At 34.7% G+C, this 53,569-nt stretch overlaps 2 protein-coding genes across 2 annotated transcripts; one reads left to right on the forward strand and one right to left on the reverse strand.

The window, feature by feature from the left end:
* Window positions 1–8,197: 8,197 nt before the first annotated feature.
* Window positions 8,198–9,130, reverse strand: LOC145288277 (uncharacterized). The gene has a single exon (XM_080136314.1). It carries the CDS (start codon window positions 9,128–9,130, stop codon window positions 8,198–8,200), a length of 933 nt encoding a protein of 310 aa, XP_079992440.1.
* LOC145287818 (ER membrane protein complex subunit 5-like) lies at window positions 9,129–40,728 on the forward strand. The gene is made up of 4 exons (XM_080135680.1): window positions 9,129–9,350; window positions 19,132–19,184; window positions 31,306–31,409; window positions 40,578–40,728. The coding sequence occupies exons 1-4, from the start codon at window positions 9,272–9,274 to the stop codon at window positions 40,648–40,650; spliced, it is 309 nt and encodes a 102-aa protein (XP_079991806.1). The 5' UTR covers window positions 9,129–9,271; the 3' UTR covers window positions 40,651–40,728.
* The last annotated feature ends 12,841 nt before the right edge of the window (window positions 40,729–53,569 follow it).

The following is a 53,569-nucleotide window of genomic DNA, read 5'->3' on the forward strand; positions in this document are numbered from 1 at the left end:
GATTGCCCAAATAAAGAATTTCATGGACCGTGTGTCTTTAGAGAAAATAAGTGCATAGTTTGATGTCAGTGTGGGAACTGTACACACAATTATCCACAAGAAACTGAAGATATGGAAAAATTGCATAAAATTTGTCCCAAGGGAGCTCAGGGATCAGAAAGAAAGATTTTATGACAGCAGGCAGATGTTCAAGCTGATTAATTTGTATATTATGTCAAGTTTAACAACTAGTCAACAATAAGCATTTGATAAATTCCAACCTAGAAAACAGCAATGGAATGTGAGGATTAGAGGACATAATAAGGGATGCGAGAGTAACAAGACTGATGGAAATAAACTTAAGGTCCATTTTTTACTCCTTAAATTAGATTGGAATAATTTCATCCTCAAACTAAATTTACAATTGAACAAAATTAATTAAAAAAAAAAAAAATATTCTCAGACCAAATCAAAAGTTGAAAATAATTGGAAAACAGGTGTCTTCGTTTTCAGTGTATGGGATTACAACCAATGAATTTGTGGCTCCGCCAATAAAGTATTCACTATTAAAAGTCCATATTTTTTACTGTTAAATTGATGGTGCATATTTACTAGTAAATATAATAGGTAGTATATATTGTCGAGATATATATGGGGATTATTATGGAGAGCATGAAAGATTTCAGGCAGGAATTACAGAAGAGGTTAAGAGATTGACTATGAAGAATCATGATAACTGGAAGCCGATGAAGCAGACAGACATATCTCAGGAAGAAGATAACAAGTATTAATGGAAATGTCCATGAAACACGACATGTTTAGAATGGTCTAACAAAACGTTAATAATTAAACAATGTGCTTAAAACATCTTTCTTTGATATGAAAATCTAATTATTTGTACTTTGAGTTCTCATTGCCATTCTGTTCATTTTCTCTTTCTCCTTGTGTTTATCTACTGAATTGTTGACTCTATGCTCTTTTATTTTCGCCATGTTTCCATAAACATTTGCATGGAGGATTACAAGGAATACAAGCCTAACACCCTATTTACCTAGACCCAATTGAAATCAGCTAAATCTATCGTATTTAGTCATGATGTTGTCTCCCTATACACATCCGTACCAGCACAACCAGCTGTGGACCCCATCACGAACTGTATCTCCAACAGCAACCTCTCGCACTTCAGCCTCATTGTTATCTATTTTGCATAATAGTTGAACATAAACTTTTCAAATGTAACAACAAACCTACAAACAAATATCAGGCTTACCCATGGGATCTAACCTCTCTGGGATACTAGCCATTACATATATGAGCAAGCTATTAGGTTGAGAAAAAAGTTATTGTGGAATTTTTTATTTTGATTTTAAATAAGTTTTCGTTATAATACCTTTACTTCACATATCATTTTAAAAAGCGTTTTTCGTTCTATCTAATCATTTAAATTACACACGTTTTAAAGCAATTATGTCTACTTTGCATAACGTTGAATACAAGTTGGAAAAAAAGCAAATTTGCACAACTTTCTTATTTCAATTCAAGCTAGGCCGAAAAGCTGCTGAGACAGCTCGCAATATCAATAAAGTGTTTGGTTCAGGAGCCACTACTGAATGCACAGCACAATGGTGGTTTAAGAAATTTTGTGGCGGTGATGAGAGTCTTGAAGGGGATGAGCATAGTGGTCGGCCATTGAAGATCAATTAAGAGCTTTAGTTAAAGCCAAATCATGCACAACTAACTGTTCGAGAAAGTTATACATTTGGATTTTACCATCCCTGGATTATTTATCTTCCACCAGACTATCCATTCATGTGTAATCACCTTTTTCTTCACCATATTCCCTCTGCTTCACTTTTTGTTTTCAAGTAAGATCTTTGACTTACTTGTTGTTTCATCAAATACTTTTGCATGCAAAATCCGATCCTGCATTTTGCTAATTCCTACCCTCTGATGAGAAGGAAAGTATTTCTTCAAAACTCCGTGGATTAAGGACTATCCACTTATCTAGTGTTTCCTTTTCAGATTAAATATGTTTTTAACTCATTTCAAAGTGTTTTTTAACATGTTTTATTAACTGTTTACTCGTATATATACAGGGTGGGCCAAAATAAGGGTCCTATATATATATGATTATATTTAAAGATAGGACCCTTATTTTGGCCCACCCTGTATATATATAATTAAAATTCAAGTCTGATTTTGTCAGAATCCAACATGGAGTCTTTTGGCAAAAATAACACTGATAAAACAGGATTCTTGATTAGTTGATGTTATAACTTCCACATCGTACCTTTAAGGAGTTAGTGCTTTTCGGGCACTCCCTAATAAAATAAATAATTTGATACAAGCTACTGAATAAATGAACAAACAACTTCGTAAAACTTAACAAGGAAAAGGTTTATTGAAGCGAGCCAAGATAAGATGCCCAAAAGATATAACTAGATATAGTGGGAATCGTCGATACCGGTGTAGGCAGAGAGAGGGAGAGTGAGGAAACAGGTCTGCTCCCTTTGGCGTCTGGCTTGAAAAAGAGGAATTTTTCTCGTCCGGAACGGAAGCAGTTAGAGTTCCTTAGGGGGTAAGGAAGGTCCCTGTGCTATGCCTCTGATTGGTCAGTATGTGCCATATTGCACAGTCAGGGGAGGCACTGGCGAACAAGAAAAAGAGTTCTATTTGTTTCTGCTACATACCTTTTTTTTTATTAAATTGTTAGGTGAAATTACAGAATAATTACAAAACACCCTCCCCTCTCCATGTTAAGAATAGCTTTCTAAATAACAAGCCATGACTAATGAATGGATGAACGATTTGGAGGCAATTTTACCCTTATAATGCCCCCTAGGCGGGCAACCAAAGTTATCCTGGAAAATCCATCCTGGCAAAAATTAGCTTTTACCATGACTAATGTTTGTGCAAAATTTCCAAAAATTCCAAGGAGTAGTTACTGAGAAAAGTGCAAACAAACAAATCGGACAAATGGGAGTGGATTACCAGTTCCAATCTCTCCTTTGTCAGGGGACCAATAAAGTTATTATTTCAGCACGGTAACATAAGTGCATAAATAAGTACTTTTTACTATAGATAACAAAACGAAAAAGTGGCCTAAAATAAGCATATAACAAATAAATGTTATCAAAGCCAAGATAAGTTACTCTTCTACCTACATGGATAAGTTTTTATTGTTTTTAGTTATTTTAAAGTGTTTATTCAGTTTGAAAAACAAGTAGTGCCAAGTGTTATGCGAGAACAAGAAAATGATGGACATGATAGGATCACATCTTATGAGTCTTGATAATCACTCCAAAATAAAAAATTAAAAATACTGGTAGAACCCAGCTAAATAAATGTCACAGTAACATTTATTGGATGATTTATTTACTAGTAATATGTTTAATTTTCTATTTCCGAGAAATTATCAAGACTCCAAATATATGACCCTCTCATGTCAGCCATTTTTTCTTCTTTAATCGAAAACTAAGAAAATAAAATTCTGAAATAGGTGAAAATTATTTGACAATGTGGTTTTCTTTGTTTATTTTTTGTTTGTTTTTACGAAGAATTTTCTAGATAAATTAAGATGACTAACTAATTTAAAAAACACTCAATAGTGGAAAAATGTGATTTTTTTAAATTTTATTTCTGGGGAAAAAAATAGTTTCCATAAAATTTCGACATAAATTAAAACTACGAACAGTCTGCAAATCTGAATTCGACAGTTTATTTACCCAATTTACATTATGTCCATTTGCGATTGCTAGAATTATGTTTTAAATGAAAATTAAATATCAAGTAAAAATTGAATTTTTATTTGATTACTAAAAACTATACAATAATTCAAATTGAAAAGAAAAACTATTTTTTTATTCAATCATATATTATACTAGCATTGGTGTTTGGAGGTGTGTTGAGAAAAAAAAAAAAAAGTAGTAGTAGGTAGGCAGGCTTGAACACGTGACACGAAGGCGGAAAAGAAAGTGAAAGAAAACCTGACGTCTTACTCCAACTCCATAACGCGACCGGAAGTCCGGAACATTGAAATTAATATTCCAAATGATACGATGACTTGCAAAAATAGCGACGCAAAAGAAAAACGACCCTCCTTGTAGAAATCTGCCGAGTTGAGAGTGAAGAAATAACTGTTTTTAGTCAATTTTTCGATATTTGTCGTCCAAAGGCTCGAGCTTCAAAACGATACTGATCTCATGAAAATCCATCACCTCTGTCGAAAGTTTTAGGCAGATATACAAGCATACATACATACATACATTTAAGCAGACAGGTGAGATTTATATATAATAGATATCAGTTTGAAACCGTTTAAATGAAACTTAGAGCTGTTTCGTAAAAGAAAAAGTCTGCTGATAGTGACTCACAACCATTCGGAATAATGGCGTGCACACAGGAAAATTGAATTTATTCAAGCAACGAAGTGTGAGAAATTACGTGACTTGAATCGTGTCACTTGATTGATTAATTGGTTTAACACATTGTTTTAATTACAGCCTTTCTCATTCGTTGATTTGCAGTTTTAACCCACAAGTGTGGGCATGTTTAAATTGAAAACTTTAGTCCGAGCAAATCTTTTATGCATGACAGGCTCATTTTTAATATTCTTTTAAGTGCTTTCGTGCCCAGTATTGTCCTGGTACCTTTGAGACAAGATGTTCTTTCCTTGACGTAATATTGTTTTTCTAATCAGCAAAATATGTTGATTTTGGTTTTACCTCTTCGACGGAATTATCAGCCTTTTTTTATTGAAACATTGTTTAAATGGACCTAAAGCCATGAAATAATGATAATTTTCTCAGAAAATTTTTTCCCAACCACTTCTTACGAAGTCTTAACTACCAGGCTCGGCTGAGCAGCAAAATGATGCAACATAATTTTGCAATTGAGAAGATGAAACGAGCTGCCTTAATCAACTAGGTAAGTGCACTTTCTGATGGCGTGTCTATTTTTCGCTCTGCCAGAGTTCTAAACTATCTGGGAATTTTATTCTCACAGTAGATGAAAAAAAAACCCAAAAAACAAACATACTTCTGCAGTTTATCGACTGTGCTTTTTTTCTAGATAAGATTTCCAAGTTAAATTTAATTTTTACGGTATCTTTTGTTTATTAAATCGGAACATGAAAGTTACAGAATGATTAAGAAAGTCCCTACTCACCATGTTAAGAATGGCTTTCTAAATAATGTTAATATTTTAGCACAGTCATTAAATTGCAGAAGGTGCTTGTATAGATTAGTGATGCTTTGAACCAAAGTATTTTAGGTGAAAACACTACATACTTACATGCTATGTTGAAATTAGTATAAATTCTAAAACTTATGAAAAATGATCCAGTAAATGTGCTAGATGTGGCGGACGTGTATAATGCGCACCCGACTTAGAATATTTTCTTTTTGTGCTTTTTGCAATTTTTTCATTTGATTATTATTGATTGGCCACTAATCTACCAGATTATCAAAAAAAAAAAGTCAATATTTAGACATTTGAAAGGGAGTGCTCAGTTTTTAATTACAACGTTCTAGTAAATTGATCCCTCATATTGGAAACACTCGACAAGAACACGTGGGCAAGTTTTATTTTTATTTAATTTACTGGAAGTTAATGAAAATTATTTTTTAAAATAACAAGTGTTTTTTTGGGGGTGGGGGGATCGCCATTGGAGAATCTTGTCTGCACAAGGAAAGATTTTTGTGGGAGTGGAGGACGCATTTCCATCACCATGCCCCCTTACCCCTACAAAAAATTAAATTATGAATGAGAGCAAAAATGGCATTAAAAAAAATATATTGCAAAAAACTAATTAGAAAAAAAATTTATAAGATGGGTGCACATTATACACGTTTGCCCAACATGCATTTTCAACAACAACAACAAAAAATATCCACAATTATGTTATGGCATTTTGTGTTTAAAAATAGCGGACCCTTAATTTAATTCAAAGGAGATAAGTACGTTTGTCATACAGAATTGGTCGCACGACTAAGCTTGATAATTCGATAAATTCTACTTTTACATGTAATTATTTTTCTACGTAATAATGTTTTCACTTGAAATGTGCTGATTTAAAAGATTGGTGTTTGTTAAAAGAGTCGGCGGATCGTTTTTTTTGTTTTTTTTTTTCAGTATGTCGTTTTAAGCAAAAACAATATTAATTGTCATGTCGAAAATCGTAATATATCCCAAAATTACGAAAATTCATTGAGTAAAACTGCTATTGTGTTTTTAGTTTTAAAAAAGTCTATCGCTATGGTCTACATGTCGATGTAATGTAAATTTTGCGTCCTGAGTTATGTCACCTCTGTGTGAACTCTCACTGTCTACTTTATAACATTTAAGAAAAATGCAATTTTACACAGATCGATTTTTCAAAAATGTCGTTTTAGGCAAAAACAATTGCCATGTCGAAAATAGTAATATATCCAAAAATTAAAAAAATTCATTGCATTTACATGCAAGTGCTATTGTGTTTTTAGTAAAAAAAAAAGTCTATCACTATAGACAAATATTGCATGCCAAGAGCATGTAATCTAAAATATTCGTTCCGAGTTATGTCCCCTGTGTATGAATTCTTACCCTCTTCTTTATAGCATCTAAGAAAAATGCAATTTTCCATAAAAATTACTTTTAACTATAAATAACTTTCTGCTCAATAAATTTTCGTAATTTTTAGATTTATACTCCCATAAATTTTTTTCTTTTTCGTGAGTATTGATATTCATATTAAAAACCCTTTTTACTATTGATATTTATTTGCTTCCCCACGAAAACAAAATGTGACACAAGGTCGTTTTTAATGCCGGGAGGAGGGGGGGGGGCGGTGAAACCAGCTCTCCAAAAGAAGGGCAAAAAGGGGCACTCTGGTAGGGACCAAAAATAATAATTGTCTCAGTATAGAGGGTTTCCCCTCCATTGACCAAGAACAAATTAACTTAAGTGCAGTATCAGAACAGATACTACACTTTGATCCCGGCTCAAGGCCGAGGACTTTTTTCTATTGTGTAAAAAGGTTATAGTAAACACAAACCTCTTTCTATATATATATATTTATGTATGCGTATATATCTTTGTTTAAAAAATTTTGCCTACCAAACTCCTCTGTCAGTTTTTGGTCTACAGACATGAAACTTAATATATAGAGTATTCGAACCCATGCGAAGCTTTATATTTGGCTTTTAGCCGGGGAAAATCGGTACAAAAAAAAAAAAAAAAAATGGAATTCGCCAGGTGAAGGTCGAACGACAGCATTAGGAATATGCATGCGTAACGTAATAGCTATTGTTTTAATTTTTAGCTTTGCAGCAAGCATGTCTCCATAGCTCAGTTAAAGGAAAAAGAAAATCGTGAGCTAAATGTTTTGGTTTCGATTCTTGTGATCACGCACAAGTCATTTTTTTTTTTTTTTTAACTTTTTGAATCATTACTATATATTGGATCGAATATAATATCGTAATAATTACAAATCTGCATTAATCAAAATATATTTACGACTGAGCAATGCCGGGCGGCCTGCTAGTATATTACTATTTTCCACATGACAATTAAGTATGTAATATTGTTTTTCTGACATGTTTTTTTTTAATTCGATCTGTTGACTATCTAAACTAGTACCAAAAGAACACTAATCTACACAAATACCTTTCAGAAGTTCCGAAAAGACAAAAAGAAAATAAGATAAAAGCAGAAAGATTTATAAAAACGGAATATTTGGTGTTTCTAAATAATAATAATGAAAAAATATTTAATTTCAAGTAAAACAAATGATACCTATATAATTGTCACGTCGCAAATAGTAACATATCCAAAAATTACGAAAAACGATGAGGTAGGAAACTAATTATTCATGAAAAGCAGTTTTCGATAAAGTTCAAACGAGGAATAAAATTTGTCCGACATTTTGAATTACGTTCATTACTTGACGTAAACAGAACTTAATTATCTCCCCTGTCAATTTATCTTTCTCTCTCTCTCTCTCTCTCTCTCTCTCTTTCTTAGCAAGCGTAAGAGTGATTTCGCTTCATTTTACAAATTTATTTTTTCATTAATAATTTCCACCTTAGCGTTTTTCGTAATTTTTTGGATATGTTACTATTTGAGACCTGATAAATTACGCAAATACCATTTGTTTCACTTGATATTCAATATTGCTTTCGTTATTAAAACATAGAAGCGCCGAATATTTTTTAATAAAATATATCAAATAAGGGCATAATTATACTGGGTACATTTCTGCAATTTGGTGAATGATGGTTATTAGTAGGTTTTTGGCGAATTTTTGTCGCCACATGAATTCTGCCAAAGAGTCAATTATTTGCCTGTTCGGCCAACAGTCTAGCTTGTTCCATTTCTTTGTTTCGTGCCATGTTATCTCTGTGGAGGTTGTACTGGCACCTGTCGTTTCGTCTACAAAATTATATTTGTGGCTATCGCGCAAATAATCGAACCCTTCAGTTCCTTGTTCATAATATGCAGGCCAGCAATCAAAAATAACTGTAGTCCCCGGACGCACAAATCTTTGAATCAATTGGAGGAGTGTGTCAGTATCTTTTGTAGGCATTATGACCAAAAATCCAGATTTGGTCGCCTGCTCGTATCCACCCAAAACCCAAAATTCCAGCTCAGTGTCATCTTCCTTGTGTGAAACTAAACTTTCGTCTATTTCTACGCTGCAACCATCTCCACCAATTACTTGTGGATGGCAGAGAAAATGACGCATGCAAACATCCCGGAAGAAGATACGCCAATCGCATACAATGTCTAGCCTATCTGAGAGCGCCCTAATGTCTTTTCCGATATATTTGTTACTTGCCATTTCGAATGTCCACAAGTATATGAATTGGACGGTGTCATTTATCGATAATTCAGAGCCGTAAAAGACACTCCCTTTTCGAATTGACAATGTAGCTTTACAGTTATCATTTCCACACATCCACGTGTATCTGTCATCTATATTTGCCGGTTTCATCTTCATTTCTCTGCCACATTCACAAGTCTCTGAGGCAGACAGTAATTTCACAGCTTGTAAGAAGTTAATAAAGCTATTCCAATCGTTTATTAAAGAAAACAATGATTCTAAATTTACCTCACTGAGATTAATTTTCGGAGCAAGAGTCATTTTTGAATGAGTATTTATCAAAAGCGCCATTTTCGGTGAAAACAAGAAAAAAAAATCCAGAGAATTAACTCCCCTTGTTTGAATAAAATTGACACCAGTTGTCGCTGGTATCAATACTTCCGATTGCTAAATTTATACCTTTCTAGTGTTTCTTTTTTTTTTCTGTTAATTATGGCAACTACATCGCATAAAGTTTGTATCATATTCGGACTAATTGCGCTCGCACATGCTGCTTATTCGGCTGCACAACGTAAGTAAAATATACACAGAAATTCTTAATGTTTTATTTTTATTTAAAAACGGTAATGTTAGCAAAAAAGATGGCTGAACATGCGGTTGTGTGTCGAAGGGGGATAACTCGATTTCAAAATAAGCATAAATAGGAATTAGAGAAATTTGGTAGAAAATTAATTATTAATGAAAACAATTTTCGAAAATAATAACGAAAATTAAGTTTAAGTTTGCCAAAGATTTTCAGTTTTCAGAAAAAGAAATTGGTATACCAAGAAATTTTTTTATCTCCTATTAGAACGCTCTGGTTTCCTTTTTTTTTTTTTTTTTTTGCAAAACAATTTTCGCCAATTGTCTTCGAAAACTATTTTCATTAATTTTCTTTTATCATTTCTCGTAAATTTTGGATATGTTTATTACAATGACACTACAATGCAATAGATACCGTTGGTTACACTTCAAATTCAGTATTTCCTTTTTCGAATTTCGCTACAATAACGAAGAAGAACCGATAATTTAGGACGCTGAAAACGTATGTAATTTTTATTACACGAGTAAATTAGTGTTTTCGTCGACTATGATTAATCCGATGAAAAAAAAAAAAAAATGGAGAGGAAACTCAAATCGAAGTGCCGAAGTGAAAAATCAGTTTTGTATTCAATGCAGTTTAGCAGTAAAATCGCTAAAATCGTGCATTTTGATATTCTTAGTTTTAAATAAAACTACTTAATCGATTTATGTGGTTTTTGGAATATGATATCTTCGTTCTTTAAAGAGTACGAACATCATACAGACATATTTTCTTTACTTTTAATTGCCACCGATCTGAATAAGCACTCTAACAAGTAATAAACTGTATATAGGCTATATACACTAAAAACTGTATTATAAACTATATAGCATAATATAAAAAAAACAGGCTCTTATGTAAAACTATGTTGAAATAAGTTATTATTTGGAAACTCATTCTTAACATGGGGGAGTGGAGAGCGATTTGTAACTATTCTGTACTTTCAACTAACAAGTCAATAAACAAAGAATACCCTAAAACTTGGATTTAACTTAAAAAAAATATGAATTAATAAGTAGCACAGTCCATATTCCACATAAGTACTAAATAATTGAAAAAAATCATTAGCGTCGCATTGTGTATCTTTTTTGTAATGTTAAATGTTTTAGCATCCGAAATTCTCCTTTGAAAAGAATGAACGAATCTTTTAGTAAAATAGAGTTACCTCCCTCCGCACAATGACAGATTGTAAGAGTGACTTTTTTGGATTGTTCGGACTACTGTTCTCATCTTGGATGTTATTCTCACAACGTTTCCTCCGATGTAACCTCCGATGTTCTTCAGGAGAGGAAAAAAAATTCTTTCCATCATTCAGTAATAAGACATTGTCAATACACTTGAAGAATGTCGAAGGCTATATCGGCTGAAACGTTGAGAATAACAGCCAAGATATATTTGAAACTAATTACGTTTTCTTGTGTGTCAGAGCAATTATTTGTTAACTATATATAAAAATGTGTTTGGTGCTTATGTTTTTGCAAACCGCTCGTGAAAGCTATATTTTTTTATCAATTAAAAAAGCATTAAAAACTACGTAAGACGAAAAAAAAAAAAAAAAAAAATGAACCACATTTTTTTAAAACTTTTTTATTTGAAAGATTCCTACACGATATGATAAGACACTTCACTACGCCCGTTCGCACGCGAACGTATCATGTAAGAAGAACACTACCGAAGGCGGTGAAATGGCACAAAATAGTCCCAAGGTCTAGAGGTTCATACCATGCAAACGATAAATTTGCGGCGAGTTTAATTATCAGATTCGTTGTCAGTGACCTCGAATACTCTTAAAAACATAAATTAGAGTCGTCGGTGTTCTGTTGTAGCGCAAGGAAACATTTACCCTTTTTTTTTGTAAAATTTTTACTTTGTTGTCATTTTGAGCACTTTAAAAATAATGGCTGCCATTTTTTAACGTTATGTGATCTTTGGTTACTGACCTTTGATTTGAAGCCACATTGAAAAGAAATATGTATGAGAAAATAGGGTTTTTTTTTCTAAACTTTTAGGAAATGTGTTCATTTTTTAACTTAAGTTCAAACCGGAAATTACTTTCTATTCGCCAGTTTAAAATCTTTAAAATTACTTTCCAATTTTAAGTAAATACATACATACAGGTATTTTTTTTAATCTGTTTAAAAATGGCGAGTTTGTATTTGTGAAATTTTATGATTTGAAGATAATTTCGAAACCTTTAACTGGCAAATAGAAAATGATTTCTGTCATAAATTAGTTTAAAACAATTGTTGATTCTAAACAAAACGAAAACATTTTCTCATGCTCTTGTTAAATAAAACCCAACTAAATTTAACCTATCGCAGACTTAGCACTTGCATAAGCCGACTTCTAAAAATGTCTACAATTACAAAAGAGAATTCAATTATAGTGATACCTCGGTTGTCGACGTTTTGGTGTTTGAACCAAAAGTTAGAGATTTTCTTGCCTTGGTAGTCGAACAAAATTTCAGAGTTTGAACTGCCGGCTTCACTTTAAATATAAACAAGCAGTGGTGTTCCTCAATGGAACGTTGTAATTCATACTGGTTGTGATACTTTTGAAGTGTAGTGTGATCACCCAATCCAACTCTGATGACGTCATCACGCGAGTCTGAACTTTGCGACAAGTTATACTTATAACAGCGTCATTGCAACTTTGACAGTGTCTGAGTTATTTTTAGTACATCAGTGTGGCACCACAACCATGCAATTCAATTTGTTGATCACGTTTTTACGTGGGACTACAAAAGGACCTTGAATGGCTCTCATCTTCAGGAGGCCTCAAGTTTTGACAAGCTTCTGGGCTTGACCATTACTCCTGATCTTAAATGGAACACGTACATCAAATCTGTTGCCAAGGCCGCTGGAAAAATGGTGGGATCTTTCTATCGATCCGGTAGATATCTCACTGCTGATGCTATTCTCTATCTATATAAGAGCCAGGTACGTCCAAGGATGGAATACTGTTGCCACATCTGGGCAGGAGCTGCTAGAAAGGACTTGTCCTGCCTTAATAGAGTTCAAAATAGACTTCGTAGCCTCGTAGGAGATGTCTTTTTCTCTTCCTTGCAACCTCTATCTCACAGAAGAGATGTTGTGAGTTTGTCTCTGATGTATCGTTATTTTCATGGAAAGTGTTCGACTGAGCTTCACAATCTATGGTCCCCCCTCGCCAAACTTTCACAAGAAACACTCGTCTAGCTGTAAACACTATCAATAATTCCCCCCACTCTTTATCTATGCCTAAACCTAAACGTAGATTCCATGAACAAAGCTTCTTTCTTAGAACTGCACGCCTGTGGAATTGTCTTCCGTTTTCCTGCTTTCCGGCTGACTACAATGTGGTTGTCTTCAAGTCTAACGTAAATAAGTTCTTGATGAGCCATTCCATATAAGTTATCAAATTTACCAAATTTTCATTACTAATGATTACTATATTGTCCAATTTCTACTGTACACTCTTTAACCCTTATCCTTGAATGGCCTCTTGGCCTTGATAATGTGGTGATGCCTATGTAAAAAAAAAAAAAAAAAAAAAGTGTCCAAAAAGTTTTTTTAAAAGTCAGACCTCAATACGATGAACGAAGTGGACGTATCTCAGAAGGACAGTAGTTAATTGCACAAAAAAAAAAAAACTTTGTTCAAATAATCAGTTTAGCATCATGTAAAGACTTTAGGATGCTAGTGCAGAGAGTGATCCGCGCTATTTTTTAAATCGTATTTCCAAGTTTAATTAAAGTTTTGATGTTTTTTTTATTCAGTTGTAAGGTTGAAGTATAGAATAGATACAAAACACCCTCCCCTCCCCATGTTAAGAATGGCTTTTTAAATAATAGCGTTATTATTTACGTCCGGATCACTCTCTGCACTAGTACCAACTTTAGAAACAAAGACAAAATGGACATTCTTTTAGCTTTGGATAAAAAGAAAAAGGAATAAAGAGCAGTAAAGCGAGTGCAAAACGGAAAACTGTGCAAACAACAATCGAATTTAAAAAGGAAACGAAAGAGGAATACGTGTGCCAGCGCTTGTAAAAGAATATGAAATGGCAGTGCAATTAAATGTATAAAATCCTCAAAGTTTACAGATAAAACGAGACTTTTAAACTCTAGAACCAATTCTATTTCGGTTTATTTAAATTAAAGGGGGAAAAACATCAAACGAATTATGGTTGAATACTGAGGTACCTCTGTATCTAAAGATGATAAAAAGAAAACCTTAACTAAAATTGTTAAATAGAAAACGGGGATCATCAGCTGCTTACCATGTAGCTGTTTTGGAGATTTAAAAAAGGATAACTGTAAAATCTAGTTCTCCAGTGGAAAATTACCACTTTCCCAATAACAAAATGTAGATACAATACAGTTACTATATAAAAAAAAAAATGAAATCTATAACATAAAGCTGAATGTCTGTGTGTGTGTGTCTGGTCACGAATAGGCTCCTATATCGTTGACTATTTTAAAAAACTGATCACATATAATGATAGATGTATCGAGACACAGGAATGGGTACGTTTGATCTGACAGAATGGGGGTTCATTAAAATTGTGGGGTCTGCATACGCGCCTGGTCCACAAAGTATGGAAATAAAAAATGTAAAACTGAAAAAAAAAACGTTTACAAGTGTTTTTGATATGGACATACATAATAATACTTTGATAAGTATGTTTTAACTTAAATAGGGATGGTATAATAAAATTGTGTGGTCTGTGTTCGCGCCTGGCCTCCATAGAATGGAAATAGGCACAAACTTTAATAAAGACTTTTCATATCTATCTGCGTAAGTATACTTTGATAATTATGCTTTAGTTTGAAGAAATATAGTATAATAAAATTATGGGGTATACGTTCGCACCTGACCTCCATAGAATGGAAATATGTCACAAAGTTTAACAAGGTTTTTTTTAATATAGATCCACAGAATATTGTGATAAGTGTTTCAGTGTGAACAGGTATGGTATGAATTATGGGGGTTATCTATTTTATTTTTACTTTCATCATATTTTGCTTTGGTTTTGTTTTGATAACCCCAAATTCGAAGCTATCTCTTTACAACCCTTCCTTTTCATAAGCTATCATACTTTCATAAATCAGAGTCCATTTTCTGTAGGCTGTTTTTGAACCCAGTCAACGACGGGTACTTTTGCTAGTAATATATATAAGTAAATTTAATAAGATTATAAGATCTATTCTGCGATATGTTAATTAGCATATACATTTTATGAGAATAAAAATGCATAAAAGTTAAGTACTTTTGGTACCAGACAGGCAAATAGATAAGAGGAAGGAATATATAAATATTTCCCCAAACCTCTTGCCTATAATCTCTTTATATCTTGGAAACTACTTGTTTTCTGGAATTTTAAACGTTATTTTCGTTTTCAGCACCCTCAAACTTATAATAGTGGTAATTTGCTCCATCTTTACCAATGTTTCAATCATATTCATTTGTTTTCCTAGTTTTGCATATGAATTAAAAATATCTGATATTTCTGCAAAACCTCTGACTTTGATAGAGAGGAGACTAAAACTTGCTGCTATGGTTCCAAATGATCTGAAATAACAGCAAGGGGAGACTTGATTCTAAATATTTCTCATGTTATATCTCTCCTCTTTGGTTTTCATACATAAAGTAAATTTCACAGTGTATAAGGATTATTCGATACTGGAGACATTCATAATCGTACCCTATTTCCAAAAGAGGGGAGATATAACATACGAGAAATATTTGGAATCAAGTTTCCTCTTGCTGTTATTTCAGATCATTTGAAACTATACTAGCAAGTTTTAGTCTCCCCTCCATCAAGGCCAGAAATTTTGGAGATATATATATATATATTATATATTTGTAGCCAAATTGAATATTGAAATGCTCATATATTTGGTTCTATGGGACAAAGCTACATGAAAATTTGCAGGCTTTTTGTGGTAAATATTTTATCACAAAAAAGAATTTATTTTCAAACCAATAAAATATGCCCAAATTTACCTACATTTATATATATAGTGTTCTGGCAGGCCAGCTTCAGTTTTGCTGCTTTGGGATAAATTTTGCTAAGGGTTTTTTTTTTTTTTTTTGCTTGATTGTCTCCCCTGTGGCCTTGTTAGGCCACTAATATATATATATATATACCAGGTTAAAGGTATTCAAGAATGATTTTTATTAATATAAAGAAATTTACATGGTTGCAAAACTGGACATGCTAATATTTCAGACAAAGGTCTTCTGTGAAAAGCAACCATTTATTAGGTCACCTGATGAGCACTTCTAGTTTTGACTATTTGTCCAAAACATTAGCATGTTCAGTGTTTCAGCCATGTAAATTTGTTTATATTAATAGAAATATATATTTTATTCTAGAAGAATGGTAGCTTCCTTTAGTCTTGACAGACTATAGATACCCACTGTGCGTGAAATTTTTGTGGCAATAGTTGTGTAATCTCCAACCACACCTCTACTGAATCGGTATTATTAAATACCAATGATAAGTGGAGGTTCAAGACAACTGAAAACAATACCGAGATAAGCAGAAAGCACATACAGCATCTAGAATTCCCTAATGGCTCAACATTTCTTAACTTCAGTGATCTGACAAAAACTGGTGTGTCAACGTGATTATGCCATGAATAATAGAAGAATACCCTTTTTTAAGATTAATTTTTTGAATTTTTTTCATTTTTCTTCCTTTGAAGATTGTAATGCTGGGTATGGGGCAGCCAAACCAGCTGCCAACATTGCCCCGCTTTTTATTGAAACCAACCGAGTTATTTAAAGTATCCTCACTGTTCCCTTAAGTGCAATTGTCTGGATCTCTTTTGCACTTGGTTCACCAGGAATATTAGTTAGGTAGGACTTCAGGTTCTTCTTCATAAGTCCTGTAGCACCTATGATAACTGGTGTGATTGATATCTCCCTAAGATTCCAGTTTCTTTTCATATCGTACATGAGACCTTGGTATTTGGTCTGTTTCTCTCTTTCAGCTCTGTTCAGACTGCCATCAAGATTGCAACTCTCTCTGACTTATTCCATATAACTATGTCAGGTTTCACAGAAGCATTTTCAAGGTCATGTCCTTTGATGAAAATTAAACTTAAGATATAATACTAACCTTTTACTTACTAGAATCCTTATTCCAATTTTGATCAAACTCCATTACATGATTTTAATTCTAAAACATATTTAAAGTTTAAAAGGTCTTAAGAAATTCAAATTTAGTGATTTTTTTTTTCTTAATTGGCATGACTAATGATTAGGGCTATGACAACAGCATATTCTTTTCATTATTTTCACTCTTGAGTGTGTATCCGTTGATATTTTATATGCTTTTATATAGTGATGTAGTTCTCTGTTGATTAACTGTGTCAGATATATACTTGAGAGTCAAAACAATGAAAAGAATATTCTGTTGTCACAGCCCTACTATGGATCAAATTCAATTTATATGCCCAAATAGGAAATTTTTGCAATATCATGCCTCATCCCCCCAAAAACCTTAAAATACTATAAAGAAACAAACGTTTGATTAATATTTATTAATTGATGTTTAATAGCTATTAAGATTTTTAAAAAAATTGGACGTATTTGAATTTTCACAAAGGGTTTCCACTTCCTCTTCACCCACTCCTTAAACAAAATATAACCCACATTCCTTACTCTTATGTCTAGCAGTTGTGTTCCAAAATTATAATGATCAGTTAATTAGTTCAGGAGTGAATCTTGTACCTAGAAATATATAAACATATGCATAGAACTAACTTTATATCGATAGAAATAACCCTGGATCTTAAACAAGTCGGATTCAGAAGAATTAATCTGATTATGTTTGCATTTAGAATAATCTACTTTTATTATTCAAATTATTTAAATCAGTGGTTCTCAACACTGGTCCCCGGCCCCCTTGTAAGCTTGAGGAATTTTAAAATGGGGCTGGAGTGGAAAATATAGGTGGTGGGGTGAAATTCGATTGTTTTTCTGCTGATGCAGAGTTATTAAATTGTAGTAAAGCTTCATTGACCTTAAAATTCAAGAGAACACAATATTGAATTTCTGCTATTCAAAAACTTCTACATTACAAAATATTTGCTTAATTTTTGCTTGTATTATTTTCAAATTGATTTAAAACTTTTAGTTTAATTATATTGTTGCATTCAAATTTGAATGTTTTAATATGAAACATACACAAACTAGTAAGTTACATCATGCTTATCGTGTTTCATTGTCAAGCTGACAAATGCATTTTTTTTTTTTTAAACATCAATTACTAGCAACCCGTCTGGCATTGGCCGGTCTTAAAATATGCATAAATATATTTTAATGTAGATTTCTTATTATAAACAAAAATACTGTAGGTATTAAATTTAACATTAAATTTCTTTAAAAAAAAAATGAACTAAAAAAAAAAAAATAACGGACATAAATTGAGACATGTGCATGTGAGTATTGTTTTTTTCTAAAAAAAGTTCACTTCTTGTAAGTAAAAAAAAAAATACTTGAGCTGAGATTCAAACCAAAACCTAAAGGCAGTGAGTCAAGTACAATAACCATTAGGCCAGCTTGACACAATCTTTAAAAAGTGTTTTCAAACCTACTTATTCTTAACATATAGAATCTGTCATGCGCATTTGTGAAACAGTTGACAAGCAGATAAAAATCTGATTACCCCCCCTCCTCATGTACCAACATTTCAATTTTGAACTCTAAGCAACCCTTTTTTCAGGATGAAAACCAATTAAAAGTATTCCACATGTCTGAATATCCTCTAGACCAAATTTCAAGCCTGTATATTAAAAATTTGTTGAGTATATAGGTTGAGGATTTGTCCTCGTACACACACACACATTCTCACTTTTATAAAATGTATAGATTTACATCTTTTTTTATGTAAGTTTGAGATTTCTTTTGATGCTGACAATGGCCACAAGGGGAAATAATTGAGAAGCATTGGTTTAAATTCATGTCTGCTTTAAATCACACATCTCCATTCTTTTTCTTATGTGTAAATCCCAAGCTAAAACGCTATCCACAATAATGGATTCTGGTCTCCACTTGACACGGCCACAGGTATGATCCGGGTGAAGGCCAGTTTTAGAGATCTTTGTGCAGGGCATCTGCTCATATTCTCAGCCTATTCCTTGATCATTTTCTTGTGACTTCCAGTACAAAGGCAAGATTTGCAACCATGTCATTGTTGGCCGTCAGTACACATTCAAATCATTTAAGTCGCCATTATCTCATCTTGTCTTTGATTGGTGTAATGCCGTAATGCTTTCAGATGTTCGCATTGCAGATGTGGTTGAACAGTATAATTCTGGACATCTAGCGGACCATTCTGATTTCCAGAATGGTGAATCTGTGTTTCATCTTCCTTGTTATCCAGAAGCACTCAAAGTTGTGCAAAGTGACAGATCTCACAAAAGTCCGGTAGATGTTTGATTTTAGACTGTCGGTGATCTTGCAATCAGAGAGGATGCTGGTAGAGGTGTGGCACTTGAGTCACGCCGTATTGATGTGTGCAGCAATTTTGCTGAGGATGTTGCTGTTATCATTGAGTGTCAATCGAGATATTTGTGGAAAGGTTCCTGAGTCCAACATAAAGATTTCCAAGTTCAAAAAGTTGCACCCAATAAGGTTAGAAATTACATCAGTTGAAATATTGTGAAAAATGATCCAAATGATCAATCCTCATCTCAAAAAGTTTGAAAGAAGTTTAAATTGCTTCATATTTTTTCCAGATCGAGCATATTTACGGTTGATTGAGAGTGACTTCACCAGATTGCCTCTTGATGTAAGTACCACAATGTAAAAAATAATTTGAGACATTTAACATTCCATTACTGTTTAAATAACTTAGTATTCCTCTTTACTCTTTGTTCTTTCAAGATATATATATGACTAATTTTCGACACCCATAATAAAAAATACAAATATGAAAAAAATTTAAATTATGAATTTACGGAATATATAGTTACTATTGTCAAAAGAAAACCGCATAATGTAGAGTGACCCCCCCCCCCTCTCCTTGAATTTTATTTTCAATATCTATCAGTCGGACACCTTACCCCACCCCACCCCACCCCATTGCTATTGAGATGTTCGGCAACAAAATATCCATGCATGAATCCATGAAAGGAAGCAAATCAAACACCTCCATTCTCCATGCCCTTCAAAGTATTCAACAAGATGCGTGTCAAGATATGACCGGAAACCAAACAGACATCTCGCCGCCCCGTTTAGACGTACAGCATGCGAGAAAAAGAAAAACAAGCCGCGCGTGCATGGTCCCCCTCTGGTGCTGCATGTGAGATGACGCCACAAAAAATAGTGAAGAAATGAATGTGAGATGTGTGGAGAACCAACATTGCCTTCACATTTTCGCTAAGTTTCAGAAAAATCTAATGGGTGGGGCAAACATTATGGGGTAGAAAGTGCCATTTTTTGCAATTTTGGGACATTTGTGACCCCTTTTGAGCTACTGGGAACGCTGAATCCCAGCGAAAATGAACAAACAGTGCAATTTCATGTCTTAAGACATGTATATTTGAATTCAGCACCATGGAAAATCACTATATAGACATACATATCTAGTTCTTGAGTAATATGAAAAAAGAGTTCCAAAAAGGCATGTTTTTTAGACCTAAAAGTCCCAGAGGCATGTGAACCAGAATTTTGCCAGGGTCACCCATACTGAATTCATATTAAGAACAATAGTCTCCACATTTTGGCTAAGTTTCAGGAAAATCTAATTGATGGATCAAATGCTATGGGACAAAAAAGCGTCATTTTTGATCATTTTGTGGCATTTTTTAGCTCTTTTGAGCCTCTGGGGTTGCTGAATCCCAGTATAAATGGATAACAGTACAGTTTCAGGCCTTAACGCATGTACAGTGATGATCATATTTATTGGCACGGTAAAATAAAAGTTAAATTTTGTCTAATAAATTCTAAAAAAGGGATTAAATTAAAGAAAATAACAAAGTATATTATGTATTTTTAACTGGCCTTTCCGATGCAGCAATCGGATTTTAGAAAAAATAAATAACAAAGGAACAACAAACATAATTGCAAAAAACCCTTGTTCAAAATTATTGGCACGATTTATTTAATAATCAATTGTATAGCCTTTGGCCTTGATTACCTCCCTCAGTCGCTTTTCATAGTTTACAACCAAGTTGTTGCACTCTTCAGTAGTAATTTTAGCCCACTCTTCCTGACAATAATCCTCCAATTGAATAAGATTCTTAGGCTTCCTTTGCATTACCCTCAATTTTAATGTTCTCCATAAATTTTCAATTGAATTAAGGTCTGGGCTTTGTGATGGCCACTCCAAAACATTAATATGATTGTCCTCAAGCCATTTCTTAGTCAGTTTAGCCGAATGCTTTGGGTCATTATCTTGCATGAACCACCAACGACGACCAAGTGAGAGCTCTTTAGCAGAGTCTTTCAGGTTTTCATCCAATATTTTAACATAATCTTCCTTTTTTATGCTACCTGTGACCTTAACAAGTCGCCCTGGTCCAGAGGCAGCAAAGGATCCCCAAAACATCAAACTGCCTCCACCGTGCTTCACTGTGGGTATGGTGTTCTTAGGCAGGAAAGCTTCGCCAGATTTTCTGTAAATATAAGACACTTTATTATGGCCAAATAACTCTATTTTCATTTCGTCAGTCCATAGAACACGTTTCCAGAATGCAACATCTTTATCAATATGACGTTTTGCAAAGGCTAGCCTTGCTTTCAGGTGCATAGGCTTCAATAAGGGAGTCTTTCTCGGACGACATGCTTTTAAACCAGCTCTCTTCAAAACTCTACCAACTGTATGTAGAGGTAGGGAGTACTGGGTCGAAAAAAGGTCACATCTTCAAAATCTGGTGGGGACCCCCTCAAATCAAAATATAAGGTGTATCTAGGTCAAAATCGAAAACAAATTTGAAAAAAAAAATTTTTTCATCTGTTGGCGGCATTTTTTAGATCTGGGGCTGGTTTTTCAAGAAATATGTCCGAAATGTGAATATGAGTGATTTCAAGGCATAATTTTGCTTCTTGTATATCTCCAATGCCCATTAATGGATATAAATAGTTTCAAATGACACAGGGTCATGTATTTAAACAGGTTTTGTGGTATTCTTGGTCAATTTCGGTCAAAAAATGGCCAAAATTGGCCGAAAAACAGGCAAAAATCACAAAAACCATCTTGGGTCACATAAATTATCCTCGTCCACCTTTATAAAGGTATATATTGCTGTAGATACCTAAAATAGACATTGGAGTACGATTATATACAGGTCTCAGATCTTTTTGGGCCTTTTTTGAAGAGAAATAGACCAAATTTTGACCCAAAATTGCCAAAAATAGGACGAAATTGCCAAAATCCTGTTCTCGGTCACTTAATCGATCCTTGTTCATTCCCAATGGATATGAATGACTTCAGACACACATATAAGGCAGAGAACCATGATTATTGACAGGTCTTGGGGTCTTTTAGGGCAATTTTAGTGGTGAATTTGGCCAAATTGGACCTAAAATTGCTGAAAATAGGCCGAAATCGACATAATCCCGTCCTTTTATGATTTCCAAGTGCTTAACAGACTTAACAAAAGTGACTCAGATATACACTACAAGCACTACAATAATCCATCAAACTTGGCTGCAATCTCTTTGTGGTTGTGCAGTGTGAATTGCATGTTTCGGTCCGAAAGAACATCCCAGTCTCCGTTGATTTCGCATTCGACAATTTGATCTGCATCGATAGTTTGCTTATCATCTGGGTTTGGGTACCTCCATTTTAAGTTCTTCCTTTCATAAACACGCTCCAAATGTTCAATTTCGTATTTCTGGTTGTCTAGGATTTTAGTACAGTACCCCAGAAACCATGTTGGCACCCCCTTTACTGTCCACAACACCACACACATCTGATTCACATTCAGGATTAAAGGTAACTCAACCATTTCCTTTGCAACTCGTGGAATGCAAGTGATGGCTTTTAGGGCATCATCATTAGTGGGCAGAGGAATTCTTGTGGATACCGGTCTGTTTGTGACGCAGCGTCAGCGCAATCTACAAGAACTCGAACCAGACCTGAACGAGTCATGCTAACTCCTTCTTGACTGTTCTTTTCACTACCTACTGTAGTACTGTTGAGTGTGTCAACCACCTCATTCATGATGTATGAAAGTTCATCCTCCATCATTTCTACCTCAGCTGCTTCTTTTTGTCGCATGTCCTCCATCTCTTTTTCAAACTCCTCGTCTACTTGTGTCAAGTCGATTCCCCAATTTCGATTCATTTTCAACTGATCATAGTAGAATGTCTTTTCCGCTGGAGCAAACTTCTCAGGATCTACCGCCATGCCTTTGATGTTGAAGAGTTCGGAATGTTCCTTCTTAAACCCCATCTCTGCACGTCTTTTCTTCTTCTTGCTGGTTGTAACAGCATTGTAGTATGACTACAAAGATTTGTGAATCTTCTTCTTCACCGATTTCGCAGACAGAACATTAGATGCGGAGAACGCCTTCGACCAGGTTATCATTAATCCCTTGGCGCAATCTGACACAGCTTGTTTTCTGAGTCTAGTCTCTTTCTCTTCAGTTGGTTGTCCAGATGGTGCGACTTCAAGAATTTTAGCAATGACTTCATATTCTGAAGGAAGAACATCACCAAAAGAGAAAGTTGTTAACTGCTCTGTAACACTACTCATTCTACCAGCTGACTCTTCAATACAATCCTGAAAGAGAAATATAACTGTGTCAGGATATTCAAAATGGACCCAAATAAAAATATGAATGGACCCAAGGAGAAGGAGATTTCAACTGTGTGCTATGATTATGATAAAAATAACATAGTAAGGAGACTCTACATTTCAGAGTCTCATTTTGAACTGACCAAATAAACAAAACAACTCCTTTCTCAGATAACACTGCAATGTTATCAATCATTCGATTCTACTAGTACTAGTCCCCAAGCCCCTTGGGAAACTAGTTAAATAACACTTACAATTTTTGTATGAAGCTTTGTAAGAAACATTCTTATGTTAAATTTACTAGATTTGGAACACTGGACGATTAAGGGTATTTCTTTCCGCAAAATGAATGACATCTAGGGTGTAAATCACCGTGAAAATTGTGCTAAAATCCCGATTTTGTACTAAAAAATGACTTTTATATGCTAAAATAAAACTCAATTTAGCTATACATTGTGTCATTCCTATCCTAATTCATTGACCAAGTCAAAAGAAGTGAAAATACCTAAGTTTCAACTGCTATTTCTTATCCTTTCTTTTGCAAAGATGGGTAAATGGGCGTTTTTGGGCCCCCGGAGCCTAAAAATCTAAAAAATGGCGCCAACAGATGAATTTTGATTTTTTTTTCAAAATTTTTTCGATTCTTACCTAGGTTTATTGCATATTTTGATCTGAGGGGGTCTCCACCAAAATCTGAAGACCCGACCCAGTACTCCCTACCTCTACTGTATGTCGAGATACATTCACTCCAGAGGTGCTCTGTTCATCAACAATCTCCCCAACAGAGATCCTTGGGTTTTGTTTTACTTGTCGAACAATTTTCCGTTCATCTCTTGGGGAAAGAATCCTTTTTCTCCCTCTACCCTCTAAACTCATAACGTAGCCTTGCGATTTGAACTTGTTTATTATGGCTCTAACAGTGGATTTGGGAAGGTTTAGCTTCTTTGAAATCTTATCATAGCCCTCCCCATTGGTATGGCATGCTACAACAAGCTTCCTGACGTCTTCGCTGTGTTCCTTAGTTTTAACCATGGCGATTGAAAATTATAATTTAGTCACTTATAATAGTTTAAATAAATCGCTATCTAAAAATTATCTGAAAAAAATTATTCACTGAATTAGCGTTAAACAAGCATAATATGGCTATAAAAAAGTTCAGAAAGCACGTAAACCGGAAATTGATTGATATTATACTGATACTAAAAGAAAAACAAAGCCGTGCCAATAATTTTGAACAAGGGTTTTTTGCAATTATGTTTGTTGTTCCTTTGTTATTTATTTTTTCTAAAATCCGATTGCTGCATCGGAAAGGCCAGTTAAAAATACATAATATACTTTGTTATTTTCTTTAATTTAATCCCTTTTTTAGAATTTATTAGACAAAATTTAACTTTTATTTTACCGTGCCAATAAATATGATCATCACTGTATATTTGAGTTGACTACTGTGAAAAACCACTGTACAATCAGACATATCAAGTTTTTGTTGAGAAATATGAAAAAATAGCCACAAAAGGGGTATTTTTAGCACTAAAAGTCTTCGGGGACACGAATCAAAATGTTGCCAGGGTCGCCCATACTGGATTTATATTAAGAATAATGGGCTCCACGTTTTGGCCAAGTTTCAGAAATATTTAATTGATAGATCAAAAGTTAGGGAACAAAACTTGTCATTTTTGGCCATTTTGAAGCATTTTTGACCTCTTTTAAGCCCCTGGGTATGCAACAGTAATTTTTGCAAAAAAATTTTTTTTTACTGTGCACATCTATTTAATGAAATACAATTTGTGGCAAAATTTCAGGAAAGACTAATGGACAGTTAACTTACAATCGTCCAGACTAATGGACGCCACTGAAAACATAGGTCCCTTTCTGTTAACTGGTGCTACCAGATCAGGCTGTCTTTTGGCTTCTTGAGACGAAATGCACCTACATTAAGTTTCCATTTTTGTTTTCTATCCTCTTTTGTAAAACTTAAATATGTTCTACAAAAACAACAACCCCCTCTCTCCCTTCCTTCCCCCACATTTCTTTTTTTTTCTCTTTTATTTTTGTCATTCGGCCCCTACTTCCCTACTGATCCCCTAACTTAAAAATACCAACCAAAATAATAAAAACAATTAAACTAAAGTCCATAAATAAATATTTAAATAAAACAACTGGAAATGAAAAATTTTTCAAATCGATCAAGATTCCACTAGACCTTGTCGGCAGGGCATCAGAATATGCCGACTGCCCCCCTGCAGAGAGTAGAAGTACCTCAATGGGGCTACCTGTTGGCCGTGAGTAGCGACCCGTAATGCCATTAGGACAGGATCCTGGTGGTTGAGAGACTTGGAGGTCAGATTTTAGTACCCCCACTTCCCAACACACCACTTTGGCCCTTACTGGGCTAGATGGGCGGTCGGATGATCCGATCAATCGGCTGGTCACGTCTAGCGCATCACTTATACACATATAACCTACACAAAACCTAAATACTACACAACATTCTCCCATCAACACAGATCCATAAATAAGTGATGAAAGCGATGGCTAAGGGTCAATTGTATATAATGAATAAAAACTAGACATGGCTGTTTTCCTCTAATATATCCCATTTTCTACTTGGATGAGAAAAATTAAGAAACACAAATGCTCGAAGTCTACATTATATGCAAGTATACCATTCCTGTAACCCTGTTGTAGCCAGGGAGAATGGGTCCCCCCCTGTGCGCATCCCAAATAGGGCTCCGAGGTGGGTGGGGAGCAGGAATGATGAACCCACAAACAATCCTAATGTTACAAAACACCAAGTAAAAAAAGACTGCTAAACACTTCGGATAGTGACTCGACTGAGGAACAGGATATATTTCCAAATTTTATAATAATGGAATCCACTGAAGAAACACCATTAACCAAACTTTCCCCCTTTAAGATAGAGAAAATATTATCTAAAAATATAAAACCCAAAATGGTTAAAAAATTAAGAAATGGCACTCTGCTAATAGAAATCCTCACAAAACAACAAGCGGATGAACTCCTAAAATGGAAACATTTCGATAATATAAAAATAAAAACATACCCCCCACAAAACACTAAACAATGCAAAGGAGTGGTAAAAAGCTGTGAACTTTCACTTTGTCCCATTGACGAAATACGTTCATATCTGAAAGAACAGAACGTAACAGACATTAGACGAATTCAAGTTAAAAAAATGGAGAAATGATAAACATACACGTACATACTAACCTTTTACCAACAAAAAATCCCACCAGAAATAAAAATAGCCTATGAGAAACTGAAAGTCGAAACTTACATCCCCAACCTACTGCGTTGCTTCAAATGTCAAAAATTTGGCCACCATCAGAATCAATGCACACGCCACCCAGTGTGTGGAAGGTGATGAGAAAATGACAATCATACCAACTGTCAAAAAACTCCCAAATATACCAACTGTAAAGAAAATCACAGTGCCTACTCTACAGATTGTGAAATTCGGAAAAAAGAAAAAGAAATTACCAAAATTAAACACAGGCTAAACATCACCTACCCAGAAGCAAGGAAAAAGTTGAAACCATCAAATATTCAGAAATAACAAAAAAGAATACTCCTAATACTAATAAGCACAACAATTATCACACAACAAACTTAGACATTAAAATCCAAGACCTCACCGACCAAATCAAAATATTAAACACAATTGAAGAAATGAAAAACATAAATATAAACAAAACCTCACTGGAACCAAAAACCCAAACACCACACCCAATAGAAACAACCCCTTTAGCCGATAAAGAAAACAAAAAAAAGCAAACACCAAAAAACATACCAGAGGAAAAAAGAACCAAAATAACAGAAAAAAAAAATTCAACGGATAGGTCACGTTCACTCTCCAGGCCAAAAGACACTCCCCTGAGTGTTCAGAAAGGGGTAGACATGCCGAAGGATCCCCCGGAAAGAAGGGGCCGGCGGAACATCGAAAAACCTCTGCGGCGCATGAACCTAAACTCCCCAACACACCACAACCACGACCACGCTCACAATCCAAAAGTAGAGATAAACAAAAAAACACTATGCCTCTAGGACTCGAAAACCAAGAAGTCATGGAGACTGAGGAATCAAAAGATATCCCTCTTACCCCATGAACCTATAAATGACGATAAATAAGGAAAAAAATAAATAAATAAAAACAATACCCATGCAAAACCTTACAAATCATAACAAAACAACATTCCTACAATGGAACTGCAGAGAACTAAAACCTAATCATGAAGAAATACTAGAAATCATCAACAAACAATATGTCTACAAGAAACACTACTCAAAGAAAATCACAACTACAAATTCAAAGAATATAACATGTATACCAAAACCCATATATCTACAACAAATAGAGCAATCTGAGGAGTGTCCATACTAATCAAAAACACTATACATCACACAATCCTCCAATTAAACACTGAACTACAAGCAATAGCACTAACGGCTAACCTACACCACAAAATCACAATCTGCTCCATATACATTCCACCAAATCAGCCAATAAAAAAAAATGAAATAGACATGCTAATTAACCAACTCCCACCCCCATTTATAATAATGGGAGATTTTAATGCACACAGTGACCATTGGGGAAGTAATCAAAACAACAACAAAGGCAATATAATAAATGAAATTTTAAATACAATAAACCTATGTATACTAAACAATGGTAAAAATACCTACATGCACCCAGCCAATGAATCCATGTCTGCAATAGACTTAACAATATGCACTCCATCCATTTATATGGACTTCCATTGGGATGTACTAGAAGATCAACACGGAAGTGATCACTATCCCACCATACTTAAGAGTAATCAAAAAATATCGGAAGAAAAAGTCCCAAAATGGAAATTACATAAAGCCAACCGGGAAACATTTACCAATCTTTGCAGAACAGAATTAGACACGAACATTCTAAATAAAGAAGAACCACTAAAACATTTCACACAAACCTTAAACAATATTGCCACCAAAACAATACCCAAAACTTCAACAAACCCCACAAAAAAAACCAAACTCTTGGTTTAATGAAACCTGCAAAAATGCTGTCAAAGAAAGAAAAAAAAAAACACTTAAAAAATTCAAACAAAACCCTACAACAATTAACTTACAAAAATATAGAGAGATGCGTGCCAAAGCACGATACACCATAAAACAAAGCAAAAAAACATCCTGGAAAAATTATATTTCACAGCTAAACAACCAAACACCAACTAAAAAAAATATGGAATATAATAAAGAAAATAGCTGGAAAAGAAACACAAAATACCATAAATCATTTAATTAAAACTGATGGAACAAAATGCATAAACAACAAAGAAATAACTAATTTACTAGCTGAAGAATTCTACAAAAATTCATCAAACAAACAGTACTCAATATCATTCCAAATTCGTAAAGAAACAGCAGAAAGAGAAAAACTTGATTTTACAACTAATAACAAAGAAACATACAGCATACCATTCAACATAAAAACTTTTCTACCAGCAAACCAAAAAACCAAAAAACATACCTTCTTTCGGATATCGCATCAAAGAAATATTAACTCAAATTAACGAAAACCCTAATAACATAGTCACACACAGTAAGCAACAAACCACCATGGACTTTGAAAGATCCAAGCACTGATCTGACTCTTACTACATACCAAAAAAACAATACCAACAACTTAATAAATAAAAGCCACTTCGGCGAACTCAGAGAAAAGTACCTACAACACAAAGAAATATACACTGATGGAACCAAAACAAAAAAAGGAACAGGTGCGGCATGTACAGATGGACAGAACCATCTCCAAATAAGACTTCCCATCGACGCATCAATATACACAGCAGAACTACAAGCAATCAAAATGGCACGTGAATTAAGAACGGCAATAAGAAAAAATTTATTATATATACTGATTCTTTGTCATGCATCTTAGCTCTAAGAGAAGAACTAAAGCGTCCTTATATATTAGATATAATGAACAAATACAATGAAATTATTGAAAAAGGTAAAGAAATAATCTTAGCCTGGATACCAAGTCATGTTGGTATTCCAGGCAATGAAGAACTTGACAAATTAGCCAAAGAAGCCATTATCAAAAATATAACAAACATCAAAATACCATACACAGATTTCAGCAGAAAAATAAGGGAATATAACAAAAATAAATGGCAAACAGGATGGGACACATATACCCAAAACAAACTACACAAGCACCAACCCATAATAAAACACAAAAACAAAACAACGATAAAAGGACGAAGAGAAAATATTGTTCTAAACAGAATCAGAATCAGACATACCAAATTAACACACTCGCACCTAATCGAAGCAACAGAAAAACCAAAATGCACTTTCTGCGACAAACAGATGACAATAAAACATATATTAACAGAATGTCAAAAATATGAAACTATCAGAAATAAATATTATACAGTAAACGAAATCAAAGAATTGTTTCACAAGGTAACACCATACCAAATCATCAAATACTTAAAAAAAAAAAAAAAAAAAAAAAATACAACTCTTCAAATCACTTTAAACTGTAAAAACTCAAAAAATTTTAAAATACATAACTCAGAAAAAAAAAAAAACAAACAACAAAAACTATTTCAACTAAAAACATAGCTTGGCATTAAAAGACCCACAGTGGTTGATATGCCGTGAAGCCCCAATAAACCAACCAACCAACCTTTCTGTTAAATTGGAGGACCAATAATCGCAATATATAGCAGATTGTTGTACAAAAAAAATAATGAATGCATATTGTTGCAATATTTTAAGATTAATGGGGTATGATCCCACACAGTCGGAAGATTCTATTTATAAACGATGCTGCTAAGAACTGACGAATCAAATTAATTCACGTTCTGCTACCAACCAATCAGAAACCAGAATTGCTTCATAAATATTAAACCTTTTCTGGAGCAATTTCACATGTTCTTTCCCAGGTTTCGACATGGTAAGAATAGTTTGTTCTGTGGAACTGTCTACTACAAACAAGTCACCTCCCAGGACTTGTGTGTAACAGCGAACCATCTGAAACTGTTCTGAAAGTCAAAATGGCTTACACTTCTACAATAGTTTAAGGATTGGGATCACTTCCTGATTACTTCTTCTAAAATGAGTTGCATATTTGAAAGGTTGGGAAGCACTGGTATATAGTTTTTTTTTTTAGTAAGCTTTTGTAAGTAGTTTGCATAATAGAAAGTATAGGGCACCAATTAAGGGTGAATCTCTGACCAGTTGCAACCAAGGGGTGACTCCATTCTTGCAAAAGCCCTCAAATTAAGACTTCAACACTAAATACAGTTTTGTGTCATACCCATTCCATTCCCTGCAGTCATTTATATTTGAAGGCCTGGTGCATTATCTGCCGGTGTTGAAACTTTCCTCTCTTGGTGTGGAACATCTTTCTGCAGGTAGCACATGCGAAGCAGCCAGAATTGTATCTGAAGTGCCTAACCCAGGATTGTACCTTCTGAAGTGCCTAACCCAGGATTGTACCTTCTGAAGTGTCTAACCTAGGATGGTTAGTTGGAAAGCTTGAGTGATCGGTGAAGTTTTTGAATTTTTGAGGATTGATAATTTGTATTTGAACTACTGTTCTCCTCTTGAGTGTTATTTTCACATTTCGACCGATATAACCTCCGACCTTCTTCACGTGTGAACCTTCAACCTCTAGCAGAGTTTCACTTAGAACTGAATTTCACTTAGTACTTTATTCGTTAAGTCTTGTGGGACCATGGATTAAATAAAGAGTTCTGTTTTAATTGATAAGCTACATCTGAAAAAGGTTGGTGGTTTACATCAGCTGAAACATGAAAATAGCACTCAAAATGAGAACAGTAGTCCAAAAAATTTAAAACAATACAAATTATCAATCCTCATCTCAGAAATTAAGGAATATGTCTGTTATTGGTTTTGTAAGTGCTGTAGTCATGGTAACAACATAGGAACCGATCAGCACAAGTTGAAAAAAAAAATATTAAAAGTATCTAAATTTTAAGATGCATCAATGAAATAATATAACAGCTAACAAATTCATCTCTTTTTCTGATTTTAGTGCAATCCTTGAAATAGGTAATTAAAGGAGTTCTATAATTATTTACCTTTCTACATCTTAATGTTTCATTTGTTTTATTTTCTCCAGATACTCCTGCAGTGTTTGTTGGGACTTTTAGTCATTTGTTATGGAGTTGTACATATTGCAGGTGCATTTAAAGAGATTAAATCTAGTGCTGAACTCGAAAACAAGTAAGTCACTAAATGTATTTAAAGTTTTTATTCATTGTAATCTCTTACGCTTGGTTTAGATCTCACCCCCACCCTCTCTTTATCTTTCTCTTTATCTATCACTTAGAACACATATCCATGCATTTATTAATGAAATTTTTTAGATTATAATTATTCTCATTTGTCCATACTCATGCAGAATATAGACTGCTCAAATAATATTTTAAAAGCTATTTTTTTTACATGGGAGAGGGGGCCCTTTTCAATTATTCTGTACTTTCACCTAACAATTTAATAAACAAAAGATATTGTAAAAATTAAATTCAACTTGAAAATCCTATCTAAAAAAAAATAGCATGCTTCATATTCTGCACAAGTACTCATTTTTTGTCTTATCTCATGCAAAGATTAAACATTTCATGACTGATTTCCAACTTCTCTTGTATGTTGTCTTTGCCGTCACTCGGAGTACCATCAACTCATCCCCTTTATGTCTTAATCAGTCTATTACATGGTTTTAGAGCATTTTGACTAACAGTGAGTGATGTGACCCTACCAATTAAAGTATTCCTAAGCTGTGGCACAATTTCTCTTGAAATCCAGTGAGATCGGTAATTTTCTCCATCCCGTGCACTGAAACCAAAATCATGCCATTCTCATGTTTTATTGTCAATCATGTCTAACAGTCATACAAGAATACAGGAGTCATAATTGCAGATAAATTTTCGTCATCTTTCCTAAACAGTAGCCCAGTCTGAAGTACACGATGAATATATAAGCATTCACAGTAAACATGCATATTAACCTAGTTGAGCGTGGCCTACGTAAACAAAAAGGCCATTCCACTAATGTCACATGACTTGCTGATGTCGTAAAGTACAATGGCCACGGTTAGGCAATAGACGACTATGAGTATAGTTATTTTCTGTTTTAATTCTCAAAAGAAATTGCCACGGATTTATAAAACTGGTTCAAAAGTGACAGTATTTTCTTTTCCGAACGATAAAGAATTATTTTACATTTGGACACGTGCAATTAAAAGGGAGAATTTTTTGTCAGAAAAATATTATAGTGAAATTTTGTTGTTTAAAATTGTATTTAATTCTTATGCCTGAAAGTATCCTGTACCTCTGAGGCCACCATTCGCCCATGTATGGAGTATTGTTGTCACATTTGGGCTGGTGCATCTGCTACTTGTCTCTCACTCCTCATAGGGTTCAAAAGAGTCACCAACCTGATAGGTCCTGAACTGTCATCTAAGCTTCAGCCTCTGTCCCATCGACGAAATGTTGCATCCGTCTGCCTGTTCTACAAGCACTTTAATGGTGAATGCTCTGACGAACTACAAGCTAAGAGTAAATTTACTGAAACTATCAAAAAACGCATCGAAGCACAGAAATTAGGAACCCGTGACTTCTGGAAAATCTACAATAGTGTTAGTAAATAATGGGCAATCAACTATTCCCCCACTATCGAACAATCATGAGGTTGCTTGCTCAGCAACAAAGAAGGCTAACATGTTTGCCAGTCAGTTTGCCTCAAACTCCACACTGGACCCTGCTAATCACACCCTCCCTAACTTTCCTTTGCGGACAGATGCCACACTAGACGATCTGAAAATCACCCCTTCTCAGGTGCATGCTATCATAAAAAATCTTGACACTTCAAAAGCATGTGGACCTGATCTCATCCTGGCTGTGCTATTAAAAAATGCTCTGCCGAAGTAGCTCCAGTTCTCTCCAAACTTTACAACAAATGCCTTAATGAATCTTGCTTTCCTGCCTGCTGTAAAACTGCTTCTGTCGTGCCAGTTTTCAAGAATTCTGGGAAAGAACTGACCCAGTAAATTATCACCCCATTAGCCTCCTCCCACTTTTTGCCAAAATATTTGAGTCCATAATTAACCAAGCTCTAGTCCATCACCTTACAGATGCTAAACTTCTGACCGACCAACAATATGGATTTAGGCAGGCCTGTTCCACAGCAGACATCCTAACTGTAATCTCTGAATGTATATACCATTCACTGGACAAAGCAGCAGAGGGTAGAGCAGTAGCTCTAAATATATCTAAGACTTTTGACAGGGTATGGCATCAAGGTCTTCTCAGGAAAATCAGATCATGCGGTATCACTGAAAAAATACCTAACATAATTAAATCCTTCTTAGATAAGAGAAAAATCCAGGTTATCCTCGACGGTTGTACATCTAAGCAATATGATATAAATGCAGGAGTGCCTCAATGGTCTATCCTTGGACCTCTATTAGTCCTAATATTCATAAATGACCTCCCTGACAAAATTGTTTGTGAGATGGGTATATATGCTGATGACACCACGTTCTATAACAGACACAACAGGAAAACAAATGAACATGTATCTAAAGAAATGGCAAAAACACTAGAGGATGATCTTCGATCTGTAGTGGAATGGGGACAAAAATGGATGGTCACATTCAATGCTGCTAAGACTAAACTTGTTTCCTTCAATAATTACAAGAAACCTTCTCTACCACCAACAGCAATGACCAAAGACTCTTTATCTGAAAATACATCTTTTAAACTCCTCGGCTTAACGTTCACAGGAAACAAAGTTGGAACAATTACATTGAGAGCATTGCCAGGACCGCTGCGAAGAAGGTAGCCTCTCTCTACCGTGCTAGAAAGCTATTAATGCCCGAAAGTATCCTGTATCTCTATAAGTCCACCATTCGCCCATGTATGGAGTAGTGTTGTCATATTTGGGCTGGTGCATCTGCTGTTGTGTAGGTATCTCCCTTAGGCTTGGAATTTTTCTCAAAGGGAGATAACTCTATCATATTTATATCAGATATAAACAATGGGTTCTTATTTAGAATTCCATCTAAGTAAAAAAACCAAAACTGCACAAAAAATCTGTATCATATATGTACACGTCATGGAACGAAAGTGTCATGTTCCAAAGTCATGTCACGAGAACATTTATTGTTTGGGTTTCTAACAGTATTTTGTATATTTTTAAGTCATTGTCGAGATTTCAAAGACATGAGATATCACGTGGTTAGTTTTCTTGCGCTTGTGTAACACTAATTGTCGAAATAAACAAACATTTTACATTAAATAAATACACTAAAAACTTATCCAACTAGGTAGAAGAGTAACTTATCTTGCCTTTGGTAATATTTATTTAGGTGCTTATGCACTTATGTTACCGTGCTAATTTTTCAAATAGTATTTTCAAGTTAAATTCAAGTTTCACAATATCTTTTCTTTTATTTAATTGTTAGGTGAAAGTACATAATAGTTAACAAAACACCCTTCCCTCCCCATGTTAAAAATGGGTTTCTAAATAACCTTATTTCAGCATGGTAGCATAAGTGCACAAGTACCATTTATTTATTTATTTTTACCACTAAAAAACACAATTCTACAAGTAATAAATACAATGATAACAGAAACGCATGTACTTAGTACATTTTGTTGTTTTTTTTACGTTTTTAGTACATGTGTACTAAAAACGTTAAAAACAACAAAATAGTATTGTTTGGAAATAAAATTTGAAAAACTTGAAAATAATTTTTTTAAATTGACGGACTCAACATAAAAAATGAAACATTTTTCTGCTTTCGTTTTGAAAGCAGAAAAAACAGTTTTCTATTTTTAAGCGAATAGAAATGTTAATAAGCTGACTGTAGTTAGCGCGTAGCAAGTCGTTTTACATTACAGGGATACAGCCAATACACTACTGATTATTATATTGTACCCAATATCTAGTAGTGATTTCAAAAGTAAAACATATATGTCTATATATATGGATGTATGACTTGGGTGCCATCAGCTAGAATGGAAACTAAAACATAATCGTCTCCAGCCTCATCATCCATTACCTGTTGACTTAGTTCCATATGTATACAAAAACTGCAAAAAAGTTTGATCCCTTAGCAACTATTTTTACCAGCTAAAAATCAAATCGAATTTGTTCCACAACTCCAAATTTCCTATATATTAAGTTTCACATCTGTAAATCCAAAATTGATGAAGGCATTTGGTGGAGATCATTTCTCAAGCAGACAATGTCACTCTCTCTCTTTCTCTCTCTAATATATATATATATACTAGCAAAAGTACCCGTCGTTAACTGGGTTCAAAAATAGCCTACCGAAAATGGACTGATTTATGAAAGTATGATAGTTTATGAAAACGAAGGGTTGTAAATTTGGGTTGAATTTGGGGATATCAAAACCAAAGCAAAATATGATGAAAGTAAAAATAAAATAGATAAACTCCATAATTTATTATACCATACCTGTTCACACTGAAACACTTATCACAATATTCTGTGGATCTATATTAAAAAACCTTGTTAAACTTTGTGACATATTTTCATTCTATGGAGATCAGGTGCGAACGAACACCCCATAATTTTATTATACCATATTTCTTCAAACTGAAACATAACTATCAAAGTATACTTATGCAGATAGATATGTAAAGTCTTTATTAAAGTTTGTGCCTATTTCCATTCCATGGAGGCCAGGCGTGAACGTAGACACCGCAATTTTATTATACCATCCCTATTTAAGTAAAAACATATTTATCAAAGTATTCTTATGTATATCTATATCAGAAACACTTGTAAACGTTTTTCTTTATTTTTAAATTTTTTATTTCCATACTTTGTGAACCAGGCGCAAACGCAGACCCCACAATTTTAATGAACCACCGTTCTGCCAGATCAAACCTACCCATTCCTGTGTCTCGATACATCTATCATTATATTCAATCCTTTTTTTTAAAATAGTCAACGATATAGGAGCCTATTCGTGATCAGACACACACACACACATACATTCAGCTTTATATTATATATATGAGAGAGAGAGCTAGACTTTTTTCCTTTACAAATAATAGCATGTGGAGGCAATTAATCTAATATCCTTTCCAACTTTCATTTTTCCTTTGTCTCAAACTTTTGTATTTTTGATGATTTAAATTAATTTCCCCAAAGGTGTTGAAAGAGCTGGTTAAAACGTTTTTCTTCTTTTTTTTTTTCACTTTTTCCTTTTCTTTTTTCTTCCTCTTTCATTTTTTTAACACTAGAAAATATATATTCCTTTTTGCTTGTATATTTTTGCTGGTTTGGGAAGATTATATAATTATGAAAGAACTACATTAAATGTATATATTATTCCTTAATTGGAATACATTTTTGAGATGAGCATTATATATATTAATTTATTTTTATTTCGGACTATTATTCTCATTTTTATCAGTTGTTGTTTTTCATATTTTATTGGTTTGTTTATTCACAACGTTTCGGCCAACTAATTCCTCTGTGCCAGAGGTTTACTTGGCCAAAAATGTGGTGAGGTGACAACAACTATGGATGGCAGTGATGGCTGAGAATACAGTTGGGAGATTCACAGTTCCTATCCATGGAAGATCAGATAATAAATAAACGTGGATTTATAAGATCAAAGAATCCAACCTTGATCGCCCTTTGGGGCCCGTGGCGCAGTTGATAGAGACGTTGAATCTCTATAGTTCCAGATGAACATTGTCTGAAGATAGCGGTTTCAATCCCACCCAAAGTGTGCCAGAGGTTTACTTGGCCAAAAATGTGGTGAGACAACAACAACTACGGATGGCAGTGATGGCTGAGAATACAGTTGGGAGATTCGAAGTTCCTATCCATCACGGTTACCACCTGACGAAGGCCAGAGGAATTAGTTGGCCGAAACATTGTGAATAAACAAACCAATAAAATATGAAAAACAATAACTAATAAAGATGAGAATAGTAGTCTGAAATAAAAATAAATTAATATACATTAAATGTGTTAAAACAATTGTTTTGAACTATTAAAATAATTTCCATATGTATACAAAAACTGAAAAAAAATAGCATTATTTAAGCTATAAATGTCTTGTGCATACGTACAAGAGCACTTTAACTTGATTTACAATAATATTTATGCATATTTTTTATTATCACTTATGTTTGAATTCATATTTTGAAACATGACATAAACCAAATCTGTGATGTCTCACCAAACTTATTTTATTGCAATGTTTTAAGCTTTATTTATTAGAAATAGGAGTAGGCTATAGAAACAAAATTTTTCAAATAAATGCCAAAAGTGGCTTATTACCTTCATTTATATGTAAATAGATGGGAACAAGTGATTTTTTTCAAAACTGGTAAAAATTGGAGGGTCGCTGGCCCCAAACGTGATTTGACCGCGTCAACGCGTGAAAATGGCCCAAATTTCGCCCCCGAACATACTTAATCATTTATTGAAAGCCACAGGGTGCATTTTTTGACTATAAATGCATTTGTATCATTAAATCTAACATTCCCATTGGCTATCCCACAAGTATAGGGCTTTTTAGGGTATCTCAGAGTCCAAAATGGGTCAAAATTACCCCAAAATTAGCCAAAAATGGTCGGAAATCACGGATTTTCCAAAATGCACCTCCCAAGCCACACAGGGTGCAATTTTTGACCATAAATGGCTCTATAGCATTAAATCTAACATTCTCACTGGCTATCCCACCTATATAGGGCTTTTCAAGGTATCTTAAGGGTCCAAAATGGGTCAAATTTACCCAAAGATTAGCCAAAAATCAATGAAAATCATGGATAATCCCCAAAATGCAGGTATTATATCTCATCGGGCTCCTATAAACACTCCTGTATGGCTTTTTACAGTTGGAAGACTGAAATAACCACCCTGTTATCTTATCCATTTGTATTTAGGGTATTTAGAGATCTTTGGGGGATGTAAAAAGGGTCAAAACAATCCAAAAATGACAAAATTACGCTTTACGGTACATAACATATGAATCATTAGTTCATTCATCAGTGATACTTTTTAGAAACATTGTAACTTTACTACATCAACTTCTCAGAAAGTAATTAATTGAACATTGAATGTCAATAAAATGCTGTCCAAGAAGAGTCTGAATTCATATTGTTCTCATAGTTACCCCAAAATTGATGAAAATGGCCCTCGATTTGCTATTTCTCGATTTGTAACCAATATATTGAATAACTTGATAAAAGGTATGAGTAATTAGCAAAGGAATTATTTTGTTATTTCAAGACACAGCTTCACTTCACATTACGATTGTGCAGTTCTTGCTCTGCCAGAAACCGTTCATGTTCCATATCGACGTGGAAAGTGTCAATGAGCCATTTGCGAGAGAGAGACTTTTGATTGACAAAGAATCTTCGTTCATGTACATCAAATTTATCAGGATTCACATCTTTTGAAAGTATATTGAAAAGGACATGGTGCTCTCGTTTCCATTTAATCATATTCACACGTCTGGAACCCTTTGCTTTGTAGACATCTTTGTCGTAAATTTTTAGCGATCAATCAAGCTTGTGTTTTATCCCAGGTATTGTAACATAACGAACATCACTTCCAAAGGCTTTCTGCCACAATTGTAGTAATCGCAAGAACTGGTGAATATGATTTTTCTGTGTCGTGGTACCATATTTGGCAGCATGATGTTGCACAGCTTGAACACATTCAGCCTCAGTTGGAAGAGAATCAAGCAGAAAATAAGTCCAATCGTCGTAATTATAATCTTCGTCAATCTGCCCTGCTATACCAGCCATGTTCATTGCATTTTACTAACTGAAAAAGAAAGCAAAGTTCAATCAAATTCACAATTAATGCAATGCAATGTTATTGTGTCTATTTAAAGATGCCATTGCATTGTTACAGAAAGAAAACGTTTCCTTATTTGGTAATTTTCCATCTATAACTCAAATTAAGTCTCTTTTTGACAACCTATGTTGATTCTTAGGGACTTTTTGACTCTCTTTGGCTAAATCGGCCATATTTAGCCCCTTTTAAAGGTCCTTATACCCCTCATTAACAGTGCAAAAGTTAGGAGAGTGCCTGCTTCAAGCATTTCCCAACAGTTTCTGCCATGTAGAGGTGTCTTTGGGCCCATGGGAGGTGCATTTTGGAAAATCCGTGATTTCCGACCATTTTTGGCTAATTTTGGGGTAATTTTGACCCATTTTGGACTCTGAGATACCCTAAAAAACCCTATACTTGTGGGATAGCCAATGGGAATGTTAGATTTAATGATACAAATGCATTTATAGTCAAAAAATGCACCCTGTGGCTTTCAATAAGTGATTAAGTGTGTTCGGGAGCGAAATTTGGGCCATTTTCACGCGTCGACGTGGTCAAATCACGTTTGGGGCCAGCAACCCTCCAATTTTGACCCGTTTTGAACAAAATCACTTGTTCCCATATATTTACATATAAATGAAGGTAATAAGCCACTTTTGGCATTTATTTGAAACATTTTGTTTCTATTAGAAAGCCCAAATAAGATGGTAGAATCTCAGACCATGTATCTTATCATTTTGGTTTGCTGTCATAGCATTAACTTTATTTGTTGCAAATTTATTATTTACTATTGATGCAATATTTTCCATTTGTAAAGATAGTTTAGATTTCTAACATTTCAAAATGAGAGAATTCTCACAATGTATTTGATTAAATTTTAAAAGATTTCTGCAATGTATTATGGTTTTAAAAAATGTGATGGACAGATGGACAGGCAAAATCTCTATTAATATAAGATTGTCAAAAATATTAAAAAGTATTTTTGTCATAAGTAAAATTAATTCCATGAACAGAACAGTTTTGCACCACTGAGTAGAAAAGCATCAGTCAAGAATCCGTTCTTGGCAATCAGCCCGACAAGTACCAGGCCAAGAACTGGTTCAGTACCTGTTTGGGTATCACCCACAATCCACATATGGTGTAATCGTCCTAGACTTAAGGAAGTACTTCTTATCAAAATGCTCCAATGGTTTAGGCACACTCTTCGTCTGTCACCAACTGACCTGATTAACAAAGCAATAGCACCAACATCACTTCCAGGATCGTGCAAGAAAAGTGGTGGTCAACTCAGGATGTGGCTGGTGCATAAAACTGACTCAGAAGCTATGGTCGATCTTCAGTATGTGACAATGGAATCACAAATGGCTGAAGTACACTGAAGAGTCAGCAGTAGAAAAAGCTGGATGGACTGCATTGAATTATGATGCAGTGAATTCACTTGGAGTCAGCTCAACCCTAACACCGGATGAATGCCATCACAAGTAATGAAAAGCATGTGTTTTTGTTTATTGTTCCTTTTTTTTTTTATGAACTTATCAGAATATTTTTATTTATTTACAGAAATTGGGAGATGTTGAGCAACCGCCAATCATTTTGCAGTTTTAACCACAGAGGCAAAGCCTTATTCGGATGAAGTAGAATATAATGTTCATTTATATTTTTCGTTTCTTGTGTTGTCATTTTTTTGTAAATAAATATTGTAAAACCATTATTCTATGCACATTTGTTTTTATATTTACAATTGAAAAAGCATAGTGATGTTAAATCACTTGCACTGAGTTTTTTGGGGGGGGTTTTTATTTACAATTTCGAGTCTATCTTCATTTGCTTGTGTTTGGCCTAAATATGTAGCTTTCTGAGTCGCTATGATAAAAAAGTACCTGAATTCAACAATTAGAGTAATGCGTCACTGACCATTTCTGTGGATGCATCTATAAATTATTTTCCAATTTTGATGGCAGGTTGATTTTAACAAGGATTCAACATTTTTTTTTTTTTTTTTAATTTTATTTTATTTATTTTTTTTTTTTAATGTCATCATGAAAAATGTCCTGAACCAAAAATTCGAAAATCTTTGTAGTAATTTTCCTAACAAAATGTTTTGTAAAAAAAAAACTTTAAGGCATTTTTAATTAACTAAAAAATTAAGTTTACTAATTGTGACTAACTATGAATCTTAAAACATAGAATTCAAGTTGGACAAAAATTTAACAAAAAATAAAAATGCAAACAGGAAAAATTGAATACAATGGAACCTCAGTTTTTGAATATCATTCTTTCTGAAAAGCTGTTCTAAAATAGAATTGTTTGAAAACTGAATCATATTTTCCTATTAAAAATAATGTAAAAGACAAACTAATTTTCATTTATTAATCTTGTACCATGTTATTAGCAATATAATAATAAAAAAAAAAACACAAATAAACCTAGAACCCCATCCTCCTACGCAGACCTCTACAACCATGTCTCCTTCTCCAAGATCAGGGGTCTACGTTCCAACCTTCCAGAAGTTGAAACTCAGTTACAGGAGACGAAACTGGACATATTCTTTCTAAGCAAAACTGGAATAGGGCCGACCACCTCCCTAGATGAGTTCATAATTAAAGGATATTCTAACTTAACATCTAAATCTGACCTCCAACATCGCCATGGGCATGGAATATGTGCCTACATTAAACATGGCTTCCCGTGTGGCAGAGATATCTCCAGAGAAGACCGTAATTTACCTTATACGTGCTTCCGGGTTGCACTTGCTTACACCACTTCATTTATATTTGCCCTCTATCGCCTCCATAACAGCGGAGTTACTATCTTTAAGAGCATATCTGAGAAAATTGACCACATCCTGTCTGCTCATCCCTCGGTTAACATTCACATTTGTGGTGACTTCAGTGTCCATAACGTGGAATGGCTAACCCACTCAAATAAGACAGATGATGAGGGGAGGTTCTGTCATGATTTTGCCATTGCCTATGACCTCACTCAGATTGTTCGCGAGCCCAGCCGTGTGCCCGATACTACCGGTCAGTATGCAAGCCTTCTAGACCTTTTTCTCTCAACTTCCCCTGAGCTATATTCATGTTCCATTCTATCTCCTCTGGGATCCTCCAACCACTCCGTTGTATCAGATAAAAATGAAATGTAATAAGTCTTCAGACATACCTCTCCACCGTACTGTATACCGATACTCTATGGCTGACTGGGATAGCTTCCTGATCTACCTCTCCATTCCATGTTTAAAAAAGATGTGCCCTCTATAGTATCAGACCTGACCAAACGGTGTAATTGTAGGCATCCAAAAAATTTCAACAAAAACCTAACAGCCAGCCATGGTTCTCCCCAGAATGTGCTGCTGCTATCGCGCACAGAAATCACTTTTTCCATAGCTACCAACGTAATAGATGCACTGAGACTAAAGCTGCTTTCAGGACTGCCAACAACCACTGTAAAAGAGTAATAAAAAAAAATGCAAGAGAGCTATATGCTCAGTCCGTTAAATCCAAAGTAGCTGAGCAGCGGCTTGGTTCCCACCAGTTTTGGCAAATAAATAGGATCCTGAACAGAAGCGTGTGTTCTATCCCAACCATTATCAATGGACTAGAGGTCATCTCGTCAGCATCAGAGAAGGCCAAACTATTTGCCAAGAACTTTGCAGCAAATTCTACCCTATGCGACGAAGGCCATCAACTCCTCATATTTCCTCCACACAACACGCTATGCAACATACAAATATCTGTACATGAGCTCGCCAAGCTAATCAACAACCTTGATTCCAGTAAAGCAACTGGCTCTGACGGTATTCCAATTATAGTGTTAAAAAAGCTTCAACCAGAACTTGCCCCCATACTTACAAAATCATTTCTATCTGATAGGCTCATAAGAGTAGTGGTTAATGGGCAGAAATCAGAGGCCCGAAGTGTTAATGCTGGAGTTCCTCAAGGGTCCATCCTGAGCCCAACTCTCTTCCTGACCTACATCAATGATCTGCCAAAACACATACTTAAATCATTCATTGACATATATGCTGATGACACAACCATCTATAGCAACACATCAAATGCCGTAAATCTGATCTTGAGCGCATGGTACTGTGGGGGAAGAGGTAGCTGGTTACCTTTAATGCATCTAAAACCAACATCATCCCCATCTGGCATCAATTGAAATGGATGGCTCTCGTCTAGGGGAGGCCCCATGTTTTGATAAGCTTCTGGGTTTGACCTTTACTCATGATCTGAAATGGAACATGTACATCAAGTCTGTTGCCAAGGTTGCTGGGAAAATGGTGGGATCCTTCTACAACTCCAGAAGATATCTCACTAATGATGCAATTCTCTATCTATATAGAAGCCAAGTACGTCCAAGGATGGAGTACTGCTGCCACATCTGGGCTGGAGCTGCTAAAAACAGCCTATCCTGCCTTGACAGAGTACAAAATAGACTTTGTGGCTTAGTAGGGGATGCCCTTTTCTCTTCCCTGCAACCTCTCTCCCACAGAAGAGACGTTGCGAGCCTATCTTTGATTTATCGTTATTTCCATGGAAAGTGAGCTCCAATCTCTGGTCCCCCCTCGCCAATCTTTCATGAAAAACACCAGTCTAGCTGAAACCACTGTCAATAATTTTTATCCACTCTTTATCTATGCCTAAATCAAAACGTAGATTCCATGAACAAAGCTTCTTTCTTAGAACTGCATGCCTGTGGAACTCTCTGCCGCTTTTTCTGTTTTCCTCCTGACTTCAACTTGGATGTCTTCAAGTCCAACATAAACAAATTCCTGATGAACCGCCCCCTTAAGTAATGACACTTTATCAAATCTCCAATACTAACGAACAATATAAGACTACCCCATTAATTACTGTACACACAATAACCTTTATCCCCGAGTGGCTTCTGGACCTTGATAAGTGGTGACCTCCATGTGAAAAAAAACTAATAAATAATAATAACTTAATTAGCTTTGATTTATTTTTTAAACTTGCTTAGACTGGCCCCAAAAAACCTCAGGTGAAACATTTTTTTTTTTTTTTTTTTTTTTGGAATAATTCGAAATAATGTGTCTTGGAAATTGTACAACCTTTAAAACTATATGAACGAAAGAACATTTAGTTCAAAGTCCTTCATTGGAAAATTCTGTTGCGTGTAAGTCAATTAACATTTTGCAATTACTGTATTTGTTTGCTTACAAGACTTTGAGTCATAATATTATTGTAGGGATTATCTGTTGTTTACCATGAAAAACTCTTTTGGGGATTTAAAAATAAAACCGTACTTTATCGCATGACTCCTCAGCAGTGTTGATCAAAACACCACCGTCCTTGAAAAAACAAGAACAAAAAAACTTTCTGGGTATCGGTTCTAGTAATATTATTATATTATAAACTGATCCACCTGTGAAATAAACAGATTGGTTTAAAAACAGACTCAAATTAATTCTTACATATAAACTAGTTTTTGGATATTTAATAAGTTAATATACAAAATTATTAACCATAATTTATATTTTTACCTTCAATACTAACTATAATGTATGATATAAGGCCTTATTTTGTAATATATATGGTGAATGAATGACAGAAGTCTATATTCCAAAGTTCATGATGTTGACCATCTTATAATTTATTGCTTTAATTCAGTTGACATTTACAATTCTTGACAGTATGTTTCGTAGTACAAAATCAATCACTTAATTATTATATCAATCAGTGAATCTACTTTTCCCTTAACTCATGAGAAGAAATAGCAACAATCAATTCATCAAAAGGAAATAAAGTGCGTTTGGACATGATTTGACATTTGACAAGAATTGTAAATATCAGCTGAATTAAAGGAATAAATTATAAAATGATCAACATCGTGAACTTTGGAATATAGACTTTTGTCATTCATTCACTATATTGTTCTGCTTAAATAAGGATTGGTATATATTTTAAAGAAATAAAGTATATTTCCACAGAAATATATATATTCTTGGAATTTTTTATCAATTAAGACTATTTTCAGTGTATATTTTTACCATTTTACTACACATTTTTAATAATTTCTAAGAAAAACTCAGATCTGTATTAAAAAAAAAAAAAAAATGGAAATGCTGCACAAAAAGTAAGTGTTAATGTTTCACCAGTCAGTATCCTTTGGTTGCTGTCCATGGTTTTGGAATCAATTTTGTTAGAACACTGAGATATTTTCACTTTGAAATTTTGGTCCTTATTTATACTAACTATAATGTATAATATAAAGCCTTATACACTAAACTGAAATGTAGCAGTTTAAAATAAAATAATGGGAAAATTCATGGATAGCACTGAAAAATAGTGTACACTAAAAATTATGGAGAATAAACAAGTAGAATTTGAATAATAAATAAAATTAATTTACTATTTTTTTTACGTAGGAGTCCACTCGATAAGGGTTATTGAGTGTACAGTAGTCAATAGGATAATATCGTAGTAATCGTGGAAATTTGGTAAATTGGATTACTTAAGGGAACAGTTCATCAAGAATTTGTTAACGTTGGGCTTGAAAACTACCAAATTGTCAGCTGGGAAACAAGCAAACGGAATAGATATCCACAGGCATACACTTCTAAGAAAGAAGCTTCGTTTATGGAATCCACATTTAGATTGGAAGAATACACAATATAATTAAATCCTTAAGTAAGAGAACAATCCAAGTTGTCCTCGACAGCCGTACATCTAAATAATGATATAAATGCGGGAGTACCCCAGGGATCTATCCTTGGACCTTTATTGTTCCTGATATTCATAAATGACCTCACTGATAAAATTGTTTCAGAGATTGATATATTTGCTGATGACACCACCCTCTATAACGGGCATGAGGGGAAAACAAATGAACAGGTATCTAAGGAAATGGCAGAATCACTAGAGGATGACCTCCAATCTGTAATGGAATGGGGACAAAAATGGATGGTCACATTCAATGCTGCCAAGACTAAGCTTGTTTCCTTCAATAACTACAATAAACCTTTTCTATCACCAATAGCAATGGCTAAGAATACACTGCCTGGAAGTACTTCCTTTAAATTCATCGGCCTAATGTTTACAGGGAACATGAACTGGAATATATACATTGAGAGCATTGCCAAGGCTGCTGCAAAGAAGGTGGGCTCTCTCTACTGTACCAGAAAATTACTTACGCCTGAAAGTATCCTGTACCTCTATAAGGCCACCATTCGCCCATGTATGGAGTAATGTTGTCACATTTGGGCTGGTGCATCTGCTGCTTGTCTCTCACTCCTGGACAGAGTTCAAAAGAGAGTCCTGAACTGTCATCTAAGCTTCAGTCTCTGTCCCATCGACGAAATGTTGTATCCCTCTGCCTGTTCTACAAATACTTTAATGGTGGCTGCTCTGACGAACTCCAAGCACTTGTACCTCCTCGACATGACTACCCCCGACGGACCCGACAAGCAGCTAAGTCCCACCCCTTTAGAGTAGAGATCCCTAGGTGTAAGAAAGCTTTTTACTCCAATAGTTTCTTCCCCAGAACTGCATCTCCCTTCATAATGCCCCCACAAATTGTCCCCGATAGTAGCCCCTACTTCAAAGTGACACTTGCCTTGTTTGGGGTGAAGAGTGAATAAAAAAAAACTCAGATAAAGAGTGGAAGAAATCATTGAGAGTGGTTTCTACTAGACGAGTGTTTTTCATGATAGTTTGGCGAGGGGAGGGGCATAGTTTGGAGCTAAGATGAGCACTTACCATGAAATTAACGATAAAGCAGAGACAGGCTCACAACGCCTCTTCTGTGGGAGAGAGGTTGCAGGGAAGAGAAAAGGACCCCCCCCCACTAGGCTACAAAGTCTATTTTGAACTCGGTCAAAGCAGGATAAATCTTTCTAGCAGTTGTTGCCCAGATGTAGCGACAGTATTCCATCTTTAGATATACTTGACTTTTATATAGATAGAGAATTGCTTCAACAATGAGATATCTAATGGAGCGGTAGAACGATCCCACCATTTTTCACGTGATCTTGGCAACAGATTTGATGTACGTCTTCCATTTCAGATCAGGAGTAAAGGTCAATCCCAGAAGCTTGTCAAAACATGGAGCCTCCTCAAGATGAGAGCCATTCATTTCAATTGATGCCAGATGGGGATCAGAGCGTTGATGATGTAAAGATAGAAGCTTGGTTTTAGATGCATTAAAAGTAATTAGCCACCGCTTTCCCCATCGTACCATGTGCTCAAGATCAGAGGAGAGAGAATCAGTTACGGCCTTTGGTGTGTTGCCATAGATGATAGTGTTGTCAGCATAAATATCTACAAATGATCTAAGGATGTGTTTTGGGAGATCATTGATGAAGATCAGGAAGAGAGTTGGGCTCAGGATGGACCCTTGAGAGACTCTAGCATTAATACTGTGAGCTTCTGATTTCTGCCCATCAACCACTACTCTTATGAACCAATCAGAGAGAAATGAGTTAATAATTGAGCTATACCGCAGCTGGAAATCTTATGAAGTAGGCCTTTATGCTATACCCTATCAAAGGCCTTTGATATGTCAAGAGCAATTGCCCTAGAAATGAAGCCTTTGTCGAGAGATTCGCTAATCCTATGAGATAACCATAATCACATCTGCTGTAGATCTAGCAGAACGGAAACCGTATTGCATATCATTAAGAAGGCTATTTCTGCTGAGTTGGTTGACTACTTCTTTATTGAACACAGATTCCAGCAACTTACTCATGACTAGGGCTATGACAACAGCATATTTTTTCATTGTTTTGACTCTCTATTATATATCCAACGCAGTTAATCAACAGAGAACCACATCACTCTATATAAAAGCATATAAGAAATAAACGGATACACACTCGAGAGTCAAAACAATGAAAAGAATATGCTGTTGTCCTAGCCCTACTCATGATGCATAGGAGACTTATTGATGTGTACTGAGAGGGAGATGACCAATCACCTGAATTCTTAAATACAGGGCATACTAATGAGGTTTTCCAGAGTGTTGGGAAGCAATTCTCTTTAAGACAATGTTCTGTCTACACTGTATTTTCATATCGCAGGCATAGTATGCTTCTGCGATTGGTTGAATTTGAGGTCAATAGAAGTAAGTATATGGAAAATACAGGCTGGCCCACTTAAAAATAGCCCAATATATCTAATCTTTCTCTTAACAACCAACTGACACCACAAGACAAAATGAAATTCTTTTTTCAACAAGATGGCACTACATGCCACACGTCTCACAAATCACTGACATGAGTTTATGACATGTTTATGGAAGAGAGAACAATAATCAAAGGGTTATGGCCACCACGTTCCCCGGACTTGTCATCATGTGATTTTTATCTTTGGGGGACTTTAAAACAAAAAGTTTATGTAAATATTCCTTTCAATCTAAACCAACTAAAGGAGAACATTGTCAACGTTATCAGAAGAATCACCAGAGAAGATCTACAGGCCGTATCTGCAAACTTTGTTAAACGTTCCCAGAAATGCATAAATGTCAATAGGGAGCACTTCCAGCATCTTGTATTCTAACACTACAGGTAATTCAAGCAATAAAAGAATGTTCTTCCTCTCTACTACATTTTCTGGGTTACTTTTAAGTGGGCCACTCTGTATCTGTCCTTTTGCTTCCTATCAAATTAACATTATTATTAGAATCACCGTCAAGGATAATTATTACTCTATCTTTCAGTTTTCATGCTAAGGAATTGTACAGTAAATTGCGACCATATGCAAATTGGAAATAAAGCATTCTTCATCATTTCTGGACCCGTGCTACCATTAGATATATATTTAAAAAAAAATTTTTTAGTTTAGATAATGTATATTTTATTGAGATAAATTACTAATTAGATATCAAACATAAGTAAGTTAAATACATAAAAAATTGATTAAATATTAACGACAACCATCAGCCATTATGACAAGTAGTTTCTGCTAGAAATATTTTGATATCAAATCCAAGAATACATCTGTCTGCAAATTATGTCAAGCCATCATATCAAGGAATGGCAAGTCAACAAAATTCATCTCTTGATGAAATTATCAGCATTTCTTTGACTACAGACATTTGAACAGTGACAACAGATAATGCTCCCTTTTTGAGTTTGACAGGTTGTTGGCTTTTAAATGACTTTGAACAGTGCAGAGCTGTGCTTAGAGTTGTTCTATTCCATGGTGCACACATAGGTGCAAGAATAAGTGAAGAATTTCACTATGTTCTGGATGGGTATAAAATCTCCAATAAAGTTTTCTTAGTCTTGCAGTATTCAGGCGCAAATATGGTTGCGAGTGTCAGGGAATGTGGTTTAGAATCATTATCATACTTCATACATACATTGCAACTCTAGATAAACGACTCACTATTTTCCCAGCAGGCTGTGAAGACAATAATTGCAACTAATAAAAATAGTCTCTCACTTTAATTGCCTCTCTGTTATCAATTAGCTAATTAACTGAAATACAGGATCAGCTTAATTTGGAAAAACATAAACTCATTCAACATGTGACCGCAAGGTGGAATTCAGCATATTATTTGCTGAAAATGAATTTAGAACAACAAAAAGCTCTTGTAATAGATGCTGCTAAAAATAAGGTTCCTACCTTAACAACTTATCAATAGGGACATGTTCAAATCCTTATGATTCTAGCTCTGAGGTTATTTCTGTCAAAAGCTGTCCAATCTAATTCAGATATTTCTGACTTTAGTGGAATCTTTCTTACTACGGTTGAACAATTTAGTAAATCAATGGAAACAAGATTCTCATCCGATCTAAATGATAAAAACTTGTGTGTGTTTACTTTCTTAGATTTAAGATAAAAATTAAAAAAACAAAAACGACATCATCAAGAATTGGATTCTTCTACTTTCGATTGATGTCAATGAAGTAGAATCAGAACGCACCTTTTCAAGTTCTGCTGAGGGCGAAGAAGATCAAAGTAAAAGTAAACCTGTTTGATGAATTATCTTCAGTAACAAATCAAAACTTAGGACAGGTAGAGGCTGAGTTCAACCTCGAAATCGCAACTGCAAGTTAGAAGAATAATCTAAACTAAAAAGGAGTAAATCCCTTATTCATTGCACAAAAGAACTTGATCATTATGCAGCTTTACCACTGCTCGCAAAAAGTGATGATCTATTTTAGTGTTGGAAAAAGACATAGGAAACATTGCCACTGTTGAGTAAACTGGTTTCAAAATATTTAAGCACACCAATTTCAGATTTGGAGAGTAAGAGGTTCTTTAGTACAGGTGGTAATGTGTATGAACTTATGAGGAACAAGCTGTGCCATGAGAATAGAGAAACTCTAATGTTTCTACATGACAACTGAAAAGTATTCAACTTTAAATACTATGAAATTAGACTGTGATGAGACTATGAAACCAGAGGAGGCAGGCAGCAAGAACAGAAGAGGATGTAGAGCAGCAGCCTGTGCTGAGCAGAGGCAGCCACCACAGTATACTCCAGTGGAAGCAGAATTTCAGCATATACTTATTCACTTGAGAATTGAAGTTTGTACTTTATAGTTTGTAAGTTCATTTAATAAAGAAAAAAACAAAAAAACAAAAAACAAAAACAAAACAAAAACAAACAAACAAACAAAAAAAAAAAAAAGAAAAAAAAAAAGAAAAACTCTATAATAGCTGCCAGACAATAAACGTTAAGTTAAATTCGTAGTTACCGTGTTAATCTGTCAAAGCTATCTGATGAGTCACTTGACGTTGATGAAATGGTTTAAATTTAATAGGAAAAAGAAACGTGATTAATCGGCAAAGTGGCCGATTAATCACGTTATCAATTAATCGATGTGTCCCTAGTTTCACAACAGCAATATTAGATAAAAATTTAAAAATTACTTTTTTGCATTACATATTTAGTGATCAGTAGAAATAGTTTCTGTAGAGAGAGAATTTATAGGCAGAATTCAGCCTATGAACTCTGTTTGAGATTCCTGTTTTAAGTGATTAAAGAGAAAGTAATTTCCTAGTTTCAAGTTTAAAGGTCAAATATCATGGTTTAGTTTGTGCTCCCAAATCGAAAACAGTCATGTTTATATGTACATCCGTTGTATGAAATTAACATTAAGTAGGTAGCAGTCCATTTTTAGCAATAATAAACGTTCTCATTTCACACTTATTTAACTTGCGTACGTGATTTAATTTCAAAGAAAAAATGTTCTTATCAATTGAGATTCATTCAGAGTCAACACTGATTATGGTTGATTTTCAACTACGGTATGCCCCCCCCTCCCCCCAAAAAAACCCATTGTGCTAATAAATAAAAATGTATCACACAAGGGGCTTTATTGCTGAGTGCATAAAAAAAACAATGAAATATAAAATATGGTTGAATCAGCATTTAATAAGGGCAAATAACTCAGTCATATTTAAAATTATTTTCCTTGACTGATAATTCTATGCTCATAACCTAACACGGGTGTGATGCCTTTTTTTTTTCTTTTTTCATTTTTTCTTAAGATAAGGGTTAACGGGGTGAGGCATAATGGAACCAAAAGTCTGTGAGATAGTTTGATTTTGCTCTACATCTAGGATGATGAGCATGCCTATATGTACTGGCTTTCTTTATTCTGTGAATGACGTCAACTGTAGCATCTTTCTCAATCACAGTCGAATGCTGGCTGGTTGGTTACCTGCTTAGTGGTAATCTAGTGTCACTTGTCACACTCTTAAAGGCCAAGATATTTTAATACTCGTCACTGCTGTCTAAATATCTGGGATTAATCTCTGGTGATTTTGTACGTGTTGGCCATTTAGTGGGAGCCAGCAAACTTGGATGACACAAAATATCATTCATAACCATTGTTTTTTGTCAGGTTACTGTGAAAGTAAACTATATCCCCAGCATCCACTTGGACGATGTGAGTGGTTGGTATTCTTAAAGCACTCACTGTACACATGGTTGGCATTGTGTTTACAATGCTTCGTTTTTTGTTTTGTTAATCCATATCATCAAAGTAGGTATGTTTATTGGTAGAGTAGTTCTGATGATACAAGATTTTTTGGGGGACAATCAAAATGATCCAACCCTAGTGTGCAGCTTACAGCAACTCACAGAGAGTTAGACTATAAAGACTAATGAACCAACTGGATCCACACCTTAAGAAGCTCTCGATTTTTGTCTTGAATAGCTTTTTCAGTGACAAGTTTGCTTCTGTTGTTTTTGAGCAACCTATCTCGGTTGATAATTGGAAGTGATCAGGAACTTATCGCTTTTGAAGGATTTGAAGCTGGGGTAAAGTCTATCCTAAGGACCATGGGTGGATTATTGATGCCTTTAGAATGGCATCTTGCAATGTGTACTGACATACCTAGCTGCTATCAATGGAAGTTATCATTATATATATAGAGTCAGCCCATTCGGTTACAAAAGAGAGAAAAACTTTAGCGTTCTTGAAACTCCATGATGTGAAAATACAATAGATTTGCTGTATTCAAGGAAGTTCTTTGCTGAACCAGTCAATGTGTCTTTATTCATGAGAGGCCTCTGCCTGATGGGTTGATGTGTCGTTATTCTTGGCGAGAGAACAGAGAGAAAGAAAACAAAACAAAACGAAAGAAATTCTTTGCTCAACCGGTCAATATGTCGTTATTCATAAGAGATCTCCGCTTGATAGGTTGATGTGTTGTTATTCTTGATGTTCGAGAGAACAGAGAGAAAGAATACAAACCAAAATGAAAACAATGTTCGGTGAATCCTGTCAGCAGTGATAATTGTAAAATGAATGACATGAACCATTATTCTGACTTTTCAAACATATATATTTAAAAACAATGTCACAGTTCAGGTCGGTAAAACAAATCAACGATAGATAACAAGAAAAATGTTAACAAAGAAAAAAACAAAAAACAAAATGAATGTACCAGCGTTTTTGTTCAACAAACTTAATGATGGATGACATTATTTTTCTTTCTCATTATTTTCAACGTTTGCTATTCATATCTTGATCTATAGTAGTTGTCACTTTTGGAATACGTTAATAAAAAATTGAATTTTAGATTAACATTTTCTTTTTCTATTTTTTGCGATCTTCTGGGGTTTATATCAGCCAGATCGATGTATTCAATCTTTTTAATGTTCTTTTAAAATGTTGGGGAAATATCTTTGCTGCTTCGAGTTAGTTAGGATGACAGTTCTTGTTCTGAGGTTTTGAGTTGCTATTGTTCAGAGAGGTTTCACAAATCTTCAAATATTCTTTTATCTGTACATCTTTGGTAGAAACTGATTTGCTTATGCTGAACTAAACTCTCCCTGTTGCATTGTCTGACTTGAGCCCATCTCTTGAACTGACGAAAAAACGGCTGTGCAGTGCAATTTATACTAAGATTAGTGGCTTATTGGTATGTCCTCCTTAAAGACCAACCTGCAGTTTTTGTGTTTATATACAATGCACTGGAATTCTTTGAAAGAAACTGTTAGTTGGAGATTTTGTCCAATCAAAAGTCGACACTTTGGCCATTATTGAAATGTCTTTTTCCATGTTGACTACAGTATGTTGCTAGACCTGTGTAGTTCTAGGAGGTTCAATTTCTCAAGCTTTACCTTCT

The sequence above is a fragment of the Euprymna scolopes genome, chromosome 11 (genome assembly GCF_053919585.1).
Source record: "Euprymna scolopes isolate OS-2025 chromosome 11, ASM5391958v1, whole genome shotgun sequence".
Classification (NCBI taxonomy): Eukaryota; Metazoa; Mollusca; class Cephalopoda; order Sepiida; family Sepiolidae; genus Euprymna; species Euprymna scolopes.

Coding starts and splice junctions, on each gene's coding strand:
- LOC145288277 (XM_080136314.1), bottom strand. CDS start 9,130: ATGGCGCTTTTGATAAATACTCATTCAAAAATGACTCTTGCTCCGAAA.
- LOC145287818 (XM_080135680.1), top strand. CDS start 9,272: ATGGCAACTACATCGCATAAAGTTTGTATCATATTCGGACTAATTGCG. Junction 9,351..19,131: donor TGCTTATTCGGCTGCACAAC/GTAAGTAAAATA, acceptor TATTTTTTCCAG/ATCGAGCATATTTACGGTTG. Junction 19,185..31,305: donor TCACCAGATTGCCTCTTGAT/GTAAGTACCACA, acceptor TATTTTCTCCAG/ATACTCCTGCAGTGTTTGTT.